We start from the raw sequence: 72089 nt of genomic DNA, 5'->3' as shown, positions 1-72089 counted from the left end.
CAGCACAAAACTAATTTTTGTTCCTGCTTACCAGGAAAACCTTATTACAGCTAAATATTACACAGTGTGAACCAAATTATGCAAATTATTTTAGAAGATGGCTGTATGTATGGTACTGTCTTTAAGAATATTTGAAGGGTATACACTAACCCAAACGTTTTTCTATAAAGGGGCAAATGATGCTTGATTGAGGGCCGTGGACCGGAAAAAAACCAAATTATACCATTATAATGGCATTATACCAAACATTATATTAAAATTAAAGTCTGTGGCTCCTTTCATTTATGATTTTAATATAAAAAAATAAACATAATTAACCATTACTCTGTAATCTGCTTAACTAATGCAGCTTTATTTTCAAAGTTCTAATTCAGTGAAACTTTCAGTACAATAAGAAACAACCCAATTCATTGTACAATAGAGTTCACTGCCTTATACAGCTATTCAATGATCTCTAACAAGAGATCTAGAGCTGGTGCTTATTTTTTCCTTTTTATCTAAAATGGTGGGCCAAATCAAAGGTCACCATGGGCCCTAGTTTGGGGAACTCTTGTTTTAAAATGATCCACAATGCATCATGTCCAGCAACACAAGTCATTCTCAGAACTAGTAATAAGATAAACAGCTAAAATTACTATGCTTATTTTCTAGAATCCAATTAGTCAGTACCTTAAAAAGATGAAAATAGAAAAAGGCATGGCAAACTTTTTTAAATTGTTGATTGGATCACCCAGTCTGAAGGACTTCTATTTGTACATGGTTTTTACTGTAGCTTTAAACAGACTCTATGCTAATTAGTATCGAAACGCGCATTCTTGTTTCACTGGTTTAGCATGATCTCTGTAAGCTAGTCTTTGCCATTCAAGATTACTCTTGTAGAGCAGCCATGCTCTCTTGCTAGGCCAGGGCAGCACCAGCCCTGAATAATTCAGATATATTTTAAGTAGAAAGTCTACATATAGGCATTAAACGCTACACCAGGCCAGCTGACAAAACAGTTAGTCACTGAATAATCTGAAATAATAGATCATTAGTGCAATATGAGAGCATGGACATACGGTACTAGTCGTACTGCCAACTCAGAGGCCATCTGTTTGGTGAGGCATTGGTTACTCGGCAACCGGCTGGGCAAACTGCAAGAAGCCCACTTTAATTTAGACATGGAAATGCTGCACAGGGTCAGCGAGATTACAGTATACCTATGTGCGGTTAAATGTGCACAGTCAACTGCCTTCATGACAAAAGATCGAAATAATGCATGCAATGAGTAATATGAAGCTCATAAACTGCATCTTGTGTGGACACTTTTGCATAATTGTTAGGTATTACTTCATCTATTATAAAAGTTCCTATTGTTATAGATGTCTTATACAGGATGTGTGCAACCTCATAATTATTCCCTTAAAAAAAAACAAGGCATGATCAAAGCTACAAATGAGTTTCCTTAACTAAGTATGAATTGCAATTAATATTTTCACAATTTATTTTTTTTAAGATTCTTTAGTGTTGAGATGTAGATTCTAAAGTTTTTTTAAGGCACTAAAAATAATTTCTTTGTAAAATGTCTTTGTAATACTTAAGAGCAGCAATCTGATATGGCACTTATCCAATACTGGCCTGATACAGAAATGGTGGCTTGAAAATTAGTGAAAGCATAACAGGTATTGGATTCTGTTACAAATGTCAAAATTTTTTAATAGCTTTGGAAATAATTTTATTTTATAAATTATATTTACTTACCCTTTGTACATATATTTAAACTTGAATATTTGTTTTCAAATACAAATTGTATTATATTTATTATATTTACAATGTAAGTGATTGTTGTATGAACAAGGAGAACTCTAAAGTAAAAAAATATATATTTTTTTAATCTTAGTACTTCATGAAGCAAACAATATGGATCAGTATTGGCTAATTCTAGAGGTTTCAGTATTGTTATGAAAAGAAAAAGTGGTGTTATACATTATAATATCCCTAGAAGATTTATTTAGAAATAAGATTATTATTAATTATAAAGTATAACATATTTATATCATTATATCTAATACAACTGAACAACGATTAAACGAGGTTAATTATGTTCGGTACTATTTAAAAGACAAGTTTTCTGCTGGGTTTTTTTACTGCTGGAAACATTTTGAGAGCTCCATCATAAAAAAAATCCTCCTTACATGTAATAATGAAACCCATCTTATAAAACAGATGCAGATTAATAATACCAAGCATTATTTATGGTTATTTTCGATTATTTCACAACCATTTTTTGCTTTACTTAGTGTGTCAATACTTTTGGAAGTGACTATGTGTGGGTGGATTTCCTTTTGTCAAAGAGCTCTCATTTTCTTCATTTGTTTCCTTGTGATCATCTCCTAGTGTGCACTAAAATTGATGAAATGTGCTGTGTGTTTACTGAGCACTTGACATGGATGAAAACAAACACCAAGAATGTAACCACGTTATTTATTACAGGCTGTGACCTGAAACTTGAGCACAGCTTTGAAGGAAGCAGATGAGCACAAGGAACAAATATACCTCTGCAGTTTTCTGCAGGTGCATTGAGAAACCATGTAATGAAAATGATTCACATAAGGAGGCTCTCTGCTCTAACCTTGGTCTGGAGGGTTCGGGTCCCAGGCTGCCCACAGCTGGACAATGAAGAAAGGAGCCCAGCAGATAGTGTAGACCAACACTATGACTAAAGTCATCCTCACTGTCTTTGACATGGCCTTAGAAATGCCAGGGGGTGGTGGAGGGGGAGGATCAGGTAACACATCTGGCCAGAGTTCAGGAGTTCCTAAAAGTTGGCCAGCCAGTGAGGATGAGGCTCTGGACTGAGCACATGCTGTCAGGGCACGTGGGTGAAATAGCTTAGACGAGTCAGGAGTGAATTTCTCTAAAGGCGGACTGCTTGATGTGGAGATTTCTGTGGATGGGAGGGGCACGGAACAGGGATCACAGGAATCACAGGGGTTGTATGTGGAGTTTCCAAAGAGCTCAGCACTTGAGAGAACATCATATGAATTTCGATGGTCTGTAGGGGCGGAGTTACAGCAACGACATCCATGGATGTCAATTTGATGATTATGGCTGCTGTGTGAGTCTCTGTCTCTTCCAGACCTCCCATGATGTCCTTCTTTCTGAGGGAAATGGAAGACCACAGAGTTCCTCTTAAACTCCGCTGTCACCATTCTCTCCGACTTCAGGTAGATATTGTCATGGATCTCTCTAAAGATACGCACCTGGGATGGAAGGATGAAACAGTTATTTGATATCTGCAAGGAAAAGTTGAAGAGTTCAAACACTGCTGATTTCATTACTTTACTATGGTTACAATCTTCTCAATTGTAGTTGCTGTAATAACAGTAAAGGTTTTGGTATTGAGACTCTCATAGTAGGACGTCATCTGTGGTCATGGATCATATTATAATCTAAAGAGACCCAAAATGAATCTCTATGGGGGATTTTTCTTTCTAAACAGTTCCAATGTGGAGTCGTGGCTTAGAAACACAACCTTTAGCGTTGTCGGAGAGCGATGGTAGCAACTCCAACTGCAGCCCGTAACTGCTGACATTGACAAAGTAGACTGATCTGATAAGCTCTGTCAGGCGCATTCACATGGCCAGAGTCACATGGGTCTTGGTACATACTGTACACTTGCCCACTAACCATGAAGGGAAGGTTCGGCCAGATAAACTCGCAAACAAAAATTTAAATTATGTTGTCAGCCAGAAGATCCAAGATATGGAGTGTAATGATCATTTTTAGAGATAGACAAATAAGACACTTTGAAAAGAAGAAAATGGCCAGATTACCTGACAGACTGTAATGATCATAGCTGGTAGAATGAACACAACTATAGTCATCCAGGTGACATAGGCTTTGAGACCCCACGGCTCAATAAAGTGGCCCCAGCACTCAAATTCTCCTGGCAGGACTTCAGTCCGTGAGAAAATAAACACCTATAAAGGAAAGTTTACATAAGGGCATCACAACAACTCCTGTGTACCAAAAATACAAAATGCAATAACCCCTCATAAAGCCCAGATATAACTCACCATCTCCTGCCAGATTTATTTAAACCAAGTTCATGCTCATCATAATCTGCCCTTCTCACCTGTGGTAAACTAAGCACCAGGGCCAGGACCCAGGCCAACATGATGGGTGTGTTCCAGCATGAAGGTTTGCCTCCACGATACGCTTGCAGAGGGCAGCAGATGGCATAGTGGCGGTCCACTGTCATGGCCACAATCATGTACGAGGAAGCAAACATGCCCACAATCTGCAAGTACTTGACAAAGCGGCACAGAGCATCTGGGCCCTGGAAGCGTTCCGTGATATCCCACAGCAGCTGTGGCAGCACCTGTGGGAGTAACAGAGATGAAACCGACTAGATAAATGGCACGCCCTGAAGCTCACTGACAATTTATTGTTCAAGGCTTTAAACTGTGACTCTGAAAAAGGAAGGAAACAATATCAAGATCTCCAGTATGTTCCAGATAAGGGCAATTACTTTCCTGCATAGTGCAGTAAACATAATATGAAATGAAGGCTTTTATATAATCTAAACAAATATATAATATTTTAATACCTAAAGCTCATTAGGTATTCTGTAATTCTACAAATGCAACCATCCTGTATTTTTTGTCACATCTTGTCACATGCACACACACACACACACACACACACACACACACACACACACACACACACACACACACACACACACCTGATAAGGTGTCGTTTTATTTTTACATTTTATTTCTTGATATTGCCTCTGTGTTCCTCAAAAATCTTTTTTTTTTGTTATCCTTATTATTGTTATTTCTATATTTCATGGATTTTTTTGATCAATGCTCAAGGTCTTTCTAAAGGGGTCAAAATATTTAATACACTGTGCTGTGTTTTCCAGAAATTATTTGCAAGTAAAAATAATTTTGAACATTCTAAAGATTAATCAAAACACTAATGGCAATGCCAGTTTTCCAGTTTGTCCAGTTTCTGTCAGATTGCCTCCTGATCTGCTGTGTTACACTTTTCTGATGATGGTAGTATTATTTGCATTGGCATTATTTGGTAGGTTTGTTTGGGTGATGTGCAGTGGAACCCGATACTTTGGAGTGGAACCCGATGCTTAAGGGTTTGGTGTGTTGTTCATTCTGAAATGCTACGATTAAAACAGTTAATATTTAAAGAAAACAATTGAATCCACAATACAGGTCATTTGCGTTTGCATTATTTGAGTAGGTTTGTTTTTACAATTAATGCCAGGGTTCAAGGAAATACATCCAATACATACAAATATCACTGTTACAGCAGCATCGTAGGAAGGTTTCTTAACAATTTTGTGTTGTGGAATGGGGAAAAAGTCAGAATGTCAGAGAATAAATTAGGACCAAACCACCACAGATGTTTTTGCAATTTGCAATTATTTTTCTCTTAAAAGATCGTTCTTGTTTATCTTCTTTATTCAGACTACCTAGTTCCCAATCTATATAAGTAAATACCTGGAAGAAGGCCACAACAAGATCAGCCACACACAGGTTGATCATGAATAGGTGCATTGGTGCGTGGTGCTTTCTCCTGCGCAGTAGCACCCACAGAACAAAGATGTTGCCCAGTGTGGTAAGTGCCAGCACCAGGCTAAGCACTCCGATCTCAGCCTTTGCTAGAGCCTGGTCCCGTACCCTGGCTGTGCCCGGCTGCAGGGTGGTCACCTCGGTGCTGTTCTGCGAGGGCAGCAGCCACAGGAAGGTCTCGGTGCTGCTGAAGCTACTGCTCAGGTTGAACAGAGAACGATTGGACCGAGCTAAATCCACTTCCCAAGAGGCTGCTGTCATGCCTGTGGCCTAGAAACAAACATCAAGAAGGTTAGAGGCAAAAACAACAGGGGTGCGTACCTGCGCCAATTAAGACACACTGTTTTCACAAACAGGTCTGAATCTTTTTAAGTCCGAGCTGGCTTTAGTTGTCAGATTGCTGTTCTCTTGAATTGCTCTCATTTGGAGGGATGCGAACGGAGGAGGCGGTGAAGGCTAAACAGGTTGCATATATCAAACGAGCTCATTAAAATAAGTATATCTTCATCTTGCTCAGCAGATTAACTGTGCAGCCTCAGCTATTGTTTTAGCAATGTTAGACAGAAAGTGCTTAAGGCTCCTATTAAATCCACTCTGTCTTTTCAACCAAAACATAAATGCAATTAAATCGTCATCATGTCTCGTGGATCAGTTTTGAGGCATTTTCCCCCTCACACATCAAAGTCAACATGAGAGATGTAGTGCATAATTAAAACAGACTTCAAATAATAATTTGGGCCTTGAAGCCTGTGAGAGGTCTGTACTGTGTAACTGGGCTCTGTGCTTTCTTTGTAAAGGTCCTGTTACATAAAATGTCTTGCTTACAAATCTTCAGATAAAAACTAACAATGATTGGTGGTCCTTTTCATGTTAAATCATAATTAATGATTCGTTTAAAAAAAAAACCTGCTTTGTTCTTTTCTATTGAACATACTGTTTCCTTGTCACCTCACATAACAAGTTGTCAGTTTGGAAATGGAAAGACTGGTGAATCTGTGAAAGTCTGGGTAAATGTTCCCGCTGTCCTATTGTCTAAAGCCGTGAAGCTAGACTCTGGTCTGGCTTCCTGTAACCAAAATTATTTACATACATGCATATGACCAGATAAGGAAAACAAATCTGCTACAGAAACCAATTGCTGGTTCGGAGTTGCTTATTTTATACCAGTGGTGTCAAACTCATCATAATGGGGGCCAAAATTAAATACTGGGTCTAAGTAGAGGACCAAAAATGGTCAACATTTGATGAACAACAAGATACAGAATAAAGTGTGAAAATAAAACATGACGTAAAAGCAGAACATTCTGCTGTTATGCACATTTGCCTGACTGAGACGCCTGGCATCGTTTCTTGGCTGTCAGTTCCACTGCCGTTCAGGGTAAGGTTCTGTGCTGTGGCAATTCTTGGATAGCATGAAGGTGTGTATCAGTCAGATGACTCCTGTGTGTGCTTTCGTTCTTTAGAAAATTGCTTACACAGATGTGTACTTCCAAACATTGTAGATCAGCCTGTAGGTGGACATGGGGCATCGTTTCAGGGATGAAGCATAGAAACTGTGCAGCGCCTGAGTTTGACATGTCTGTTTTATACACTGATGAACTCTACTGCACTACTTTTATAAATCCTGGATTGCCAGCCAGTTGATGATGCTGTGTAAAGTAGTCATGATGTTCATGAAGATATAAACAAAAATAAGTGCTTTTATTTGTAATACTTCTACGACCGAGTCAAGTGTTTTACATGATTGTAGAGGCTTTTAAATACGCTCTCAAGAGACATTGATGAGGAAAAGGAATGATAAGAGATGAAGGAGTGCAGTTGATTTTTATAGAAACAATCAATAACTGCTGATCAAACACTGCAGATGTTCCTGGACTTGTCTATAATTTACTAACAGAGGGTTGGGTAAATGCACATGTTTAACAATTTACTGTGTGGTCTTATTGTTTTTGTTGTTGATTCTATTTTGGTGGGTTCTGGATTGCTGGCTACAGTTTCACGATAAAGCTTTTAAGAAATTTGTAGCAATCTCACAACACAGATGGTGCCAATGTATACTATACCCTTCTGAAATGTCAAAAGGAGACTGGTGTATTCTATTTGTGGACAGAGTATGTACAATTTCTGTCATCTATTTCAGCATCGTCTTCCAGAAGCACGAGCTGTGTTTGTATTTTTTCAGTCTTTATTTGTTCCTGTTTATGTGTCTGGGTTTCGTTTCCCCACAATATGCACTACGTCCGTGAGTGATGTTTAACTAAGTTTCAACTGTGCAGTTTTGATGAGTCTGTGCCCACAGTAGCTTTAGATACTTGTTCTTGGCTGACACAAATGGAACCTGATGTTGTCTTCTACTTTTGTAGCCCATCTGCCTGGGGTTTGGTGTGTTGTGCTTCCTGTGATGTAAGGAGTTATTATTTGTATTACTGTAGGCTTCCTGTCCGCTCAAACCATCTGGCCATTCCCCTCTGACCTCTCTTGTCAAAAAGGCATTTCTGCCCACAGAACTGACACTCAATGGATTTTTTTTTACAGCATTCTGTTTAAACTTTTGGAACTATTGTGTATTTGTAAATCACAGCAGATCAGCCATTGCTGACATACTCAAAACCTGTCTGGCACCAGCAACAACGACTGCAGAGGTCACAGAGTCACTGAGATCACATTTTGATGTTGGATGTTTGCTCTTGGCATAACTGGCTGAATAACTGCATGAATAAGCAGAGGCAAGGGTGTAGGTGACAAAGTGACCAAGTACAGCATCGCACCCAATTGAGTACACCCCTCATATTTCAGCAACCATTTTAGTATAACTTCTCAAGGAACAATGCTATAGAAATGAAACTTGGATGTACGCATATATTTAGAGTAATTAATGTGCAGCTTGGATAGCAGTATAGATTTACTGTCCTTTAAAAATAACTCAACAATGGTGCTCACACAAAATATTAACACTTTGGACACCTAGGGTGTACTTACTTTTATGGCCAGCTTTTTTGGACAATAATGACTGTATGTTTAGTTATTATTAAGACAGTAAATCTGTACTGCTATACAAGCTGCACACTGACTACTCTAAAATATATCCATGTTTCATTTCCATAGTATTCTCCCTTTAGAAGATAAAATGTTGGTTGAAATGTGAGGGGTGTACTAACTTTTGTGAGATAATGTAAGTGTGCACTCAACTCTTATTCAGAGATTTATCCACTCTCTCTCGTGTCTGTTCTTCATGGTTGTTTTAAACCAGCAATGTCCTGCCAGTGATTCTATATGTTCTTTGGCAAAAAAATATAAATACATGTAGGTATATTACAAGCTGATTTAGAACAGCTAACTCTATCTTTTCATACAGTACATCCAGACAGACGTCATACTTTCCTTCATGCCTGCACGCACATTCTCAGCATGCCACTAGCCGGTTGCTTCTTGGAAAACAAATCTCTCTATTTGATCATCTTCTTGAAAGCAAGACTCACAGGTGCTAACATTGTGTTCACTGGGAATCTCAAGGGGCATCTGCAGCAGGTGACTAGAACCGTGAAGTGTGCTAGAAATCGAAGCTGACTCCAACAGAGCTCCAGAAATCTCCAAAGCTTTATTCCTGTTTCTATTCCATTTGTATAATTTTTTTTTCACTTCAGCGCTGAGATCTCAGATCTCGTTACACGCGTCCACTTTTTTTCCCCTTTGATTTCTCTCTTTTCCTTTAATGCTCAAAAACAGCAGCAGCAGCCAGCGATAAGTTTCTAAATATATCTTAAAATCCCTGTTGCACGCCTCATCAAGGTCAGAGGGGTGAAAGATAAAAAGGAGAGCTTGAGTAAGAAGGTTTGGGCAAACCGCTGAGACCAGCACCATTTTTATCTGCTCTGTCTTTCTCCATCTTCTATTTCTTTCAATATATTGTGATCTGTCGAGTGAGCTGTAAATCCGTTTTTCTAACAGCAGAGGTTAATAAAAAAAAATAAAAAAAAGGAAGTATCGTGTTTGGGGAGATGGAGAATTGTGTTGTTTGGAAAGGGGATTTGGGGGGGAAGATGGAGTTGTTAATTTAATACAAGTTTATTTATTAGCACTGTTTTGTTTATTTCATACAATTTCGACAGAGAGCCAAATAGACACGCTTCTACACCTTGACGCATTTTCTCATCCTATTCCAAAATTAATACTGATACTGGGTTGTAAAATTGCCACTATTCATAAAGCAACCACACCCCATGTTTCTGTGTGTCTGCTAGTGCACATGTTTCACCCCTCAGCATCTGGTTGACTCTTCTATTTGCTCAATCCACTTCCAACCAGTTTCACCTTTAATGTTCTACCTCATGTGTTCGGTGACCTCAAGGCCCTGTTTAGGTCCCTCCTATAATCCTATAGGCAGACACACCTTCATTTCACTCACAGTTTTTCAAGATTTTAATTTAATTTTTCTCGTGGGAGAAAGGTTTTTTTCTTTTATGCACCTTAATAGCTAAATCTGAGTTCTTAAATTTTGAATAAAGACTAAACAATGACTTTGAGTAAAGGTGACCACTTCTCGCTACATTTTATATTTTGTAAGGTTGTCACGCAATTAAAGCAAGCACAGAGTTGGAAGGTAAGCGCGTGTGAAATTGAAGGAGAGAGAGTTACATACATTTGCTTTTATCTGGTAAACAGACTCTAATATGCACTAAGAACCAGAGCGTACACACATTAACCTCTCATAAACTGCCTTGTTCAAACACACTGCTGTATAATGTGTCACGCAACACATAAAACCATATCGTCTTCTTCTTAATATGTTTTTCCTCTTGGCATGGATGACAGATGACGATTTCCCTGTAACCAAAACTAAACACACACACATTCTTTTTCTCTAATGCAACATTCACTAACTCAAAAGTGACCCGGAGTGAAACCGTGTTTTTTTTATTTTTTTATTTTACAAATAAACTTTGTCACAATGTTCTCCATTAGAGAACATTGTGACATTCTGAGACTCTAGACTTTTTTTTACAAGCTTGAAACCGGTTTTGTTCATAGCTATGACTATAAAAAATGGTGCAGCATGCAATATTGCCACTTCACAGCTTGAGGGGCCCCAGTCTCATCCTGAGCTCCGGTTACTGTGTGCATTTTTATCCTCGTGGACGATTAGGTTTTCTCTAGGCTCTCCGGTGTCTTGCTTCCCCCTAAACCATGCCAGTAGGTAGAAATATGTAAATGGCCGAAGGGGTATATGTGTATGTGTAAATGTAGATGTGTATATATGCATTCCCGGCTCACACCCAGTGTAACCTGAATAGGCTTTATACACACTATGACCTGACTATGATAACAGCAATTTCCCAAGATAAATGAATGCCCTGTGTATTCTTTTTTTATTATATTTGCCAATATTTTAAGAGTGGACAGAAATACAATTGGTTATTTCGGACTATCTTGTATCTTGCCGATTGCACAACAGAAAAATATTTCTATGGCAGCAGTGGCCGGTAAAAAACACACACACACACACACACACACACACACACACACACACACACACACACACACACACACGTACCCACAGTCATTTGTATGTAGGTCAATATCTCTGCATTTACCCTGGGAGAGAGCAGTCAACATCTGTACCACTGGCCAAGAAGCCAGCAGGAGCCATCGACCTCCCGAGTCTGAATGCACTGAGGAATTGATGAACCGCCCATTAACTTCACAAACGATTTTAAAGCTCCTTCTTCTTCTCCATTCGCATTTTTAAAAAAACAAAAAAATAAATACTCTATATTTATATTTCTTTTATTTACTAACGTCAGAATAACATTCAGCTCCAGCAACTGCTTCACTCCTGCAGTAACCTTTTTAACATCTTTATAATCCCCAGCAGACTTAACAGTTCTTTTAAAGTCACACCCTAGCGATGTATTTCACACAATAAAACAATACATTATAACAAATAATGTGCTTTAATATTTCCAGCCTTTATTTCTGATCCTATACAAAAAAAAAAAGAAGGCTCAAGGACCAGCACACCTTCTGCGCGCATACGAAAACTGACAAAAACAAGACCCCGAACAAAACCTCCATACAAACGTGCTGTGAATGACTACAGAGCCTGAAATACATACAACACAACCCACACATACTGTAAGGCTTCAACGCACACGTTTAATATAGGGCACCTAATTCATCTAAAAACCGACGGCTCAATTCCTGCCCTATTTCTCCCACATCACACGTACCTCATCACACGTACCGCACTTTAGAGTCAAAATACTGGACAACAAATCGAACGGGGTGCGTGGAAATAACAGCCCGTGCAGCAACACACCATAAACACTGCAACCTGAAGTGTCATTTTTTCCACCAGTGTCTGTCTGCCAAAACAAAAATGTTTTCTTTAATTTTGCAAAGAAAAACAACAACTCTGCAGGCTGTAGTGTGAAAAGCCTGTACAAGCCGCTGATTTAGTCCCATTTGTTTTCATTCGGGATTTGTTTACTTGCAACTTCACAGTAAATCAACAGCTGCCCTGGTTTTTCATTAGACTTTCCTGTATAAAAAAAATTCCAGTGCATTTAACAAATAATTTAAACTACTTTGTTTTGAATCACACAATGCCAGTGAAAGTCTAAAACACTGACAAAAATAATGTAATAATAATTAACAGTGCTATTATATGCCTTCTGTTATCCTCCTCCTTGTTTTTTTTTTTTTTTTACTTGATTTTAAAGTAACGGACAGGAACCACTTTCTACATCCTCGAACAAACTGAACAGTGTAAACAGAGAGCGTGGGAATATCTGGGCTCCTCCACATGAACATCTGCAGAGCATCAAACTACACCTAGATGGGACGAATAGTTCTTGCACCCATATATCTTACCTGCAAAAACTATTCCAATGAAATGATAAATCCAACATGCCAGTGCAATCTGTCCAGTCCAACTAACTAAAGGTTTATTAGTGTAATTTCACTAAAGCCCAAGTGAGTTGTGTAAAGCAGATTAAATCCTGAGCCGTGTTTCTATACTGACCTTCTCAGTATCTTCAGCTCTGTCCAAGCGCTCTTTAATCCACACTGCTGTCCTTAATGAACACCCAGTCCGCTTTCTTCATTATTCTCACCGCCTTCACATTTCATTTCTCTCTCTTTTTTTTTCTCTCTCTCCCCGTCCACTCGGTCACCCCATCAAAACCATCGAAGTTTCATTCACAATTTCGTTGAATTGCACTTAACGCCCGAGCTGACAATTCATTATAGTGCCTGGACAGTGAGGTAAAGTTCTTTACATAATTATTAATAAACTCGAGTGACAGCTTGTTTCGCGCCACAGCTCAGTTATAAAAATAGAAAGAACGCAAGAAAGAAAAACAAGAGCACGTTTTCATGAGCTAGCGATTGTTGGCGTTTCCCCTTCTCTATTTATGTGTCCTATCTGAACGCCAATGGCTCCTGCATCTCCTCCCTCCAGTTCTCTCTCTCTCTCTCTCTCTCTCTCTCTCTCTCTCTCTCTCTCTCTCTCTCTCTCAAAGTGTAAGTGTGTGTGTGTGTGTGTGTGTGTGTGTGTGTGTGTGTGTGTGTGTGTGTGTGTGTGTAAGTGGAAGATTACAGTTTTACAAAATAGAATCAATATTCCGTCAGTGATTTGACTGATTTAAAGCACAGTAAATGGGTAGTTTAATTAGTCGATATTTTGTCATTAATTGGATTGATCAGTATCAGTATTATTAGTAGTTTCATTCGTTCCAATCTAATCTCAGTAATTGGACTGATCAATAACAGTATCGAGTCAGTAGTTTAATTAAAACCAGTATCACATTAGTGATTAATCAGTAATTGGGTTGATCAGCATCAGTATAAAGTCAGCAGTTTAATTAGAATGAATATAATCTCAGTAATTGTATTGGTCAGCATTAGTATTACGTCAGTAGTTTAATTCGAATTAATCTACTCTGAGTAATTGGATTGATCAACATCAGTATTAAGTCAGTAGTTTAATTAGAATTAATCGGATCTCAGTGACGGACCATTTTCAGTATAAAGTCAGTAGGCGAGAAAAGAAGTTTTTATTGTCATTTTAACCATATATAGAGGACACCGTACACAGTGAAATGAAACAATGTTCCTCCAGGAACCCTGGTGCTACATTTACAACATAAAGCTACATAACAGGAAACAGAGTGCTAAGGACTAGTGTGTCCTCACTACATAAAGTACATCGTGTGCAACCTGGTGCAAACAGTGCAAGACAGACAATGCAAGACAACACAAGACAGTGTAGGACAAATACACAAAACACAAAATAGTAGTTCCGTTCAATCCAATATCACATTAGTGATTAATAAGTATCAGTATTAAGTCTGTGGGTTAATTCAAAACAAATCTAATGTAAGTAATTGAATTAATCGGTATCAGTATTAAGTCAGTGGTTTAATTCAAATCGATCTAATCTCAGTAATTGGTCCGAACAATATCAGAATCAAGTCAGTAGTTTAATTTGAATTAATCTGATCTCAGTGATTGACCAGTTTCAGTATCAAGTCTGTATAATTAGAACCATATCACATTAGTGATTAATCAGTATCGGTATTAAGCCTGTAGGTTAATTTAAAACAGATCGAATCTCAATAATTAGTTCAGCATCAGTATTAAGTAAATAGTTTAATTAGAATTAATCAGTAATTGGATTTATCATCAAATGTAATCAGTCCATTGGGTAATTAAAAACAAATCTAGTGTCAGTAATTAGATTGATCAACATCGGTATTAAGTCAGTAGTTTAACTAGAAACTACTGTCAATATTAAATCAGTAAATAATTCCATTATATGTTCATTACATTAACAACATGTTTGTATTGTAGGAGTGTCTGTTAGCATGCAGTGTAGCATGTAATTACATTTGTAACTGTAACAGATAAACAGAAAACAAACATACAGTAAAGCTTTTTTGTTTCTGTAAAAAAAGACACTGTTTTACTAATACCACTCAAAATGACTGAATTGTTTAGCTGATTCTGTTTTTCCCCCCACAAACTTACAAAAGATTTTGTTGCAGTTTTTCTTGTGTAAAGAATAGAAAAGGTAAAGTTTTTAAAATGTACTAAAATATGATGTAAATTAATAAATAATAAATTGATAATAAATAACAACAGTTTATATGTTATTTACATGCAGAGTGAAAGTTAATGCTTACTCTCTTAATTTCTTCCAGAATTAAACTCTGAAAAAGAGCCTGAGAAACATTACCCGATTTTCACAATTAACCTGCCAACCTCCTGAGGATTTTTCAGCCCACATGAGAGAGTCGAGATTTAGAGCCCGAATAAGTTCATTAGCTTTGACAGCTTCAATTAGCCGTAGAATTAATCAAATTTCATTAAATGATGAACATATGGCAATATTAAAATGCATAAAATGAATACCCTCACATCTCATATTATGTTTCTGAACATGATTTAAACACCTGCTCTTCTGACAGGACTAGTGCAGGAAAAAAGAATTGCAATAAATTCACCAGCTGTATTTTTCCTTCACTTTGCATGAGCTTAACACACCTTTGTGTTGGCCAACAAAAACAGAGCTTTTCACCATGCTCTGTTCTTCCTCCCACTGGGTCCTTAAACTCTATTTGTCTGTACGAGAAAGCAATAACAAAACTGGAAAAAATGGGGAAAGAACGATATTGTTTTAGATGTTGAAATTGTGTTGTGCTGGGGTAGTGGATAAATGGTAGATCTGTGATGTTTGGGTGAGTACTGACCCACAGTGGTGGATTTATGCGAACTTTGTAGCCTCTCGTTGTGAGCGCAGAGACACTGGCGTGGTCTGGCTGACCTGATGCATGCAGCCTTCTACCTTTTGTCAGCGTGCTGCAGTCTTCTTTCACACTTCAAAGGCGAAGAGTGTGTCTCCATGATGTGTTATGCATGCTCCAGTATTATGTGTGTTCTATCTACGTGGGCTTTGGCATTTCCTTTCAGTCTCTTCTTCTCTTTTCACTCCCTTCTTTTCCATGAACAGAGATATTAATCAGTATTAAATGAAAAGAATCCAACAAAATGACGTGACTGTTAATCTTGTTAATGAACGTGATCCTCATTGTTTTTAAGATTGATTGTTTTGTTTTTTTTGTTGTTTTTTTTTAGCTCATTTGCATTATGAATTGTTTTCACTTTGACTAACAAGTTCCTACATTCAAAATTCAGATTGAGGACCTGCTGATAGTGACACCAGGATTTTTTCATATTTGTGTAAAGAGCAACGGAGCACTGCTAGTTATTCAGTCTTTTCAGCTCGTTCATGTCATATCTGCACACTCCACTTAAAACAGAGGAAGTTCTACGGAGTGAGCAGCTACTCATCCTCTCCACCTCTGTGCTGAAGTGTGTGCTACTCTGGGCAGGGTCACTGCACAAAAAGCAGCTGGCCCTGGCGGCAACCCTGGCCGTTTACTCAGAGCATGTGCGGAGCAGCTGTCTGAGGTCTTCACGGACATCTTTAATCTGTCCTTGGCCCAAGCAACTGTCCCCACCTGTTTTAAATCTGCTACCATTGTGCCAGTGCCAAAGCACACCGCTGCAACTGAACTGGGTGACTTTCGTCTGGTCGCACTCACCCCTATCATTGCAAAGTGCTTCAAAAGACTAGTCCATACCCATCTTAAAGCCTGTCTGCCACTCACTCTGCCTATCGCCTGAATAGGTCAACTGAGGACGCCATTTCCACAGTGCATCATTCTGCCCTGACTCACCTGGACACTTATGTTGTTTGTTGATTTCAGCTCAGCTTTTAACACAGTTTGCCCTTCTAAGCTAATTGTGAAGCTGAAACAGCTTGGCATCAGCACACATTTCTGGACGCTGGACTTCCTTACAAAACAGACCACCGTCTGTCCAACTGAACACCGTCACCTCCTCCAGTCTCACCTTAAGCACTGGGGTTTCTCAGGGATGTGTATTGTCCCCTCTCCTAAACTCCCTTTTTACTTATGAATGCATCCCTGCTTACGCCTCAAACAGCCTCGGTAAGTTCGCAGATGACACCACGGTGGTAGGCCTGATCAGAGGTAACAATGAGACGGTTTACAGGGAGGAGATCCAGCACCTAGTAGCATGGTGTGAGGACAATAACCTAGAACTCATCACCAATAAGACAAAGGAGGACTTTCATTGTGGACTTTAGACAATCACACTCACGCTCCCATTCAAATCAACAAAGCTGCTGTTGAGCGTGTACCCAGCTTTTAGTTCCTTGGAGTCTTTTTATCAGGCTTTCTTTAGGCACTAGGCATGGCTGTCTTTATAAAAATACACTTTTCATCAACACTCTAAATGTTGAGTGGGAGTGTGTTTACACATCAGCAGAGTTGGATGAGATGTTGGTTAAAAGCCCAGCACTGCTCACTGAAACCTGGGTGAGAAAACACAGGCTGAATCAATGTTGGACATATATATATGTTCATGCAAAACGTTATGTTTCTTCTTATGATTCCTGGTTTTTAGTGTTTATCCCTTTAAGAGTTGGTGCTGTGTTATCATTAGCATTGTTATTCTATTCAGCTTTCCCTTCACCTTCTCCAAATATTACTCTACATTTAGGCAAACGTTACAAGAAGGACTTTTTGTGCAAACACACATTTGGTGCACACATGGTTGGAACTCATGTAAATCAGATGACAAACGAACAACTTCTCAGTTTACTCAAACTGTTGGCAGGGGTGTGAGTCTTCTCTAAGAGGGGTTATGTCTGTCTTTAAACCCCCAAAAACTACTCTTAGCATATGTCCCAAATGGTCTGCAAGCCTTCTCTCTCAACTGTGTAAGCGTGTATTCTTGGGACGATCTTTGAATTTGCACTAATTTCCTGTTCCTCCGTAGTTGAGACTTTTTAAATGCTTTGTCAGTGAAGTAATGCTTTTGTTTGTGTCTTCACACATCACTATACGTCTAGTATGTGTTGATGCCCTGAACCGTCCCACTTGAACATACAAAGTATGAATTCAGGGCAGATCATAAAATTTGGAGACTGCAGGGACACTTAAGCGCTAAATGGAATGTTCCACCTGGTGTCTGGTTTTAAATTCACAACAGCAGACTTTATAGATTTTCTCTTAACAATCTTTACTCTCATTTCTCTGCCTTGCCATGAAAAATGGCCTCTCATCCATTATATTCTGTCATTTCTATTTTATTAACCTCAGCTTAGATTTCTCCGGGAAGGGGGAGAAAATATTGAAATTAGTAAATTATAGACCACTTAAACATGTTATTCTGGATTCGTTTGTGATACCCAGATGTCAAACAGCTCTAGTGTTACATAAATACACGCAATCAAAAACTCAATTCCACTGAAGGGGATTTTGTAGCCATTTTGGCAGGACAGTTTGTCCATTAATGAGAAAAATGATTGACATATATATGGTGACGGGAAATAAGTAATCAAAAATGTATTATATTTAATTTTATATTTAAAATTAAAATTTTAAAATAATAAAAGCAATTAAAATTTGTATTAAACACACAGTTCAAATGCATACATTTACGCAAGAAATCTACACAAAAAAAAGAAATCATATAGTACCATCCATAAAAAGGTTAAATTTAATAAAGTGAAATGACAAAAAAAATTATTTAACATGCTAAATAAAATTGTATTTAATATAATAATTTAATACACTTTTTTTTTAAGTAACTACATAAAGCCACTACTTGTATGAACAAACAAATCACTTATGGTTCTCACGTTAGATTTTAGTCCATTCTTTTTTAATTCATTTTTAAGGTCATATGGAGAACCAATACATCTCTAAACATGGTATGTGGTATTATAAAAAAAAAAAAAAAAGAAATTAATAAAAAAAAAAAAGAGGATAATTTGATGTAATTCAAAGGCTTTTCTAAATGTATAGCAAACTTCAAATGAGCTTCAACATACCTTGTCAATAGTAATGGAGCCTTCTCTGGTATGGGTACATGTTGGCTGTGGTGGTGGAGTGAATTGTTTATTGTTTTCTCTCTGACAACTGTATCTGCCTCCGTCAAGACTTTTTTGGAGCACTTTCTTTGTGGTCGTTGACTCTTGGGCTACTCTTCTGACTAAACCTTTGACTTCCTGATCAGAAATCTTGTGAGGAGCTCGTGTATGGCCAGTTGATGGTAGACAGTTTTGCATACAGGAACATTTAGGAGTTGCAAAATCTATCATTAACTAGTTCTGTTGTTGTGTAGTGCAGCCACCTTGATGTAAAGGTCTTACGAGAGCGCGTTGCCTGTACACATTATAAGATACTTGGGATATTGGGATATTTTAATACTTGCATTCCGAGGTGAGTAGGCCTTTTTCTAAAAGTTACATGTTACATGTTCTAACCCAGCTGATTTAAACTTGCACAGGTAGGAGAAATCAGCTGCTGCCCCCCTTGACCAAATGTAACAAGTTTATTACAAGTTTGGTAATAATATAATAAATGTATCTTTGTAGATTTTTGTGTAAAGTTAATACCAATGTCTAGTCAGAATTCTATGTGAACTGCTGTACTGGAACAGTGTTTAATAAAAATACAAATGTTGAATACTTAATTTAAGAAGGGTATAGCTGTGCATTGAAATGCAGAATAAAACTGAAATGTCTAGGTGATATTTGTAGGCATCTGCATCATTTACAGCTCTTCAGATAAGTTATTTCTGCTATTTCTAAAATGATTTTGTGTGTCTTCTGTGACAATGAAAAAAACAGAAAAGACAACATTACAATGAGTTATAGTTCAGTCATAAGCTACAGGCCAGGTATGAACATTTTGTAGATAAACGTATGTGTGTATGCCTGTTTTCATAAGGGGCCTTTAAAAAAAATTGTTTGGGTTAAGCCTTGCTCTGTTCTGTATGGCGTATAAAAGTAAGGGTTAAAGATTCAGGTTTGTAAGTAACATATGGAAGCCAGGTTTCGCTGCAGACCTGCCATCATTTATTCTTAATGTGTAGGGAATTCATGGTTATTAAAGTGTGAGATGTTTTGGAAGATCTACAGGGCCTTCATGTCTGGTTCATCTAAAATCTCTAAATGAATAATATAAATGACTGATAGGTACATTGCAGTTCTTAAGGGAAACAGAGGTATGGAGTTCTGGAATCAACACTAGTAGCTCAGTTCCAAGTGACATGCCATTCCTAAATTGGGCCTCTGGCTATGCTTACACGGACATTATATTATTAATAATATTTTAAGCTAACAATAGTTGTCATCCATATTTATGTGTTCCTCCTATAAAGAACACAAATTACTTCTTTCTTGTATACTTTTCAGTAGTATTTAGTCACATTTTTATTAGATTTTAAGCAATACAAAAACACACACAAAAATTTGTGCAGACAATCCAACTGATCAAACACAATTCTGAAGGCATTCACATTCCTAGTTTATGTAGTGACAAATTTTTTCATACTATCTATGTTCTCTGTGTCCTCTATCATGACATCTGCCTTCACACACACAGCAACTCAGTTTCAGTGTTTTGTTAAAACAGTGCATCCACATGAGCATCGTTTAATTCATGCATTGTAGGTTAATTAAAAAAGGCAGCATTTTTTTTTTTTTTAATCTTTTTCTGCTTCATTATGTCTATTTTTTATTGGTGCTCTAGTGACTAATCCTGTGAGTGCTGCAATAATTACAGCCAGTGTCTACCTGTGCTTATCAATGAGAGCAGTATAATGCAGCTCTACATATTAGATCAATAGAGTGCATTGCATAAGTATTCACCATTTACTTAACCACTTTTTGCAGTGTTACAACCTAGAACTGAAGTCGAATTGTTTGTCATGAATATACACAAGTTAGTCCTTAATATTAAAATAGGTATAAAAATACTGCTGTGAAATCCTTAGATTATTTCTGATGCAATCATTGGCCATCACATACCCCTGCCATCATGCAGTGCACACCTGAGTGCAAGTGAAATGCTCCATGATATACACACAAACCTGACACTTCCCAACCCCGAGAACACACTCTGCAGTGAAGCGTGGTTGTGAAGGTATTGTGTTTTCAGCAGCAGGAACTGCTAAAATAGTTACAGATAAATTTAAAGCAACCTTAGAATTGTCTGCAAAGGTCTAGTTATGCAACCAAACACAAGTTAACTCAAGTTCTAGTTAACTCACTGAAAAGAGTGATTTCATTTAAAATCACTGTAAAGTCCAAGGGGTGAGTATTTAAATAAGCCACGGTGCAAGCATGTTTCATTTCTCCACCAGCAACTCGCATTGAATGTTTGCTTGCAACACAGTGTATTCATAGATTTGGATAGTTTCTCTGTCAGCCATGCATGCGCTGGAACACATGACAGTAAGGTTAAACCAAGTGGACAGGCAGCTGTGTTCTTTCTAGAGAATGCACATGAATATTTTTATAATCATAACCAGCATACAGTGGAGTAAAATCAGACTCATAGTACAGCATATGAAGTGAGTTAGTCACAGGGCATGCATTTGCATAATTACTCTGGAAAGTGTGTCATTTGTATTGCACTGGCTGCATGCATTTAGTTTTAGTGAACTGGGAGGAAGCACATTGTCATTGAATGTCATCTACTGTGGCTGTAACAGACAATATGGTCTAGGATTTATCTATTTTATTGGACTGACATTAAACAATTTTCTATCATCTTTGGAAAATTTGAACTGATGCAACTTTTTGTGGCAGATTTGTGGAATATTCCTAACATTCCATTCGGGTGAATGCGTTCAGGTAACTGAGTTGAGTGAATATTCCTTTTACAATCAAATGTTCAATATAACAAAAGTGGAAAACAAATGGTACCCTAAAGATGGGGTCACCTAGAAAATGAATGTATGGTAGTCTATTGTAATGTAGTGAAACTAAAAATACTAATAAGGCTGCATCTTTGGATTTCCTGATAACACATTTATAACAATTTACATTCAATTTCCCAACAAGTTTTCCTCACAGAACAAGGTATAACAGGTATATATATATATATATATATATATATATATATATATATATATATATATATATATATATATATATATATATATATATACAGTGGTACCCCGCTTATCGACCTTAATCCGTTCCTTAAAACCGGTCAAAATGTGAAAAGGTCGAAGAGCGAATGTACACACAATATACAATATACACACACTAAATTGTTATATTGACCGCTAAATAACACTTTATTGTTCACAAACCGAAGTTTAATTTACGATAGATGCTCTCTCCACGAAGGCTGAGGCGAGACTGGGAAGATCCTTTCCCTCGCTCCACGTCTATAATCACAATCTAATAAAAAAAGGTTGATTAGCGGGCATTTGTTTGTTCAGCGGGCACAAATTTTTTGTATTTTTTTTGTATTTTTTTTTTTTCCCCACAAATCTACACTATACATTTTAAACCAGGGGTGCAATACATATTTACAGTAAACAACTGTTAACATATTTACAGTAACTGTACTGTCTTACATAGTACAAAATGACAAAACACTATATGCACAGAACATCCAGCACATCTCATATGGATAAACATAAAATGCAAATGAGACAGGATGAAACTGAGCTGAAGGATAACAGCTTTGCTGAAGGACACTATCATGGCAGTTTGGCGGCACTGGGCTTCTTTTGCAGATGCCCTTATTCAAAGTGACTGGGGATCAGGAAAGGCAGCTTGGTGTGGCTGGGATTTGACCTCATGACATTCAGATTCAAGGTCCAAATGCCTCAACCACTAAGCTACCACCTCCCCCTGGCAACATGACCAAGAAATGCTGCCATCCACTGATTTGAGCTAGTTGTGGTAGTCCAGTGATTAGGTCTGGTGAGTGAAGGTCTTGGATCAAATCTAAGCACTGTCAAAACTGCCATGGTTGTGATTATAGACACATAGCAACACATGTAAACCTGTTAATTTGTGCAGGATTTCCACACACAACAGTCTCTAGACACAAATTAAGTGAGTGATAGTTCTGTGAGTGGAAAAGCACAGGAGTGTTGATGATAAAAAAGTTGAGAGGTCAGTTTGTTTTGGAGCTGCCAGGAATGATACAGCACTTGTACAGCCTACATGATTTACTATATACAAACCAATCTGGGTATTTTCCTATACGCTTATTATCAAAATGACGTTTCCACTTAAAGATGTGTCACTCAGTCAAATTCTGTTTAAACTCTACAGTCTGTTGTATGTAAAATTCCCAGGAGACCAGCAGTTTCTGAAATGATAAAAACCAGCCCATGACACATTATATATCTTAATAGCCTTAATATCACAGAGATGACACAGTTTCCCCATTCTGAGGTTTGATGTGAACTGATATATCAGCATTCACATATAATTAAGAGCCAGATGGTTCACTGTAGGTATATAAATCTGGAGAAGCATAAGGGCAGCTGAGCAGGGAGCAGAGAGATGAATGAAGATGATAATGATTAAAAGATTAACAGTGAAGGGGAGACAAGTGATCTCTCATCACATACAACACCTAGATAAACCATGTAAGCTTCACTGCCTACATTCAAACCATTCTGGCTGAGAAAACACAGCTGCTGTTGAGGCTGCATGCCACATCAAGCTATAGATAGGCCACTTTTCAAGAGTGATAAAGACACTATTTCCCCTGGAGTCCTCTGAGTAGCCTTTGGTAATAATTCCAGATGACTTAATTTTCATTAATAAACCTTTAGTTATCATCATTAGCACCAATCAGGATAGGTGGTCCGATCCATTCTAATCGGTCAGTTCCCTGGAAGCCTTTGGAGGTTTAACTGAATGACCCAGGCTGTGTGCACTGTTGCTTTCGTGTGAGGCCGTCTGCTGGGTGTGATTGGGTTGAGTGGAGCATTGGAAGTACTTCATTAGGAGGGTCCGCTGTTTGCATCTGCAGCATTCATTGAAAAAGGTAGAAATGATTTCCTTCATTTCCTTCACTTTGTCTTGCTGTGTCATGTCCTGATTATATTCTGTTACTTGGGTCTTTGCGGTTCATGGTCCAAAGTGGAGATTTACATCAAAATATGGGAGACGCTACACTGTACAGCATTTTTAGTCACCTGGTTGCAAAAGCGCTGTCAATTAATCAGATTCACATTCACCGCTCTATTATGTCTAGCCATGTTGTCTTGACAACATATGAAATACAAGCTGGGTTACAAGAGAAAACATGTAAATTGGAAATATAGAGACTGGAAAGCAGATCTTTCTCTAACAGGCAGACTATTAGGCACTGGTTCCAATCAATTCTTATGTTTGGAAATGGAACCAGCAGGATTTGAATGGTAAATATTTATACATTAATATAAAATCTAAGTTTGAGTATAACTTCTAGGTTTGTCACACAGTTCAGTGCATAAGATTGGTGAATAAGTGTATTTTATAGATAGTATAAGCCTGACCTATTATGCCTGACCTATCATGCCTGACCCATGCTGTCGTTGCTTTGAGTTTGTGCACGGGAGAGCTATTTATCAAATATGCATGAATTCCAGGTTAACTGACCTGAAAATGACAGCTCCCCTTGGTCAAGGTTGGGGCTAATTTTACATGGATACTGCATGTATCCATCCAATATTACATGGAAATTAAAAGATCAAGGCTTACATATTTTTGCTCCTAATTGGGAAAGGAAGTGGAACTGTTTGTGAGCTTTGAAAGCATTTTCATGTTTGTGCATCTCTCCTGCGATTAATTTTCATTTAATAGAAAGCCTATTTGGTAACACAAATAATTGGTCTGAGGAATAAACTCTCTGGCTGAAAGCATTGAAGGAGGGAAGGTGGAAGCAAATATCAAGCACACTCACAGTTTGTTTCTTTCTGGTAATTAGTCTCATCCATCAGGACAAAGACATGTCCTGGGTTCAAGGACAGCTTTTAAAATAATAAGATTCCTAAACACATGCTGATTGCATTGTGTCATACACTGTAACTGTACAGTGCAAATAAATTGTTTATATTTTACATGTTTTACACTCAATCAACTTTTAATGATGCACATTGTCACAAAGCAGATTTAAAGAATTAAACAGTCTATCAATTTATAAATTAATAAGTGAATCCCTACAGTTTTATACACCTGTCCTTTCATGTGATTAACTGCCATAGATGTTGCAGGAGTGTAGGGAATTAAATCATGCAGCTACATCTTTGGTAGCAGTTCTGTGGTTGGATATGCCTTGTTAATAAGAATGGCCAGTGGGCCACAGTGGGCTTGTGCTCATCAAAACTGGATGATTGGAAATTGGATAAACAATGATTGGTCTTTTGTTTGCAGCATCATGTAGCATTTTGTCCCTGACCTTTATGCTTTTCTGTAATTCTGTGGCACTAATGCAGATAATGTAGACAGTGATCATTTAAGTTTATTGTTATGTGATTACAGGGCATGCATGTAATGCCCTGTAATCAGCCACCATGTTTTTTCAAAGAGTGCCTACATTACCAGGTCCAGATGTTTTGTTTTGATTGCTATGACACTAATGACTGAAAATACTCTCGATCTCTAAATACCTCTAATTACCTTATTGCACTTAGTAATTGCTGGATTCAACTTGGATTAAATTTTAACGCTCACCACGAAGCTGACGTGAATAAAACATTTGAGACAGTCTTACTCAACACACTCACTAAAGGATTAAACTACATCCATTTAGAAAGGAAACACAGGTGTTTTTTTTTTTTCTCATTTAATTTTCCAGCCTGAAGGCCAGAATAAATTGGTATCATGTGGAAAGTGATGTTATTCCACTTTAGTGCAAAGCCTTCTCTGATGGCATAAACCCTATTAGAAGCACTGACCGAAATTTACAACCTAAATTCTAATATTTGTTCCATGAAATTGTATTAATTTATTCCCACAGTTTATTCTTTTAATTTCTTAGCATTTCTCTTGGCTGCATTGCTTCCAGTATTTGTATGTGGATGTTAGATTTTTTTGTCCAATCAGATTTCAGCATCTATGTGCTGCCATGTCAATCTAATCTGCCCAGGGCTTTCAAAGTCTGTACTGCTGGCCTTTTTACCTTAGTCTCTATTAGCAATGGGTCTGTTTCTTTAACAATTATATTTCATATTTGCCTCACAGGGCAGCTAGCTGGACCAGAATAGCGTAAAAAATTTTTCCGTCCTCTGATTGGTTGGTCAGAGTGAATCTGTTACAGCCAAGTCTGACTGGAGAAACACGTCTGTAGCGCTCTGCACACATTAATACATTTTAGTTAGACTTTTTTACGCTTACAGAGAAAGAGAAATTTATTTGGTTTTGGACATTCTTAAAAATCCATTGTGAAGAAAAGCTAGACATTATGAGGAGGTCAGCCAACTCCAAAGCTAGCTAGCTTGTCTCAGCCCAGAAAAGGGTTTGTTCACCACTTCGAGACCAGTAAATACAAGCCATACCACTGGATTACAGCCTCTAAGGAGCGGTGCAAATTATGAGTATGCATCTCTGGTGAGTAGGTTGTATTTTAGGTTTTTGTCATGTTATTAAACAAAAATATTGATTCTGAACTGCTCCAGATGATGTAGGTGGCACAGTTGCGGTTGTAGTGTAGAGGTTTGGACCTTGCTTCAGTAAAATTGTATTCACCCTCCATATGCGAAATGCCTCTCTCTGCAATGCTACGCCTTGTTATATTGCCTTGTTAGATTGCGTTACAGCACTACAAAAGAGGAATTAGCCTTTCATTAAATGAGGAAATTAATGAAGAATTAGTCCCACATTAAATCTTTAAGACTCAAGTGAGTTGAAGTCATGTCCTGTGCAGGTGGAAGGCGCACTGGTATGAAATTCAGAGGAATGCACAAGATCGGCAAATAAAGCTGGTAAATGGACAACAGATGAGTGGACAACAAATCCCGATAAGGAATGAGAATGAGGCAAAGCAGGGTGTGATGATTAGGAAGTAACAAATCCCAGAGGCAACGTATTATCTGAATGCTTTTCTTTATGAAACATTTGGTTATTAATGAAGTAAATGGAGTAAAAATTTCCAGCATTACCAAAAGGAAGGAATTCTTATAAAATGACAGAAGGAAAACCAGATGGGTAGTGGAGGGCAAGACATGCTTTGATTATAGGAGGAGGAAAAAAGTGTGAGCTACATGTGTGTGTACAGTATATCATACGGATGGCTAATGTGTGCAGACAGGTCATAGTCTAAGAATGTTTGAAATGACTTTGGCCTGAAGCAAGCACAAGCAACCTGCATAAAGGATGTACTTAAGCTGTACACAAACACAGACACGTGCACACACACACCCCACACACAAACACACACAGTCAAAAAAAGCAACATAACTTTCAAGTACATGCCAAACTCGTGATCAAAATTAGATCTTGGAACTCTTTTTCTTTGCTGCATCAAAGACATGATGGAACAGGTGTCTGCTCTTTTTGCCAACACATAACTACAGCTGGATTCTTACATAACTAATGAGACACACATACCCATTAACCCCACAACCACACACACACACACACACACACACACACACACACACACACAAACACACACACACACACACACACACACACACACACACACACACACACACACACACAAAAACACAGACACATAAACATTGGCAACTAGTTTGGGGCTTACTCTGTCAGCTGCCCTCTGAAACCTATTTATACAAGCATAAGCAATAACTTTAAACTGTGTTTCAATTGAAAATAGCCCCTCGAAATTCCAGGAAGAGGACCGAGTGCTTCTTCTCTGCGTGCGAGCCTGCATGAGTGAGAGGCATCCAAAGCAAAATCAATGATGACAGCATGCTGCTCCAATATGAACAGAACGTGTGATCATGGAGAGGTTTATAGGCATAGCACACCTGGAGGGACTGGGGCCTCAAATCTGAGCTGGGGAAAAAAATAAGACAGATGGAATGACAGCAAGCATTTTGAGAGGGAGCAAGAAAGAGGAAGCTGTACAGGTAGGGAAAGAGGCACAGAAAAGGCAACAGCTGTTTAGGGAAAGAGGGGGGCCTGGGAGAGGTCCAGGACGTGCAAAAAAGTCAAATCACACTCTCTAATCTCGCTCTCAGGGTGACTGGATTGCTGGGTTCACACAGATCTTGGGTGTTTTTCTGATATTAGAATCAGAACTCAGAAACAGCCTTGTTGGCTGAGTGTGCTAGTACACACGAATTATTATTTTAGCTTACAGGTGCTTTCATTAAATACAGTAAGTGCAATACACAATTGTGTACAACATCCCTCCAACATTCCATGCATTTTTTTTTATATTGCATGTCTTACACAGGGTCACAAGGAAGCTTGCAGCCTGTCCCAGAGAACTCATGGCACAAAGGCATGGAATAATATTTAGACACTGGATAAAGAACTCAGGAGAAACAAGCTGGAAAACTATATAGAAAATGCTAACACTGTGCACAAACCCCCAACTCCTACTGTGCTAGAATAAAAAATATCCTGAAGTGAAAAAGTAGGAAAAAAAGGCAAGAACAATATAAATACATATATATTTAAACTCTAAATATCTTGAATAATGGGACATTGCAGCAGGTGAGTGGCAAACGACCATTCAGCAATGCATAATCAGCAGTGGGCTGCGTGGCATGATAGTACACAAGTTGTTGTGTGTGAATGTGTGTCTAAATTTGTATTTGTGTGTGCATTAAAGTGCTATAATATACATGTTAATGCAAATAAAAAACCATGCACGTGAATACATATTGTAACATGAGTGTGGGAAGAATGAATAAACTTTTACAATGACCTTTACAAGCCAGAAGCTCAGTGTCTTCCTGCATTGGCCAAAGACAGCTGCTGTACTCGATTTTTTATCCCTGCAATTTGATATAGGTGAGGATAAAGCTGGAAAAATAGCCTGTTTAGAGCGGATCTGGTGTGGATCTGCAATCAGAGAACAGGAATTTTCATCAGCTCCAGTATTTGGTGGGTAAGAGAAAGCTGGAAAAAATGGCAGTAGTTGTGATGGCTCATATGGGAGTTGGAGATTCTGATTACATTCAGTGCATGGAATGCAACCTTCATCACCATGCTGCACTTTGCACCCCACACACAAGCACACTTTACAACAATCTATATTAAATCACCTACTGTTCCAGAGTGTCAACCTGAGATAGGAATATCGATATTTTCTAATAGGATTGTTAAAGAAATACATATGTTTTGACACTTTCTCATATATTACTGTGTGTTTAACTAAATGTGTATGCAATTTCTCTCCCTTTCTGATCATGTCATCTTTAAGTATTTTTCCTGTTTAGCTCACTATAAAGTTCACTATAAAACTCATCTTATTCTCAGGTGTGTGATGTTTCCAGGAAAGTACCCCCACCCTCCTGGGACCAATCTAGTCTGTGTTTTGGTTGGAGAAAGACATCCAAACATTTGCTTAAAGAGGCAAACATGCAAGAAAGTGTGTCAGCAACAAAGCTATAAATAAGGATTGTAAAAATCCTTACAATAACAACACACTCCATGGGTCTTTTCTCATCTAGCACTCTGTCCTTTATACAGCATACTGTTTTTCTTTTCTTATGCCACTTTTTCTCTGGCATCCCCGTGGTAGCAAAGACAAAGTGTCCTTCTTTACCTCAACTCAATTGGCTTCTCATTAGGAAAAACACACTCAAATTAGCTTGATGAACCAAGGCCATTTTGTTCATTCAAAGACTCTCTATGCGGTTCTTTATCATAACTTAGAAATACAGTCGTTTAAGCAGTTCCGTACTCAAGTTTCACACAGGTTTAGGATGCTTATTTTAATGACATTCACTTTATACAGGGTCTGTCATCAGTATGGAAACACCAAGTCTTTTATCATTTTTGAGATACACATGCATGTTCCTTTTGTTTATATACAAGTTTTACTTTAAGCAAAGAAATGCATAAATGTACAGATTTTAAAGTTTATTTTCAGTGAAACATTCTCCTGTAGTATAAATAACAGCTCTACACACTCTTGGCATTTGGACAGTTAGTTTCTCCAAACATTCAGCTGGAATACTTTGCCATGCCTCTTGTAAAACTTACCAGAGATTTTCTTCACTAGTTAGAAACTTCAATTTGACCTTGCGATCCAGTTCATCCCAGAGCAGTTAAATAAAATTTAAGTCTAATGACTGGGCAGACCATTCCATAATAGAGAACACTCCAACTGGTTGCGCTCTAAATAAGGCTTACAGAGCTTGGGCGTATGCTTCGGGTCACTGTTGGGTCATTGGTGAATGGTAAAGTTGGTTCTAATTAGCCGCAGTCCAGATGGAATTGCATGGTGTTGAAGTATGGAATGGAAGCAATGTTCATTCAGTATTCCTGTCACCGGGACTGAGTGTCCACATCCCCTGCTCGGAAACAACCCAAAATGATTAAGCTTCCACCTCCAAATGAATTCATTTTTATGTATTGTTATTATTTAATTTTAAATAATAATAAACTTCAGCAAATCATCTTTTGTCTGTCCAGAAGCATACAGACAGTGATTTAAAAATGATTATCCTGGGCCAGCATTATTTGCTTACATTATTACAAATGGGTTCATTTTGTCCGATTGAATGAGGTTTATGTGATTATGCGATTAGACAATCAGCCAAATTCTGCTGCTACAGGTCAAGAGTTCCAGGTAATGTTCGCATCAAACACTTAAACTAGGAAAATCCATCTCTTGCCATGCCATGGATGTTTCTATCATATGGGATGGTTCAAGTATTTTAATAACTACTGATCACCTGGGAATTTCACACACAGTAGTCACAAAATTGTGTGAAAAGAAAAAATATTGACTGAGACAAAAGAAAATCCACTTATATTGTTTAACTGCATGAACATAAACATATTGTACATTTAAATGTATATAATGAGTATCGGTCTCTGATTATGAACTCTGCTTCCATTGTTTTCCCAAGTTGCCCAATACAATACTTGATGATGGTGACATTCTTAGACTGTATACTATATAATACGTATACATCATTAACTTACATTTACATTTATAGGAAAAAATAAGGAGCATAAAAGACCACAATCTCATAAAATGTGTGCCATTTCTTATCCTTAAACATCTACATACAGTATGTTCATGTTTACATATTTCCTTATAATGCTTCAATGTATCTTAAAATTAAGCAAAATAAACAAATCAAGGAAAAAGTGATGGCTTCTCTCAACCCAAGAGAAATCAATCTCTGCTAATCACAATGCTAACCACTGAGCTCTGACAGTTTCAGATTTAACTCCGGATCTCTTTAAACATTAAGCTATATCTACTAGTCTGTAATCATTTAAAAACTTTGATCTTTTGGTTTGTTAATTTTATTTCAACAGATGCATGTTTGTAGCAGACAAAAACACTTACATATTCCAGAACATTTGATAACAGATAATAATAGCTATTGTTGAACCTTAAACAAATGAGGTACAACTAAAAAACTTGGATGGTTTAAATGTGTATTTAATATGACTAATTTTGAAAGTGACTAAGATTTAAATCTTTATTGTATTTTTTCACAGACTGAAACATTTGCCTGAGCTCATTATGACCTAACACAATTGGAGAGAAACACTTTCCCGCTTTCTTTTTAAACGTTTCAAATTGATTAAATATTTTTGCTTTTAATAGCATTTTGCTGTAGACCAAAATAAGCACCAGAAATTCAAAAAGCTCTATATATATTAGAGCTGTCAAACTATTAAAATAGTTAATCGATATTAATCGCATAATTATCATGAGTTAATTGCGATCAACCGCAACCTAATGGTACAATTTTTATCTGTTCCAAAAATTACCTTCAATTAATCCTTTTTGCAAGGCCATCGACAAATATGGATACTTTATGCAAAAGTATGTTTATTATTAGTGAAACCAGACTCAACATAGAGCATGAATACAAAATATACCTGTAAATGTTTTAAAGTAATTATGGTGTTTTAAATTACATAAATCATCAGGACACCAAACAGAACTTTGCTATGTTTTCTCATGGACGGTTTTAATTGCCGGACGTGTGCATCATGGCGGATTTTGGTACTTGATTTGAGACTTTTCGCATCAGTAAAACAAATGTTTATTGATTAAAAAATTCATTTTCACTGGAGCTTTTATATATATATATATTTTTTTTTTTATTTTTTTTATTTTATTTATTTATTTAATTTTTTTTATAAAAATGATCAAACAGAAATGCGTGCTGCATGAGTCCTGCGTTAATAAAATGATTGCAGTTAAAATAAATTTGCGTTAACGCGTTCATTTTGACAGCCCTAATATTTATATGATCTATATTTAAAATCCCCTGGATGTAAGATCATTTGGAACTTAAAACTCTGGTACTTGCTTCTTTTAAAATAGAATTTTATAGAAACATGCTTTTTTTTCCACATAGCATTTTTATAGACGATGTTATAAGCAAAGAGTTGGGCAGTTGTCAAGATGCTTTAACACCACCGTGATAAATATGCACTGTTCATGCCTGAGCATGATTTTATCCATATGTGCATACAGATGTATACATTTATAAGGTTGCGTAAGCTTCTGCACTGATTGGTTAAGCTTGCTTTCGTTTGATGGCTGGATTTCAGCACCATCTACTGGCGATGGCTAACCTGTGAATACACTAAACATACTTAATATCAAACAGGAGGAAGTGAGAGCAGTGATTAAGAGGATGAAGAGTGGAAAGTCGGTTGGACCAGATGACATACCGGTAGAAGCATGGAGATGTTTAGGAGAGATGGCAGTGAAGTTTTTAACAAGATTGTTTAACAGGATTTTGGAAGGTAAGAGGATGCCTGAGGAATGGAGAAGGAGTGTGCTGGTACCGATCTTGGAGAACAAGGGAGATGTGCAGACCTGCAGTAACAACAAGGGAATTAAGTCACACCATGAAGTTATGGGAGGAGTTGTGGAAGCCAGGCTGATAGAAGAGGTGACCATCTGTGAGCAGCAGTATGGTTTCATTCCGAGGAAGAGCACCACAGGTGCATTATTTGCTTTAAGAATGTTGATGGAGAAGTATAGAGAAGGTCAGAAGGTATTGCATTGTGTGTTTGTGGATTTAGAGAAAGCGTACGACAGGGTGCCGAGAGAGGAGTTGTGGTATTGTATCAGGAAGTCAGGTGTGTCAGGGAAGTATGTGAGGGTGGTGCAGGACATGTATGAGGACAGTGTGACAGCAGAAAAGTGTGCAGTTTAAGGTGAAGGTTGGACTGCATCAAGCTCTGAACCCTTTCCTGTTTGCAGTGGTGATGGACAGGTTGACGGACGAGGTGGAGGTACACACTGGAGAGAAGGGAAATGAAAGTCAGTAGGAGTAAGACAGAGTATGTGTGTGAATGAGAGGGAGAGCAGTGGAGTGGTGTGGTTGCAGGGAGAAGAGGTGGAAGAATTCAGGTACCTGGGGTCAACAGTGCAAAGTAATTTAGAGTGTGTTAGAGAAGTGAAGAAAAGAGTGCAGGCAGGGTGGAGTGGATGGGGAAGAGTGGCAGGAGTGATTTGTGATAGTAGGGTATCTGCAAGAATGAAAGGGAAAGTTTATAGGACTGTGGTGAGACCTGCAATGTTGTATGGATTAGAGACAGTGGCATTGAGTAAAAGACAGGAGGTGGAGCTGGAGGGAGCAGAGCTGAAGATGTTGAGGTTTTTGTTGGGATTGACAAGGATGGACAGGATTAGAAATGAGTCCTATGAGAATAGGACGTTTTTGGAGATAAGGTGAGGGAGGCGAGATTGAGATGGTTTGGACATGTGCAGAGGAGGGACATGGGGTATATCGGTAGGAGAATGCTGAGGATGGAGCCACCAGGAAGGAGGAAAAGAGGAAGGCCAAGGAGGAGGTTTATGTATGTGGTGAGGGAAGACATGCAGGTAGTTGGGTTAAAAGAGGCAGATGTAGAGGACAGGGGGGGTATGGAGACGGATGATCCGCTGTGGCAACCCCTAATGGGAGCAGCCAAAAGAAAAAGAAGATTAATAAATACTACTAATAATGATAATTTCAATGAAAATGCAACCACAATAAGTATCTTTTGAGGTAAGAAGTATTAATTGCAAAAAAAAATAGCTTAAATTGTATTCACAGTACTACATTGATGAAAAACTGAGAGGTTCCAATAAACATATGCTCTTAATGTTGCAGAAAGGAGGGTTTATGAATTTTCCCGTACATACATAATGGGTTTTAGTAACAGCATTATGAAAGTGAAAAGGCTGAGCATGTACAGTATATCTGATATCATCATACAAAAAAAAACATCACTCATTCATCACAGTAACAGGTTTGGTTTGACATCTGCTTGTTTAACAATCAATCTATAAAAACTTTCAATTCAATTCAATTTTTTTTTTGTATAGTGCATTTCACAGTGGACATTGTCACTGTAAAATGCAGCTATAAAAAAATTTATATTTAAGAATATACATTTTAAATTCATCAATTTGTCCCTATAACTTGATCCATTAGGAATAATCCAGTGGCAATGTTGGCAAGGAAAAACTCCCTGAGATGGTCTGAGGAAGAACCCTGGAGAGGAACCAGACCCAAAAGGGAACCTGTCTCACATGGGTAACATGTCTGTGTTTAAAAATTGCAGTGTTTGTTGGTCCTGAATTAACTGATCAACAGAACAGTTTACACAGAAATCACACATCCAGTTATAAACCCAGTAGTAATTTCCCCCGTATATCCCTAATAAACCTAACAATAAACCTTGAAAAGATTTTTTTGACAAAGGAAAATGAGACAAATGTGAGTAACTTTTATCTTTCCAATTTATAAAAAGACACCATTCTGCATGACTAATCAGCAGGTCCCCATCACTTGCACACTGGCGACTGAACCCAAGAGTCCCAGGCTTAATTAAAAATTTTTACAGAGATGTTTAAATGTACAATATGGGCCATTTGTATAATCGTGTAAATGTATATTTTATCAAATTTGCAGGAGTCCTTGTAGCAGGAGTGTCTTATATGTTTGTTGTACGTGTATTACGTGTTATGTACTATGAAATACGTATTCACACTTGTACACTCGTACCACCAATTAGGAAAATAATACAAACAAGGATAAAAACAGACCAAAATAAAACACGCTCTTAAATCAGTATTCCTATTTGAAAATAACGGAGTTCAGAAAGTGACATGGATGCTTACAACATCGACAACAAGCAAAGTAGCACTTTACTTTTAAATGAGTTATACAATACAGTATATACTTTGCTTGCCTTTGATCAGTCAACATTCACATACTGTATATATCCATAACTATAAAGAAGGTTATTTCAAATCACACTTCACATTTAACAAAAGGTGTTTAAAACACTGAGGCATCTATGTTTCTTTCCTACTTTATATCTTGAATGTGCAGAGGTTGAAATTTATGCCATTCCAAGTTTGCCCACTTCCCATTTCAGAATTAAGTCATATGCAGCAATAGTTATTTTGAGTAAACTTTGGATATTTAACTGTAAAAAATTAAAATAAACCACTCACACTGCTCATTTTAAATCACTGTCACAGTTTTGCATAATGAAGCTTGATGATAACAGCTCGAAGTCAATTTAATTAAAAAATATTCTAGCTTAATGTTGTAAAGCAACATGCACAACCACACACATACACCCATGAGCTTTATCCAATCTTGCAGTATATGTAGATTGAAGTTTTCCACCTATAAAAAGAATAAAGAAAAGAAACAATATGTGATTACTTTTGCCATTTACAGAATTAAAGCTCTGGTTGATGTGCATGAGAGTTTAGTTTTCATCATTCAGCTTTCTGAAATGAGCAACAAATTAGAAATGAAACTGTGCTTGTACGCTGTAGCCTTCTTACTTCATAAAGGTTACCACACCTTGAAGTATACAGTGCTACCTTGACCTATGAGTTTAATTCGTTCCATGGCCGAGCGCGTAGCTCAATTTGCTCACACATCAAATCAATTTTCTCCATTGAAAAATAATTAACATGCCCTTAATCCGTTCCAACCCTCAAAATGCCACCCCGTTTTTATGTTTCATGTTATTAAATAAGGAAAATACATTTCTAAATAACAAATCTTGTAAAAAAAAAAACATAATAGGAAGAGTATGTAAAGATATAATAAGGTTTTATACATGTATTTACCTTGGAGATGAGACGAAGGGTAGAGGAGATAGGTGGAGGAGGAGGAAAAACTCGTTTTTTGATACTCTATCACTACAGTACACTACGTATCCCTGAACTTTTAATTTTATACTTTTTCTTCTTTGCTTATCTTAATTTTTGTCACAGTCTTCGCTTTCTGGCTTCTCTTCGCCATCTAGCAGCGGCGTCTCGAGCTCGTACCTCAATTTTTTGCTCGCGTAACAAAGCAAAAAAATCGACCGAGTGACGACTCGTACATTAATTCACTCGTAGGTCACTATACCACTGTATTATTCTTTGTATACCACCGCATAAAAGCAATGCGGACATTTACTTTTAGAATGATGCACGTTTGCATCTGTTTATGGTTATGGATTTTAATGTTGTGGAACATAAATTCCTGTTATCACTTACATTACAATAGATTCCTCGTTTTTTTTCTCTCTCTTGAAGCCTGTGGGATGAGGGGGGGAAAAAAAAAAAAAAAAACCCCACCTTTTCTAAGACTTTCCCACGTTGGACAATTTAAAGGTACAGCTGTAGTTTAATTTATAGCACTGACACTGGTCTTTCCGGGGGAAAAAAAACCAAATTCTTCTGACAGAAACCTCAACACTTGCATACAAAACAAATCCTTTTAAGGATCCTTTCATGTGCAGCATCTGCTAGAGAAGTCCAAGTTTAAGTTCTTGCACATTAGAATGAGTGTATTGATATAAATCTGTTCATAATTATAATAATAGTAATATTACACTACATAATGTTGCATTCTAATTGTGAAGAGTGTTAGAGAGGGATTGTTTTTCTACCTGAGGGTCAGGTTACAGGCTCATTCAGATGGGTTTTGAGGTATGAAGTTTGCTTCTCTGAACCTCCTGCATTATGGCTTGCACCACCTCAGACGTTGTACCCTGACCCCCCAGATCAGCGGTGTGTAACTGCAAAAGAAGAGGGAGGGAAAAAAATGAGGTAATAATATATCTTTCTTGGTGACGATTAAATATTTATATTTATGGCATTTGGCAGATCCTCTTATCCAGACCAACTTACAATTATCTTATTTATACAACTGAGCCATTGTATGAAAAACCGCATTTTGGTGCTAATGGGATTGAACTACCCCTTTCTACTTCTTAAGTCTGAATAGAGACTGTCCTCACATAAATCTACGTAAGTATATTACGTGTGCAGGAAAATGGAAAAATTCAGCATGTACAGGACTATATCACAGGTTAGTTGCTTTTAAAAGGGCAAGCCTTTGAATAATTTTGGATACAGAGCTTGCACAAATGAATAAGGATGCCAAAAAAAAGGGCAGACTTTATCCACAGCTATAAATTAATAGAGCACTGCAATGGAAACAAGCTTTAGTACATTAGTTTTTTTTATATATATTTATAAATTTGTTGACATATTTACGATCTTAAAAATAATTCTCAACTGATTTAGAAATGTGATCTTTGGAGACATGTAACCATAAATGTCCAGGTCAAAGGACACTCAAATTAAAAGAGGGTAGATACTGGTATTTTTTATGCATTATAGTAATAATTAGTGTACCCACAGCCTATGCAGAGCAACCACTATCTCCAATATTGTACCTGCTCATCCCGACATCTCATCACAATCCTGGCTTCTGGAATGTCCTACAGGTTTATCAATGCTTGCACCACTAGACTGAGGAAAAGTTTCTACTCCAGAGCCATTAAATGGTCTGAACCAGCATACACATATCGGACAGTCTACCCACATTCTCACCTACTGTATCAACTCAATATACTCTCAATGCACATGGATGTACTGGACACTTGTATGTGTTTCTCTCTCTCTCACACACACACACACACACACACACACACACACACACACACACACACACACACACACTCTCTGCACCATGCTACTAATAGTTTTTGGCACATCATCTGCTCTGTACCATTGTTGTGGAGAGGCGTGAATTGTTTGCCCAGCGTGATACTCTACACACAGAAACCAACAGTGTCTTGGCTCCTGGCTAGTCTTATAACAAACTTGTGGTGCATATAAAAATAATAAAAAGTGCACACAATCCTATTAAAACTGCAGATGGACTGGGAATTCGCATGATGTCCAACCACATTTTTTATGATGCTTCTATTTGTTTTTCACTTGTTTGTTGCTAGATCCCATTAATGAAAAGAAAAGCCTCTGAGATGATTTATGATGGTTTGTTCAACACAAAAATGTGCAGTTTTGAAGTGGGGGTGGAAACAATTTATATCCATTAAAGATTGGTGGGAATCTGCACACCAAATCTTGTTTGGCTGTTGACAACAAAGGTATTCCTGCATTAAACAGTCATACAATGGGTCTGTCTAACAGACTCTACTCCACATTCTATTTAAACAAGAGTGATTATTTCTAGCTTATGAGATTTCATCATACCTGGGTCTCAGATAAGGTTGTAAGGATTGCTTTCCGAATGATACTGGCATAATCATGAAGTCTATAAGAGAAATATACAACAGAAATAAACATTAAAACACCATAACACAACCACTTAGAAAGGACATGACTTTGGACTATGGCTAAAGAAGCAGTTTGTAATCGTTAGGTTTTTGCCATTAGGCAAAATGCAATTGCAATAAAAACAGCTTTCCATTTTCCCCACCATCAGCCCTACCACCTCTGTGCCTAATGATTTACCTTCTAAAGGAAAAATGTCAAGCTGGGCAGCTCTGTTTTATGTTATTTTCCAGCTAATTTTTTGGGCCAGAAAATGGAAATAGAAGTTTGAAATTAAGATACCAGACTGAGCCATTGCATGGCATATTATTATAAATAAGTTTTTTGTATTTTCAAAACAGTATTATTGTTATAGTTCTTGATATCATTTTGAATCATTACAAACTACATCTTTAAATAAGCAAAAGATGCAAAATTCAGCTTCTCTTCATGTACTTTAAATGATCCAGCATGAGGCAGCTGGCTAAAAGTGTGGCCGTGGGGTTTGCAATGTTCTTGTTAGCAATGCTTTTCCCAGTGTTTCTTGTGGCCTGCAGTACAAAGCAGAAAAATGTTATGAGAACATCTAAAATCTTCTGTAAACCATCTATAAACACTTTTACCAACTGATGAAGTGTGATTCTTACCGTTTCAAACACAGCGTAGTCCTTGCCGTAGTTGGCTCCTGGAACTAATCCTGGGCCACCCACGAGTCCGGCACACACATTGCTCACCACATTCCCATAGAGATTTGGCATCACCATTACATCAAACTGTTGAGGCTTGGAGACGAGCTGTATGCACAGAAATAAACACATACACAACATATTGTGATGTCTCACCTGTTACATTAGTCTCCAGCACTACCTGACAAGTGTAGGATCTCAACAAGATGTTATTCTCTGCATTACATCAGAGAATAACTGCTGAGGCTCCACAAACTTAATGCACACTTTAATAAATTCTAGTAGATTTGAACCAAAGCCAAAATGTGCAGTAAGGTATAGAAATGAAGTGCATAACAATATTCTTTATCTAAAGGGGCATGCTTGGTAAGCTGATACCTGCATGGTGGTGTTATCCACAATCATGTTGTCAAAAGTAATGTCTGGGTATTCGGCTGCTACCTCCTTACAGCATTGCAGGAACAGACCATCACCCAGCTTCCTGTACAGAGCAAAGAAAAACAAAACAGGGCTCAAGGTGCAATAAAATCATCCTGAAAATGGCACTGTTTCTATGTACGCATTGTGTAAAGGGTAAAATAGTAAATTACTTAAATATTTTTCTCGAGTTGTCCACATTTTGTATTGGTATAAATCAATGGCAGTCCATCAGGGCCAGCAAGGTCTTTTCTGCTGCCCTGAAATCTATAAGAATCGCTGACTTACGTTTAAACATATTATTGTCCAAACAATTTTTATTAAATTATTCACAGTAATCTATTCTCTTATTTTTTTTGGTTGAAGCAGCGCAACCAAATGTAAGTTTACGTTCTATTCAATTAGATTTCAGCTGTCACATCACATGTTGCCTGGGTCAAAGAAATCTGGCTTCATCCCTCAGAATCAGCGCTGTGGGCATGTTTAACCTAAACTCAAATGTTGCTTGAAGCTGTTGCTTTTACCAATCAGATTTCAAATTGCTCACTTTGGGGCCATCTACAAGGCACCCAGTAACGTTGGCATTTTCATATCCTTTGATTGGATGGTCAAAGAGAGAGTCAGAACTTGCCAATCGCATATGTAGCAAACCGCAAAAGTGAAAATACTTTCATTTGGATTTAATAGCCATTTTTCATTCCAAAATGGCTGACAGGGGAGAAAAAACTGATTTGGTTGCAAATACACTTACAAGGAAATTTACAAGACAGACTTTTCAAGAACAGCTAGACCTTGTGGGGAAAGGTCAGCCAAAACAGTTCAAAACAACTGTTAAGCTTTTTCTTGAACCATTTGTACTGTTGCTTTTCTTTTCCATAGAATTTGCACAAAAACCCAATTTGAAGTCACTTCGTATCACCAGGAAAACCGTAATGCACTGAAAAAAATGCACAGAAATCCATTCATTCTCACTGCATGAGATAGTCGGGTTTCTATAGTCTATGGTAATAAGAGGGTTGATCGATTCAGGTAGGACATCACTGAAGGCCATATGTAAAATGCATGGCCTGCCACAGATTATAATTTGACTTGGGATACAGTAAAAAAAATATAATTATTTCAATGAACCTACAGAAAAAAGCTAATGATACTGGGTACTGGTTAACTGATTTTGTTTGCAATATTATAAACAAATGTACAAATTGCTCAAGGCCCCAGAATGTGTTAGAGAACATACCCAAGCAAATCATAAAGACATTTGAGCTCTAAACATCTCAATTTTCCAAACTACACTTTTATAGGCAGCATTGTGTAGATTCACAGCATCAAAAATCCCAATGAAGTCTACCTGATTTAATATAGAAAAGTACAATTTACACTCATGGCCAAGAATATGTACCAAACCTATTTTAATGGTGTTAGCAACAAATAATTAGTCAGAATTTTGAGAAAAATGGGATAGCTTTGCCCTTTTTGAATTTCTTTAAAACTGTATAAGCCTTAAATGGAAAACATTACAGCCAGTTTTTTTTTACAGAAAGAAGAGACAGTGTTGTTCCAGTATTAGTGTATTCAAATACTTAATGAGTAGTTGTGTTTAATTTTACCTCAAACATGTGAATCATTATTACGATTTTACTTTTGTGTACCAGATGACTATATAAGTACTTTTCCTGTTTTTAGTTTTCCCCTGCAGGAAAAGAAAATGAGCAAATGGCTGCATAGAAGCTCTCTGAAGTGCATTTGTTACGTTTATGCATTTAATAATTTAACTATTTTGTTCGATAGAAAAAATATATATATATAGAATATTATAAAAAAACAAATATTGTAAATTGATACTGACATGATATTGGCCTTATGTACGGCAGTGACCCTATTGCGACCTTTTTCTCTGGCAAGTTTAAAGGCGTATTCAGCAATCCGTAATGAGTTTATCCGAGTGATGATCTTCAGACACTCCACGACTCCTGGAACATTCTGGAAAAAATAATAGATTTAAATGTACTTAATATAAAACATAATATTCAGTGAATCTGTCAGTTTTATATTTGTTTATTGATTCATTTGTTTTACTGTTAACTTAGTTAACTGTTGAATATAAAGAAACCTTTGCAGTGGCACATCCGTGCATGTGCGTGCGCGCGTGTGTGTGTGCGTGGGCGCGTGTGTGTGTGTGTGTGTGTGTGTGTGTGTTAGAGACGAAAAGAGCTAAACTAGCACAAACCTCATGCTCTAAGCTGCTGTATTCTCCCTCTGTATTTTCTCTAATAATGATGATGTCTACATTCTTGTGCCGGGTCTGCACACCTGGGAGCGTCTGGCAGTGCATCACATTAGCGTATAGGTCCAGGGATGTTCTGGGGTTTTAAATACGGGACAGTTTTTTTATTATAGAAATTAGGATATAATAAAAAAAAAACATTTACGCTGTAATTAGGCTTAATTCAGTTTCATTTGATCTGTATAACTCTATGACAATAGACTATCACAGAGGAGCTTTTACAGATTCCTGGATATAGATACAACAGGGCAAAAAAGGGCTAAAAGCGGTGAAAAAATACCGCCTGAAATAACCTGAGGGAGAAACCTTGAGAAGAACTAAACTCCAAATAAAAACATACTTTTCAGTGTGACAGAAGTTTATAGAATTACAATTGCAAATTAAATGCATTACTCTACTGCACCTGTGTCCTATAGAGCAAAATAGCCAAATGGTAAGTGTGCTAAAATGGTGTTTAATATGACCTCACTGAGAATAAGAGTATAGATAAGCATAGGGAGCGTTTTATGATTACAGCAGCAGTTCTACAGCATCAAGAGGAGATTATCCACTGAAGCAAGGCAGAGTCATGGGCATACTGTAAACTGTTTTAGAATGTGAATAATCCATGTGGTACTATCCACAACAGAACAAGACAAAGAAGACTTTCAATACATAATTCTATTTAACAGACACATTAATATTACCGGAGCAAATTGTTCCTGGACTTGTGAGATGGTGGAAGTTTGTGATTGGTCTCTATATTGCCTGAAAAATAGAGAGCATGAACACTTTATAAGACCTACTTCCAGTTAAGAGGATATATTTTCACCCCATGTCCACCTCCACAACCATTAGCCTACCCTTCAGTGCAACTCCGTTGCGTCTGATAGCTGTGACAGCATTATTAATGTCATCCTCTGAAGTTGCTGTGGAGTCCACATTCACCACCTCAAAATCCACAGGGACGCAGCAGAACCTGTAAAGATCTGAATGTGTCAAACTATCCAAATCTCCCCTGACCAAAAGTAATAATTGTTCCCAAACCTGAAAAGCTCCCGGACGTGGCTCAGAAGTTCCGGTCCAATACCGTCTCCAGGGATCAGTGTTACTGTGTGTCGGCCTCCGTATTTTGCAGGAGGGGGCTGGAGTATGGAAACAAAATATATTCTTAGACTATAAAATCACTTAATACTATAGATAAACTGCTATAAGTGAAAAATCCAAATATTCTCATTTCTAGTTGAAAGAGTGGAAAGCCAACACAAAACACAAATACCTGATTGCACACATGTGCCACAGAGATTATTTGCATATCAAAGTTCTGGTTTTGTTTTCACAGAAATTGAGCCTGTGATCATTTTTGAGTCCGTAGCACATGTCTGCATCCACCATTATATGTTGAAAGTGCATTCTATGTTGGAGTTTTATTATTTCATCAACAACTTTAGCATTTAAGCTTAGTACACCTTCATAATAAAGCCATACAATGCACTGCATCCACACACAGTACTCACAATAACCTTCCAGGGAGTGAAGAGGATGAGGAGGATGCATAATTAAGTAGGTGAGTAGATGTGAATGTGATGGGAGAGAGCACGTTAGTCATTAGAATATAGAAGAAAATTTTTTTTTCACTCATTAGCCTGAGCCGCAAACATATTAGAATGACCTACTTTACATTCGTATGTATTTTATCTATTTATTCTTTTTTTTTTACATACAATTATAGTTAAATTGCATGCATGCAAGGCCAATTACACGTTTTCCTGGCTGTCAATTCAATAAAAGAAATGCAAAACAATCCATCTCATGGGTTTAACACTCATTAACACTCTTCAATAGTTCCTGCAATGTTGAGGTCCTCTGGAAACCATAACTTGCCAGGGTGTTCATTGAGGTTTTTTTTTAAATAATATTAACCTGATGCTTCATCAATATTTAGCACTAACGAATTACATGAGACAAATAGAGACAAATGAATGCACAAAAGGGGCCCCTCTGGCTGTGAGGCATGTGTGAACCTCTGCAGCAGGAGATACAGGATGCTAAAAAGCCAGTGTGTGTTGCAGTTTCATTTACAATCCAGTATTATGAACAAGCTTGAGCCCAAGTTACTGTATACATCTTTTGTATATAACTATGTGGATTTCTTCACATATTCAAAAACAAACTTGGGACTTCTGCAAATTGTTCGTGGGTGCAAATGAGCGTATAATTGTGTGTGGGGGATGATCTGGTGATGGACCACTATACTTCTAAGCATAAGTATACAACTTAATATAAAGGGTGGGCCACGGAAACGTAGCCCACCTCCAATACTGGTGAAATATAGAGAAATATAAAAAGAAAACAGAACATGACCAGGACACTCACAGTATAAGAGGACATCTCTCTCCTGTTGCATATAACTGCTCTCAGCACCTGTCATTCAGAGATAACAGAGTGACAGATATGAGCAGACTGACATTAAGTTGAAAAAAACAAACAGCAGTTTTATGTCACTAGGTTGATGCAGTACATTAGTCTATACAGTGGCACGGTGGAGCAGATAACATTTACAACTCAAACATTTGCATGCGGTTTGACCAGTTTGGTGTGGGTTTGTGGATAAGGAACAGTTAGCTCTTAAACTGATCCTTTGGCTTTTTGAAGAGGAAGTACTGTAACAGCTTGTTCTAGCGTTTGACCTTGCAGACGTGGCTGCATTAAAGCCACACCAATGGCGTGCACATGGGGCCCAATAGCCGCACCAGGAATCCATATGAGGAAGTATTAGACATAGAAAAGCATGACATCAACGTGCTGAATCATTACAAAAGCCTTACATTGACCGTGTTGCCATTTAATCCGGCCAGGGGCTGGAACACCTTGGAGAGCGACAGCACTGACCTCGCAGATGACATCTGGCTTCCAAACATCAGCATACACTGTTGATCAAAGCAAAAGTGAGCTCTCAAAAACAGTCCGTGAGCAGCCCAAACAACATGCAATAATGTAAAGCCGTTTCACCAACCGTACAAGGACAGTCCTGAAGGATTATTTGCCTCTTGGTGTGAGGCTTTTACACCAGCGCCACCTGCTGTCTTCTTTCTGTTACTGACACAACTTTTATAAACGGCTTCAGGACAAAGACAAGTTTTTAGTTTTGTAACGCATAATTAGTTTAATGTTATTTATTTGTATTTTATTGTGGTAAATACATCAATAAATCATGTTAAATTCACAATATACTCTATACATTTTTTTAACTTCTTCAGTTGTCACTTGAGATAATGCCAGCTAAATGTGCTCAAGTTAAATTGACAACATTAAAAGTTTCATTCTAGCACTCTGAAGACATGATATATGTAAGTGTGATAAAAAAAAAAGATAAAAAAAAAAACTACGTAGAACCCTCGAAATAGGGTCTGAAAATGTTCCCAGGCCCATCACCAATTCAAAGAAAAGCGTAAACTGTAGCTGAGGTTCCACTATACAAAGCAAACTCTGCATGCTAATGTAAATACAGCATGTGTAACTACATAAATATTATCTGCTTTGAGCTCAAATAAATATTTGGAATTAAAAAAATGTTCAAATATGTTCTTATTCATAAATATTGATCTAGATTTAAACTCATTAGAAGGCAAAGCTGCTTGGTCCTAGGGTAAAAAAAAAAGTGCATGCTAACAAATATAATCTTTATTTTCTTTTTATTCAGCACAGAAATATGTGAGGGTTATAAGAAATAAAATAGTACTCCAAAAATTTGATCAGATTCATTATATTTTTACATTACTATTGACATATTTAGGCCTGTCTACAAGTGTCACATATATAGCTCCTGAATATATGGTGACATAACTGATTCATATATATATATATATATATATATATATATATATATATATATATATATATATATATATATATATAAATAAATATAAATAATACAGTGCTTAAAGCTGTTTAAACAGATTTGTTGATGCAAATAGGCTTTGTATTGCGAAAAAAAGTTGAAGAAACGTGAAAAATGGGAGTTATTTATTAAACATAAACCTGTGTTGTATATACACCAAGCAGTAATAAAGCATGGATGTGGGTTAGGACACGGGTGGACATTAAATGGTCACTTGATAAAATGAAAAATTTCAATGTTCAATTTATTTAATCAGATAAATGACCAATTCACTTGAGTCAAGATGACCGACACTTAAAATACACACTGAAAAAAACATATCTTGTTTGAATTAACTATTCGCTTTGGACTTGGCATGGACTCGGAGTTCCTGATAAAGATGTCGGTAGTTGTAGTTTTATACGCGGTCTTCTTATTGCTGTAAATTAACCCTAAACTACATCTCCCAAGATTTCAACAAAGTAACACCTCCCATTCTCCATTCAAGCACCACGCCCACTATTTCTTGGTCCGCGGGGAAGTCGCAAGATGGCCGACGTCGCTTGAAAGTACGTTCCTCTCCTCAGTATGAAGTTTGAGTGAGACAGAGCGAGGGAGCTTACGGTGGCGGTTTTTTTGTTTTATTTTAGTTGTTTTACTTTCTTTTATGTTCAGCAAACCATTTCATTCCGAACCGCACATGCCTCGGATTTCTGTAAGCTAGTTGAGTCGTCAGTCACACCGGGCTAACGAGCTAAGTTGGCTAGTTAGCTGGTCTGTTCGCTGCAGGTTTCGGTTAAATCACTTGTCTTGCTACTTGTCGATTTCCAACACATACTGTTTAGACTTTACAAATTCAACGATTGTAGTCGGATACGAATTAGGAAACGGTATAAAGAAGTTAACTGGCATCTTTCTGGTCGTAAATTAGCTACTGTAAAGCTAGTTTGCTAGCATGTAGGATTATATTTTGGACCTTTTCACCGCCGTCGACATCACTAGTGCCGCCGTTATCTGCCACTCTACACCAGTTCAAATTTGGTCATGGTTTCTCACCGGTCGATCTTATAGTAATCAAACAATCTGTAATTCGAACAGGTATATTCTGTGCGTTAGAGCGAGGACGCAAAGTAAAGAATGGATATATGTTGCACGTTCAGATCTGAACCTTAGCCTCGCCCACGACTAGTATTTCACAGATTTACACGCTCAGTAGACACGATTCATTTTCTAACCCCGGGTTACTTAGTTACGCGCTACTTTACTCAGCCAGAAAGACCGATTCATACGCCGATTGTAACTCTGGAAAGGGCGTGCTCATCTGTCACATCTCTTCCGCACGATCACGTCCACTCTTAAAACGTAAACAGGACCGAAGTAGGGAAAAATAAATCCACCATGGGAGTTCAGGGCTTTCAGGAGTATTTGGAGAAGCGATGCCCGGGAGCGTCGGTTCCGGTAGATCTCCTCAAACTTGGCCGAACTGCGAATCGAAATCCTCCACACCACCACCATCATCATGCCCCACATCCCCACCATCATCATCCTCATCACCCAAACGCGCTGCCCGCGCCACCTCCGCCGCCCGCGCGCATCCTCGTGGACGCAGACTCGGGCCTGCAGCGCCTCTACGGCGGTTACCAGACCGACTGGGTGTGCGGCGGCGAGTGGAATGCCATGCTCGGCTACTTGGCGGCCCTGTCGCAGGCCTGCTTGTACCAGGGCGGCCTGGAGCTCGTCGTGGCCTTCAACGGTACGCTGGGCAAAGAGCGCTGGCCCGAGTGGGCGCGCCGAGCGCAGGCCCACAGACAGACCGCGCAGCTCATCGTCAACCACGTGGGCAGCAAAGGCACGCCGCCCCCGCGAGCCTGGTTCCTGCCACCCGCCTGCCTCAGCCACTGCGTCCGCCTCGCCATGTTCCGCTTCCGCGTGCGGGTGAGTGCGCCACATAGCCGGTCTCTGAGACGTGCCGAGAACCGTGAGTTACAGAATCACATCCCCATCCAGCAGATTCTTTCAAGTTTTACATGTTAAAACCCCGGAATTGATCAGCGACGTTCAATCCTCTAATCTGATCGGCCAGAAGGTGTTGATTTTCAGCTCTGACAGTTGTTTTCAGTCCAAATGTAATTAATAGTAGTGTCAAGTTTTCTTTTAGGACAACATTTATGGAAAAAGTGTCGGGCGTCAACTTTTTGTAAAGGTCAATAAGTTTATCCAGCACATGAAAAGTCTTCTGGACAGAGGTCTTTGTGCTCTCGGGTTTTTCTGTAACATGACAAGCTCTTTGTTTTTTTGTTATTGTTGCTTAAAGAGAGGGGGGGGGGGGATATGCTGGCATGGGAATTACTGTTTATTTTTGATATAAGAAGGAATTTTTGTTCCTCACTGTGGTTAACATGTAGGTATAAACGGGTAACATTATGACACTCGCTCATAAATAAATCAAACGTTGTATTCATTGGCAACTCCCTGTGGTCTAAGTCTAATGCTTAGGGATGTGCTGCTGTAGGAAAGGTTTTAACTTTGAGTTGATGTTGGCATTGCACAATCCTGCCATGGATAGATTTTTTTTTTCCTATAACTGGTTATTTTTTTCTTTACTTACTAATAGATACAGAGTATACATATTGAGGAATAAAAGGCATAAGTCAATGAAAACTCAATTTTCTTCTAATTCCAAATGTCTGTCAGCCAGGAGTGGTGCTTAGTTTTGCCCTGGTTGTGTGCTGTAGCTTACAAGTAACATAAGCCGTATAACCATATCATAAAGATCTGCTCACTTTTTCATATGCATTTCAGAACCTCTGAGCCGAACAACTTGCTTTCAAAACCAGACTAATAATTTCCAAAAAAATGTAAACTTTATGATGCTCATGCATTGCCATATTTTAATCTGGTTCTACTTTAGTTCAAAATTGGTTTGGTATTTTATTAATTCGTATTTGCTCATATTGTTTAGATCCTATTTTGGAATAAATGTGTGTTAGACAGCTCTCTACAGTTAGCCAATCTTTATTTTGGATGAACAGGCATCAGTGTCTGCAGCCAACCAAAACAAATCACATTTTCGCTTAATGTAGTAAAAGAAGAGTACATTGGAACCAGCAGGCTTTTCCTGAATCAGGAAACTGCAGCTGGGTCTCAAGTGTCACACTAATGTATTGTTTTCAGGGGTGGACAAATCACTAGCCCAGTCTCTGAAGACAAGCAGATTATATACCTGAGTTGCCTTTTCACAATCAGCAGCATTCTGTAGGCGGAATCGCAGAAAAAACAGTGTATAATACAGTGCCGTGCTGCACAAGACATCATGTATCTCAAAGAACTGTACAACATGCAATCAACACCCAGTGAAAATGAGCACACTCAACTCAAATAACATCTTTTTCATGTATTGCAAGCAACACACAGAGAACAACACAGCAAGGAGGCAAAATGTCAACCAAATACTTTTTTTTGCGTCTGGGTCACACAAATATTGTTTCTTTTTACATCAAAAAAACATTAACAGAAAAGTCTAACCATTGTTCAGATTGTTTAAAAAAAAGTTATTTCTGACAGGAAATGTTTGACGACAACCAAAGAGTATTTGCTTCATTAGAGTTTCGGTTTGTGTTATATTTAATTGATGACGATTGTTGGTCTCCGTAAAAAAAATAAATAAAAATAAGTTCTTGTATTTAAAAGTACAAAATAATTTTTAAAATGTTTAACAAAAATATTTGGAAACGTTTCTACTAAAGAAGAAAAACCCATTCGGGAATCTACTTTAATGCTTCCTATTTGTATTACTCTAACTGGTGAAGCGTAAATGTGTATTACGCTTTTATAATCAATTAAACTCACGTTGGGAAACATTTTAGAGACTAGTAAGTTCCTGTTTTCACTTATTGCCACAGTTAAGTCTCACCAGTTTCTTCCTAACACGCCCTTTCAGCTCGTCATTTTACTGAGAAATTGGGACACTCATCTATTCTTACTAATGCTAATAAACACAGTGGCCGTGACACTGCTACTGAGACCCGCTCCATAAATATAAAAGAACCATATCCTAAAGTCATCATATTTTGATTTTGCTGGATTTGTTTCTTATAATTCCATAAATTAATTTATAATTCGTCTTGTATTATGTGGACTGTCAGCTGTACCTTTTGTATAAGATGGCACAACAGACACAATAATCTATTGGAAGGAGTGCATTAATATCAACCTGTTGTTCATATTATTACTTAGCAAATACACACTCTTCATAATCGCTCTCTAAGCTGTGCCGTCGTACATAAGTAAAACACCTTCAGACCAATCATTTTCGAGCATTCAACTGCGTTGTGGTATGAAATCCTATAATACTGATGTCATTGCTTAACAGAAAAACTTAATCAATTGGTAAGATCTGTATTTTTATTTGGGTCCTAAAGACACACCCTTGCGCCCGGTCCAGCACTTGCACTTATCATTAAATTAGAAAGGAATATAATATAAAATAAAGTACCTGGGTTAAAGTCTGTTTCCCTAATCTTACTGCAGGTGGTTCAGACTCTAGAGGACCACCACCAGGAGGTGCTATCTCTGTACAGAGACTTTGGATTTCAGGGCCTGATTGCACAGGACTCCGAGTTTGCTCTATGCAATGTCCCGGCCTATTTCAGCTCTCATGCACTCAAGCTCTCCTGGAATGGCAAGAATCTGACCACTCACCAGTACCTGCTGTCTGAGGCTGCTCGCCAGCTGGGCCTCAAAACCCAGCACCTGCCCATCTTTGCTGCCCTGCTTGGTAAGTAATCGTCATTGCAGTTTGAACATATGGTCATTTCTGGTACATATGAGCTTGTACTGAATTATTTTGTCTAATCAGAAGACTTCTTATTTACTCAGGTAACCACATTCTGCCAGATGAAGACCTGGCTGCCTTTCATTGGAGTCTCTTGGGTCCAGAACACCCTCTTGCCTCCCTCAAGGTGCTGTTTTTTTATTTTGTTCCCCCCAAGACAGTTTTCTTTACCCTTCTTCATTGATAACTGGGAAAAATATAGGGAAAAGCGCCCCTGCTTCTATCTTTATTGTTTTTTTCTTTATGCTTGTCTTAGGTAAGGGCTCACCAGTTAGTCCTCCCTCCCTGTGAGGTTGTGATTAAGGCTGTATCAGAGTATGTTGCATCTATTCAGGACCTTGGGAACCTGGATGCTGTGGCCAGAGATGTGTTCAAACAGTCTCAGGTACACTTGTAATTCTTATGTTTCTTGATTTTTTTTTCTGGATAACAATTGCATTTAAACATCATAAACACATTAAAACATTTTTCTAGTTACTGAGAATTCTGGCTTATGTTTAACGGAATAAGTCGTGAATATATTTGACTGACAAACTTATTCCTTGCACAGTCTCGGACTGAGGATAAAATTGAAAGATTTAAGAAGGCAGTGGAATACTTTTCAGCGGCCAGTAAACCCAGACCTCTAACCATGGGACCTTCTCCTTACCTCTGTAAGTACGGCTCACATTGATATTCTCTTTGGAATTTTATGTTTTTCTAATACCGGATAGTTGAAAAAGTGAACTGAAAAGATGATTTCTTGCCTTTAATGAGTACCTACTTACTTAATGGTTTTGACTTTTCACATTATATTCTTCTTGGCTTTGTTCACAGTGCCAGGCTTTGGGCCTTGTCAGTTTGGTGGTCCTCCAGGCCACATGGGGGCACTACAGTCTGGAAAAGCCCAGGTAGAGTTCAGAAAGAAATTTGTAATTTTGTTAGTATTTTTTATTTCTAGTTACGTTCTTTATGTTCTTGTTTCATTTTACTTTTCTGCCTTTGACAGGTTGGTCCACCCCAGGTATCAGGTGTTAAGGTGCCTTATCCCGGTGGGCCCTATGGCCCTGGCCCAGCCTCTGCCCTCCTGTTCCAGAACCCGCCTCCACCACTGCAGGAGTGCAACGATTCTCTTGTTGGGAAAATGGGCTTTGGTGATTGGTCCGCACCATATGATTCCACTCAAGTTGGCAACCGACTGCCCAATCACCACTCAGCTGCTCCTTCAGGCCCCTCCCCATCACCGTCGTCCTCTTCAGATGGGGAAGAGCAAAATGACACCAGCACTAAGTGAGTTTATTTCTGAGTCTGTCACAAATCGCTTCCCATTTGTTCTTTTAATGGCCACAGAATTACAGCAGAGTTAGTATCATTCCTCTAGAATATTATGTTATTGGTTTACTCACTGATTATTATATTATATTTAAACAGCTGTTCTATAACATAATGTTGACAGTATCATTTTAGTGCATACAGAGACCGTGCAAGAAAACAAATATTTAGGAGTATTTTAACATGGCAATAGTGGTCTACATTTGTGTGTCAGTTCTTTAATTTTTTCAGGAGGCTCATAAAGATCCCATAGGAAGTGTGGGGAAAACCTCCCTCAAAGTAATGAAGTTCAGATTTTTATGCTGTATCATAAAAACACTAAAGCATTACTTATAACAGGTTTGCAGGTCATGTTTAATCCTACCATGATATCATTTGATTAAGGCATATAATAATTTGTGTGTTTTTCTGCTTTTCAGTCATTTGACTGATAAGTCCTCTAGGTGGGAAGAGCCCAGTGGCCATGGTGGTGGTGCCTCTGGGGACGGTCCCCAAGGCAACGGGAGTGGACCATCAATTCCGTCACTGCTGTCCATGGCAACAAGGAGTCACATGGATATCACTACTCCACCCCTTCCCCAGGTCAGCGCCGAGGTGCTACGAGTGGCAGAGCACAGACACAGACGAGGTCTCATGTACCCACAGATATACCACATCCTCACCAAGGTACTGCCGTTTTTGTCTTCCCTGAGGTTCATATGAATTAAAATGAAAATGTTCAGTCAAACTGTCATTGCCTCACCCAGAGACAGGATTAATGAGGGCATTTAGATCAGCATTTAGTTTATGGTTTGAGTGATTTAATTTGTATTCGTCAAAAGTGATTGTTTTCATAGAAAGGTGATTGAATAGAGAGGCAGTAATTCTATCTTTTAAAAAAAATATCTATATGTATTCATTCAGGCGAAAGAAATGACAAACTTGCTTGAAATGTTTTTATTAACGCAGTTTATTATTACATCAACAGTTTACTTTTTTAAAACAATTTAAATAAAATGCTTGCTTGGTTAAATAATGTAATATGCTACGGAGTCTTTAGCGTTTTCATGCATGCGCTTAACGAATCTTATTTCCGATATGGAGTGGGTGTAAAAAGTATTGCAATCCGAAAGCCCTATACTGAAAAATTTTGGTAAGTGTCCTACTATTGGTGATTTTTACTGATTCTGAAAAGAATGATATTTGTTACTGTACTATTTTACTAAAACTGTATTGATTAATTGTGAAACTCATTGCATATTTGTCCTAAATGCATATTTGAAGGGCATCAGTGAATTCAGCTTGATTTAGTTAAGCTTTTTCTTTGTTTATATACACTTCTCCCACCGCCCCCCAACCACACACAATCCTCACTTTCTCTCTGCCACTCTCCAGTTGGCTAGACAGATTTCTGCATAATAAAGAAAATTTGGACCCTTTTTTTTTTTTTTCGGAAAAATATCAGAAGAAGGAAGATGGTGAGCGAACACAAATCCATGAATTAAAAATGAACAATCATTCAGTTGCAACATATAAATGGAGAACAGTTTGGTCTTTATTTGTGTCGCTGTAAACACATGCCTCAGGTGATGGAAGGTTTAGGATTTCCTTTGAGAGAAAGCCTGGTGTGATTGTCTTCAGACTGTGGAAGCTGCTTATAATTTGGTTCCATTTGCCATGACATCTAGGTTTAATGCTGTGTGAAAATTCCAGCATGTTGGATGAGACATTCAACCATTTTATTAATACATTTTTTCTTCTTCCTCCCTGTTTGATGTGATACACTGTAGATCTATTTGATCTTTTATTTATTATTATTATTTTTATTAAAAAATCTTTTTTTTTGTTACAAGACTAGTGGTGTTACACTGCGAAACATTTTTTGTGACATTGAAATTATTTAAAATATTCTCAATTTCTACCGTTCTGTATTTACTCTCCTTGTTCATTTCCTGCTTCCAGCTGTGCACTTTTATGGAGTTTTAAGAGCATAACTACATGCAAATCAGCTGTACACTTGCGTTTTCTGTGGTCAGCACATCCGGTGTTTCTGAAATGCTTATAAAACCCAGCAAAAGATATCGTAATTTTGTCTTTGTTTGATTCACACAGTTTTTGCACCCAACTTGAAACCCCCCCCCCCCCCCCCCCCAACACACACACACACACACACACACACACACACACACACACACACACACACACACACACACACACTGCAGTGTCCTAAAAACCTGGAAATGATTAGGCATGTTTCTTTTCTTTTCTTAATCGTGGAAAAAAAGAAAAAAAAAACGTCTGGACCATGCACAAGTGCTTGGAAGTTCCTTAAAATATTTTTAAACATTCTGAAATATTTCTTACAGAACTAACATAAAAATATTTTGTAAAAACCAATAAGTCTGGGGAAACAAAGGTCACAAACTGGATCCTGTTATCCACCTGAGTCAGTATCCTTGTATTTATTTGACCATTTTTGTGCAAGGAGGATCCCACAAGAGTTGAACCCATTTTTTTTTTTTTGCAAAGAAGACCCAAGACAAGCAAAAGTAAAATGCTGACCAGAGTTAGGATTTAATGACTTGTTTTTAATTTTTTACACAGACTGCTTCAGATAGTTAAACTCTATCGGGCTGTTTTGTTCATCCTGAGAACTTTCCCATTAAACAGAGAATATTTTTAACTTTTACAACACAGTGGTGTCGAGCAGTGAGTAGATTCGATAGTTTCATGTCACGGTTTTGGGGCCTGTTGAGTTTATTTGAACGGACGAGTTTTCAACAAATCTGTTATTTAGTGCGAGTCTGTCATGCACGTAACTATGATACACCTGATCTTTTGTACAGTGCTTATGGTTTTTATTTGGAAGCTGTAAAATGTTATGAATTTCAGCATTACATTAGCAGTGTTTTTCAGATTACTCACTGTGTTTCATAGGGGGAGATGAAGATGCCAGTGTGTATAGAGGATGAGTGTAACCCTGACCTGCCTCCTGCCTCTTTGCTGTTCCGCTCAGCACGGCAGTATGCCTATGGCGTGCTGTTTAGCCTGGCTGAGACCCAGCGGAGACTGGAAAGAATGGCCATGCGCAAGCGCGCTCCGCTAGAGGGTGAGTGTGGTATGATTTAGTGGTTTTTATTCTTTTATTGTCTTTTTGTATCCCAACACAACCATCTTTTTTTATTCAAAAAGTGTTTTAGTTTAAAGGAAAGGGTATTATCTATTTTCTACTGGCTTTCTAATTCAGAAGACAATACAGACCAGTAATTAACGTACCTATGTGCACCACATGCATCAAGAGTTTTGAGAATTTTTTTCCCTATGCTTTGGAGTTTAAAATTGTGTAATCATCAAACCATGTACATGCATGTTCGTTATGCCAAGCAGGTCACTTATGTCTTTCTTTCTCTGTCCGTGACTCCTTAGTGCCCCCAGTGATAGTTAAGGAATGGTGTGCCAGTAAGGCCAAGTCAGCCTTGACCCCTGAGCTGGTCCCAGCTATGTGTTTCCGTGAGTGGACCTGTCCAAATTTAAGGCGTCTGTGGCTTGGCCGTGCCTCTGAGGACCGTAGTAGACGCACACGGGCCTTCTTGGCCTGCATGAGATCAGACTGTCCTGCCCTGCTTAACCCGTCCTGCGTGCCATCACATCTGCTGCTCATGTGCTGTGTACTCAGGTAGTGAAATTTCATATGCAAATTTACATCATGCAGAGCATTATTATACAGGGAAAGCCTGCAACCATAACTGTTTAGCTTCATTGAGATGTGGCCTGTGTCAAATATGATTTTCTTACGTACATTTTAAACTTGTGTACATCTCCAAATCTTGCTTATAGTCTTCCCCTTAGCATTCAAACATATCCAGGTTTTTCCAGTGTATTATTGTAAGCCATAACTTTAATTTAAATAAAAACACAAACTTTGCTCCAGATAATCAAGGCAGACTTCAACTGTTAACTTTAACTGTTATACATTATAAGTTAATTAGTTTCTTTTAATGCTGTCATGCATATCGCAATTATAGTGTATGGTATAATTTTCTCGACATATAATTTTGCTGTTTGTGGTCACCTGTACAGCTGCATTTGATTTTGTAGATTACTGCTATAGTTATTAGAAGTGATTGGAGGTCTGTGTTCTTGCATGCAGGTATATGATGCAGTGGCCGGGTGGCCGCATTCTCCAACGCCATGAGCTTGATGCCTTTTTGGCTCAAGCGGTGTCCAACCAGCTCTATGAGCCTGATCAACTGCAGGAACTCAAGGCAGGAGTTCAGAAATGCAAACTCGTTATATCATTTGTAATTGTTTGCTTGTTGGGAGGTTTGTCTATGTCTGACTTTTTTTGACTGTTAGGTGGAGAAAGTGGATAACCGTGGTGTGCAGCTGGCTTCTCTGTTCATGAGTGGCGTGGACACTGCCCTTTTTGTGAATGACGTGTGTGGCCAGCCACTACCATGGGATCACTGTTGCCCATGGGGCTTCTTTGATGGCAAGCTGTTTCAGAGCAAACTTGCCAAAGCTACCAGAGACAGGGCTGCACTGCTGGACATGTGTGAAGGCCAGGTACAGCTTATTGTTTTTACCTGCTATTCAACTTCTCACCCTTAATGATCTAACAGAACCTGTTGGTTTCCTTTTGCTTTTCTTAACTTCTGAATGTTTAAAATGAAGCTTCTTAAAAACCATTCTCTCTGACAGGAGGAGCTGGTGTCCAGAGTTGAGAAGATGAGGCAGGCTATTCTGGAGGGCATCAACCTCTCTCGGCCTCCTCCACCACCCCCACCTTTGCCACCTCCAGCTTTCCTACCACCTTCCATGGTGCCACCATTCTACCCTATGCACCCATTGTATCCGCCTAGACCCTTGGGCTCTATGCCTCCTCCCCACCACCAGCACCGACCAAGAGCTTTCCCAGGTCTTATTACAATCACACATTTTGCTGTTCTGATTCAAACTGTCAAGTTGGAGTCATTTAAAAAAGAAATTTCATAATTTTTATACACATGTTCAACGTGTATTAGAAGATTAATTATTTCTATACGCTTCCCTGAACTGTGAGAATATTAGAAAGCCTGTTTACTTTAAGTTACTACATACTGTACTGTAATGGTGTTTTTTTCTTGGTAAACCAGTGTCAATTTAAAAGATTTAGCAGCATACTGTTTTATGCTGTCAATTTTCTGTTAAAAAAGGTATCCAGTCTATACCTCCTCAAGGTGGGAAGCTAGAAATTGCTGGCATGGTTGTTGGCCAGTGGGCTGGAAACAAACCGGTGCGTGGCAGAGGAGGGTTCAACGTACAGGTGGTATCAGTGGGAGGAGGAAAAGGGTAAGTCACAATATTAAATCTGGCCATGCCAACACTAGCAAGCATTATATATTATTTGATTGCATAAAGCATGATAAAATGTGAATAAATGAGGACTAGAAACATTAGAATGTCTCTTACAGAAGGGGTAAAGAAATGATACCAAAGGGAAGGGGAGGGAAGAAGATTACCACAAATCGAACACAGGTAATGGCAATATACACTTTAATTTGATATTAGTAATAACCTCAGTTCATTTGAGGAAAATGGCAAAAATGCAAAAGCCTAATTTCCTCTCTGTATGTATATATATATATATATATGTATCATATATATATATATATATATATATATATATATATATATATATATATATATATATATATATATATATATATATATATATATACACACACACACACGTACATACGTGTGTGTGTGTGTATTTAAAGGGGTGTAAAGGTGCACACATTCATACCGAGTTACCTGAGGAATGTATTAAGTGGCGGGCCGCAAGTTTGTTCAGTCTCTGCCTTGCTCTTTAAATGCATTTTATTTATTATAAATTTTTATCAAACTTCCTATTACTATTAAAAATATCAGGTGTATAAAAAGGGAAAGTAGAGTTTGCACAGTGTCGTTTTGGCTACTAAATTCATACCAGAAATAAGATTTGTTTTGATCATGTATGAAAACTGATTCTTTAGTGTTTTATGTCCAGCTTCAAGAATTTCTCTTAAAAGAAAAATATGAATGGAGTGAATGAACAAGGGATGGAAGGAATAAAGACATTTGCTAAAGTATGCAAAAATAAGTAGAACAGTTAAGTAGATCATACACGTCTGCATTACCTAGATGGGGTAACAAATGTAAACTATTTAAACAAATAATTCCTTTTATTAAATACATTTAATTTGTGGCAATTAAATTGATTACTGAATTTAATTGAAGTTTTTAAATCCCCAATCAACTTGGCACGACATGTTTCAAAGGTCATGAATGTTTTTCAAAGAACTTGTTTGTTTATTAGATGCATAAAAAAAAGACAGAAATACCAGGTTCTCATTACTTCTGTTTCTTTGCACGGAGTAATTTACTTACACAAGTTTGTTTGCGCGCGCACACAGTATCTCACAAAAGTGAGTACATCATGTTTCAGCAACGATTTTAGTACATCTTCTGAAGTGACAATACAATAGAAATAAGACTTGGATATATTTTAGAGTACCGTAATTTCCGGACTATTAAACGCACCCAAATATAAGCCGCACCCTCTGAATTTGACAAAAAATTTTTATTTAAACATAAATAAGCCGCACCTCTCTATAAGCCTGTCTAAACCTGTCTACACTGAAACTAATGATCTTTACACAGGCTTTAATGAAAGACAGTGTCTGTTACACGGTGTAATGGGTGAAATATGTTGTGGCTCCTTTAAGAGCAGAGCGGCATTTTGGGAATAGCCTGCCGCCGCATTTTTTTCCGGTATTACTGCATGTGTGCAAGACCGAGGAATATGTCCTTATTATTTTCTGATGCTCATTTCTAAGTTTCTTTGACTGACCCCGTAACACTGTTGCCAAGAATAATTGAAAAAATCACGAGTTTTGGAACCCTGTCTGTGCTTATATGATTTCTGTTGCAACTGGAGTTAGCGAGCTCTCCCATGACCCAGACTCAACGCCTTACAACGGCTTGTATCTAAACAGTAGCCTACCAAGAAAGTCATTGTTCACTGTCTTCCTCCTTCCTTTCACAACTATTTCTATCAAGAGTTTATCTTTTGGCATCGTCGTGCGTTTAAAAATCACCATCGGTGAAGCTTTTCTCCCGATGCTGTGCAGCTCAGAACACAGGTTAAGTGCGTTTTTTCATGCCCGTTCGGCAATTTCATTGGTCTAATGTTATGGGGTTCAGTTTTTTGGCTTGAAGTTTGTGAAACCGGGAAAAACCAAGGAAAAATCCAGAAATTGGCCGCTTCGTTGTTTAAGCCGCGGGGTTCAAAGTGTGGGAAAAATGTAGCGGCTTATAGTCGGCAAATACGGTAGTCATTGTGCAGTTTGTATTGCAGTACAGATTTACCGTCCTCTAAAAATAACTTGACATACAGCCATTATTGTAAAAATAGCTGGCAACAAAAGTGAGTACACCCTAAGTCATAACAGCTGTATGCCATGTAACCATGCAAAGACACATTTCTTATTCATCAAGTTCATGTTTTTGTCTAATTGACAGCACCATACACGTTTGGATGTTGTATTAGAAGTGTTAAAATTTGGTGCTTTGAGTAGAATTATCACACTGACCACATACAGTGAGGAAAATAAGTATTTGAACACCCTGCTATTTTGCAAGTTCTCCCACTTAGAAATCATGGAGGGGTCTGAAATTGTCATTGTAGGTGCATGTCCACTGTGAGAGACATAATCTAAAAATAAAAATCCAGAAATCACAATATATGATTTTTAAACTATTTATTTGTATGATACAGCTGCAAATAAGTATTTGAACACCTGTCTATCAGCTAGAATTCTGACCCTCAAAGACCTGTTAGTCTGCCTTTAAAATGTCCACCTCCACTACATTTATTATCCTAAATTAGATGCACCTGTTTGAGGTCGTTAGCTGCATAAAGACACCTGTCCACCCCATAAAATCAGTAAGAATCCAACTACTAACATGGCCAAGACCAAAGAGCTGTCCAAAGACACTAGAGACACAATTGTACACCTTCACAAGGCTGGAAAGGGCTACGGGGAAATTGCCAAGCAGCTTGGTGAAAAAAGGTCCACTGTTGGAGCAATCATTAGAAAATGGAAGAAGCTAAACATGACTGTCAATCTCCCTCGGACTGGGGCTCCATGCAAGATCTCACCTCGTGTTGTCTCAATGATCCTAAGGAAGGTGAGAAATCAGCCCAGAACTACACGGGAGGAGCTGGTCAATGACCTGAAAAGAGCTGGGACCACCGTTTCCAAGGTTACTGTTGGTAATACACTAAGACGTCATGGTTTGAAATCATGCATGGCACGGAAGTTTCCCCTGTTTAAACCAGCACATGTCCAGGCACGTCTTAAGTTTGCCAATGACCATTTGGATGATCCAGAGGAGTCATGGGAGAAAGTCATGTGGTCAGATGAGACCAAAATAAAACTTTTGGGTCATAATTCCACTAAACGTGTTTGGAGGAAGAAGAATGCTGAGTACCATCCCAAGAACACCATCCCTACTGTGAAGCATGGGGGTGGTAGCATTATGCTTTGGGGGTGTTTTTCTGCACATGGGACAGGGCGACTGCACTGTATTAAGGAGAGGATGACCGGGGCCATGTTTTGCGAGATTTTTTAGGAACAACCTCCTTCGCTCAGTTACAGCATTGAAGATGGGTCGAGGCTGGGTCTTCCAACATGACAATGACCCGAAGCACACAGCCAGGATAAACAAGGAGTGGCTCTGTAAGAAGCATGTCAAGGTTCTGGCGTGGCCTAGCCAGTCTCCAGACCTAAACCCAATAGAGAATCTTTGGAGGGAGCTCAAACTCCGTGTTTCTCAGCGACAGGCCAGAAACCTGACTGATCTAGAGAAGATCTGTGTGGAGGAGTGGGCCAAAATCCCTCCTGCAGTGTGTGCAAACCTGGTGAAAAACTACAGGAAACGTTTGACCTCTGTAATTGCAAACAAAGGCTACTGTACCAAATATTAACATTGACTTTCTCAGGTGTTCACATACTTATTTGCAGCTGTATCATACAAATAAATAGTTAAAAAATGATTCATTGTGATTTCTGGAAATTTTTTTTTTTTAGATTGTCTCTCACAGTGGACATGCACCTACGATTACAATTTCAGACCCCTCCATGATTTCTAAGTGGGAGAACTTGCAAAATAGCAGGGTGTTCAAATACTTATTTTCCTCACTGTATATACACTTTCAATCTGAAATATTCAACCCCTAAAGAGTTTTAAGGATTTATAAATAAAAATATTTTCAAAGTGCAGGATTCTGCTTTGGATGGCTTCTTAATGAGTTTAGTGATACATAAAATCAACACAGAAAATGTATGATGTAGTATTTGTGATGTAGTGGAGCTAAAACATCATTAAGCCTTTGGGAACTCTATAACGATCCTTCATTTGCTTCAGCTCTGATGCATATATAAACCCCAACCATGAAGGTGTTCAAAGTGAGTTGCAATCATGGGAAAGACAAAGGAGCTTCCACAAAAGCTGAGAGAGGAGATTATTTCATCACATCTGAAGGGCCTTGGGTATAAGAAGGTTTCCAAAGGATTTAACATTCCAAGAGACACCATTGGGAGCATTATAAGAAAGTTTAAAACTTATGGAACAGCTGCAAACCTGTCTGGCCGTGGAAGAAAGCTCACAATTTCATCAAGGGCCCTTAGCAACTTAGTCAGGACAGCTAAGAAAAACCCCCATGTGACTGCAAGACAGCTACAGGATGGCATGAAGGCTGGTACCAGTGCTTCAGTGGCAACTATAAGACGTGCACTGAATAATCAAGGACTTCATTGGGATTGAAGAAGGCAGTTGCAGCACGGAAGTCGTCAAACATCACTGAGTTGTAACTTCTAACATCACGAAAACGCTTGTTAGAAGTTATAAAAACTAAAGGGCGCTCCACAAGGTACTAAAGCTGGGGGTTGAATAATACTGCACATGCTCATGTGTTACAAGACTTACAATTTTCATTTGAACTTTAAAGTTAAGTCAACTTCTGTTGTCAAAATAACTCAAATATGTATCAATAAATATTTTATTTCACAATTGTTTTTTTCCCTCACTTATTTTCATTATCTTTCATCAACATCATTGTATTGTCTATTAAGGTGAGGGGGTTGAATATTTCTGTGTGTGTGTGTGTGTGTGTATGTATGTATGTATGTATGTATGTATGTGTGTGTGTGTATGTATATATATATATATATATATATAGAGAGAGAGAGAGAGAGAGAGAGAGAGAGAGAGAGAGAGAGAGAGAGAGAGAGAGAGAGAGAGAGAGAGAGAGAGAGAGAGAGAGAGAGAGAGAGAGAGAGAGAGAGAGAGATTTAAACACATACAGGTAGTCGTCGACTTACGGCCTAAGCAACTTACGACCGGTCTGTCAGTCCTAATCGTGGTCGTAAGTCAGCGACTACCTGTGTGTGTGTGTGTGTAAATATATATATGTGTGTGTGTGTGTGTGTGTGTGTGTATATGTATGTATATATATGTATGTATATATATATATATATATATATATATTAGTTTTAGATTTATAACTATATTTTTTTGTCTGTAGTTAACAGTGAGGAGCAGTGATTGCAAAAGAGCTAAAAACCACAAAGTGTGCAAAGGGTTTACAGTCAGCTATTAAAAATGATTGAATTTTATTCAATTTCTTTTAGTCTTTGCATTTGTTCCCAGCAAGAGGGGATTTACACAGACAGCAAATTTTTAAATGTATTTTTTTACATCATTTACCTGATTAGGATCAGGTCTACACTTTAAGCTCACGTTCATAATTGGATTTCCTTTCTTTTTTGTAGACTCTCTCGTCCTCACCTCCCTCATCCAGCCCCCCAAAGCTGGCAGAGGAGCCCAAAACAGTGGGGCGGCCCGCAGAGAGAGCCGGCGTTGTATCCCAGCAGCTGAACGGCAGCTCCTCAGGAAGCGCCACTGGCCAACCCGTTGACCTGCCATCACTGGCCCAGCCAATCCAGTGTGCCTTAGCCAGCAAAGACAACCAATCAGGAGATGGGGTGGAGGTAGAGGCCCCATGTTGCCTTGACGACTGCTCGTCAGATGGTGCACTACAAAAAGAGGAGTGATTACATCCTATAGTTTAAAGAGAATGAGTGAGTTGAGAGGGAATGTTCCAAGTTCGACTGCCTTTTTCCTTGCAAAACATAATTAGGCACAGTAGCCACTTCGTCGTGTTGTTATAAGAATAATTTATGATGTTACACATGCTGGAAACTAGAGATGGACAGTGTGAGAAAGGGTGCGGTCTATGTCACCTTAACAGTAGGTTCTGATTTGGAACTGAGCAAAGTAAAAAATCACAACCTTTCGATTGCACATTGCACTGAATCTTTTCGATTCTGGACCTCAGCCTTTCCACTGCCCCATCAGGGTTGTAGCATTGTGACAAGCTCTCAGTCTTTTCACCTTTCTAACATTTTATTTCCCCCCCTTTTTTTTTAATTTTAGAACACTGGTTTGGGTATATTTGTACTATTGCCTAACGTGTGGTGACAGTAGGCCCCTTTTTTTTTTTTTGTCCAAAATATACTTTAATTAAATCCACATTTACAGCCAGAGCATTTTAGGAGATCATTTAATCGTCCTAAAGCATGTTTTATTTAATTCCAGAGAAGACATTGCCACTTAAACCAATGCTGTTGATCACTGATTTAATACACCATGGACCTCCAACTCCCCCACTTATATACACAACATTTAATAGTTGGCATGAGCTTTGTATTGAATATTTCTTAAGTAGCATGTTACACATTGTGTTGACATTTAGAATTATCTTTTATATGCATTTAAAATGCATAGGTGTAGATAATAGGTCTCCTCCTTTTTTCTTTTCTTTTTAACACCTATGTAGAGGGTCTCACCAACCATTATTGTAGTTGTTGGTAAATGGATCACAGTAGTTGTCAAAATCTGCATGTTTTTCTTTTTTTAAACAATGATGTTCTTTTAAAACTATCCATAGTACTTAAGCAGAATCCCTGTTTCTAGTTGTATTGCAGGTAAGGTAAATAATGAATTAGGACCCTGTCTAGAGTTTATAAATTGTCTCTGATTGAGCACTGTATAATGTGAGACACTCCAGTGCTGTTGTAAGTTGATGTTAAAGAGGGGATTGTCCTCACAAATTGTGGTATGGCTACCAGTGAATTTAAAGCTACTTGAGCATGAGTTTAGCATCAGATTTTATTCATTGTTAGTCAATAGCATAGTTTGTTTGAATCGTCCCTTCAAGGGGAATATTTTTTTTTTTCATTTATTTCTTTTCTTTTTTTTTTTTTAATAACATTACAGTTTGAAATTTAAGCATAAATCAATAAGGGTCCAAAAAAAAAAAAAAAAAACTTTTTTTTTTATTGCAGAAAAATGGTTTGTGTCGCAATGCTGAAGTTTGCGTGTAGTAAATTACAAATTTCAGTAATGCAGTTTCTGCTTATCAAAATGCTGAAAGGTGTGATGTAAAGAAAGACGTGATACTGACGATATACCAGTCAGGGATGATCTAGCTTTGCTGTCTCCACTCTCAGTAGTTTTTCATTCTGGAAAAAAAAAGTGTCTACTCTTTTTAACTATTTTAATGATCATACAGCACTTGCGATACCTATTGACAGAGCAGCAAATAGGGTTATAAGTTGTTGTTGTTTTTTTTTAAGCACCTTAATGCCCCCGAGATATAGATATTGATATGCAAGCCCCAGCACCAAATGATAATGAAAATGCTCTTTGAAACTTTTTGTAATCCAACATAAAGCACTTATGTTCTGTATAATTACAGAACAGTACAACTCCAGTTGTTAGATTACGTAGATCGAGAGACTGGGTTAAAGAAGTGAAATTAAAAATCTTTTGACACAGGTGGGTGGAAAAGCACCCTCTCTAGACATTACATTACATTCAAATATGTTCTGTTTTTGTGACATTAAACCCACACATGTTTTTAGAACTGCCCATGGACATTGTGCACTTTTCATAGAGCATTTTATTGAGGGGGGAAAAATGGGTTTAAAGTAATCCGTCTAACATGAAATTCCTCCTGCTTTGAAACACAATTTGGCACCTTGACCCAAAGGGGGAACGCTCCTTTTGTAAACTATTTTGTACTCGTAATAATAGGAATGTTGGGAATGAGCTTTGATTTGTATTAAAGAACAAATACACTAGAAAGATGCTCTTTTGACAAATAATTTTAATTAGAAATCTTTAATAATGAATTTCATTAGTGTCTGTGCAGGCATGTTAATAAGATGCACCTTATTTTGTTACAATATACAATATATGAAAAGCTCTAAATATAGCAGAATGACAGACATATTTGTTTGTATATTCTTAAAGGTTTGCCGAATCCCTTTCATTAGTTTCACTCATTTAAGTTTGTATGCGTGTACCACAGAGATATACACAAATAGTCAGCAGTAACCTTTTAAACAAGTGTTTGTCAGTGGCTACGTCCAAGTCCTTAGAAGTAAAGACATGACGTGACTGTCTTGGACGTACGTGAACTATGATACGTTGGTATTAAGACTATAGCATTGCAGGTAGTGTACTTAAACCCACGCGATACCGTACTAAACCGATTATTCTGACGTTCAGACGTCAGTTGTTGCATTTGAAGATGAAATTTCAGCAGTGCTCACAATGGAAGTATTCTTCCATCATGAACTAAGCACACCAAGAAACAGGAATACACACAAGCGCACTTGTTTGTACCTATAAACAAACAATTGCAAAAAGTCTTTTTCAGACTGTAGATCTTTTATTCAGTTTTTAGTTTCCATGTAAGGTAGACACAAAACCTTTAGTAACTTCGCTAAGCAGGCACCAGGTATTTTCATAGGATACCAGTAATCTGAGTTACATATAGCTTAATCTTAGCCTCAAAGATATGAACACACCACAAATTCAGATACACGCAGAAATGGACAAACATTTACACACACAACACACACGTGCATATGTAGATGTTTTCTTTTAGAGAGACGCCACTTAGTACAAGAGAAAAATGTACCGTTATTTAGGATTTCTTTTTGTATTTGATATAGTTAATTACTTGTAATGCTTAATTAGTGATTTCAGATGTGTGGTTCCCAAGTTACCCTTTGCAGAGCTTTTTAATCTCGCTTTTATGTATTCGTTTTTTTTTTTTTTTCCTCCACTGTTCTAACCTCTTTATTTGCCATTTTAATCAGACATTTGTTGAGAGTTCATTATACCCAACATAGATGCAGATGTATGATCATTTACAGTATTAAGTATTTTAAGGGATCTATGTTCAGATTTTTTTTTTTTTTTAGGTACAGCCAACCCTTATCATAATCCTTTTCCCCTTTTATCCTAATCAGTCCTATTCAATCGGTGTTAATATAGAACGTGCGGATTTATTCATATGGCGTTAGTTACTGTACTGCACTATTTGTTGCTGATTTAAGAAATCCCTGTCTTGATGTTGAATATAGCGTTACTAATACACACTCTTGCTGTTCACATCCTTGCTTTCAGTAGTTTTACAAGAACAACCTGATTTCTGCCCTATCTTTTTCTTAAAAAAGAAAAAAAAAAAAACCCACCAAAAAAACCCCACAAAAACCCCCTCGCCTCTTTTCTCTTCATCATGTCTAGACTCTCTTGTCTTTTCACTTATGTCTTGGTTGTGGACGTTCTTGCCCCCGCTGCAGTGTTGTCTCCTTACCCCGTCATACTAACAGTAAAGATAATATTAACGACAATAATAATTACGCTTATAATCAGTCTGTATGTAATCATAGCCAGAAGTTGGAAACGGATATTTTCAGCATTGAACACAACAAAGCAAAAAAATAAATAAATAAAAAATTTAAAAACCTACCAAAAAAACAAAACAAACCTAACCATCTTTGGTTTGAAATTGTGAAAATACTTTTTCTTGCTATTTAAAAAAACAAACAAAAAAAATACTGTTATTACTCCTTTCACCGTTGCTACAGTTAGTATTAAATGCACTTAGCACAGGTAGATATTTGAAACTGTAATGATTATAGGTATTTTTTACCTTATTGCTATTGTTTCAGACCACTTCACCATTAGAATTGAATTGTAGCCATTGGACTAAACCACAACTTTGTCGAACATTTTTAGACGCTTCAAATAATCAGTGACGATCATTCAAAAGCCGATCAAATTCAACATTCAACTATTGCATCCTTGCACAAAATCAGAGTTCTCTCTGCTTCTAAAAACCAAAGTGCATACTTTTTTACTATTTGTCAACCCAAATAACAGCTTTTGTTCGTTTGTGGAAATCAGAGTTCTTCTATTCAGTAATTGAGACACACATTATGGGTCCATTGACAAATATTAAATGAAGGAAACAATGTATTTACATTTTTTTGGTGAAATGTGGCTGAGGTGTGTGTTGTCCGGTTTCTTTGCTAACATAGTTTTCTCTTTTATGAAGCATAGCCTCAGATGCAAGTCTCGATGCCGTTAAAATCCTAGCACCCTCTACAGTTACAGTTTGGGAAATGTAGCTTCATCAGTAGTCGTGGTGATGGTGAATGTAAGCACATAACTGTTAACTGGTTCAGCCACAAGTTAGCGTGAGTCCATGCCTGTGCATTCCTATAGACTTGTGTCTTGAGAATTATTATTTTTTTTTTTTTTGCTTTAAAACTCTTCCCTTCTATCCTAGCTTTGAAGCCCTTCACGTCACAGGACCGCCTGTGTGCTTTTGACCAGTCTTTGTAAGGTTTTGAGCCCGTTAGCGATAACAGCAATGTGTTGTGTACTGTGGCACCTTGCCATTCCCCCTACTTTTGCTAGATGAGTGCCCTTGTTTTATCCTCTTCTTTTTAGAGCATGTTGCCCCTGCAATGTTGTCGACCCCAGTCTCCTTTGTAGGCAACATGCTCCGTCATCCGATCCGTTCACCAGGATAAACGCGTTGATGCATGCATCAAGGTCTCCAAAAGAACTTGTGTAGTGAAGGGTGAAAATTCATTTATTATTATTGCTGTTATGGTTATGATTGTTATTAACAGTTTCTCATTTTTAGTCAAAAAAAAAAAGAAAGCACCAGGTTGTTTGGGAAAGAAATCTTTTTTATTTGTCTTGCTGTTGTGGTCTGGATTCACGATGCATTGAGAAGAAAGCCAAAAGGCTGAGAGAGAAAGAGTTGAAGTTGGCAGTCATGTTTGTATGGTTAGATGATGACTTACAGTGCTGAAATAAAATTTATTCTTTTAGTAAAAAAAAAAAAAAAAATTTGCCACTTCTGTTTATTTTAACAAACTGTATGTTGTGTGTTTTCTTTTTCAAAACCGGTTTTGAATGAAGGCTAAAGAGGACGAAATTTGACATTCTTTAACAAGTTGAAGTAGTTCTTTGTAAAGAGCTAGCATGTATCAGATCCCATTTCCCAAAAGAGACTGATTCCTAACGTCTGTTTTCTGTTGGTCCTCCAGTTTATATTTTAACTACCTTCTTCCATTAGATGAAAGACTCTTAGTGCACTTTGAACTTGCCATCTGATGCACTCCGTGACGTCTCGATACCATCGATACCAAAATTATTCTATTCAAACCTGATTCTACTTATTGTCTCAACTACAACCAGCCAAAGAATGAATAAACATCACACTGTGAATCAGTGTCTGTTGCATTGCAGCTCAGTTGTTCATAAAAATCAAATAAAGTTGCTAAAAGGTATTAATTAGATGATTGATGAGGGCATCTTCATTGTTCTTCAAAATATGGTGGTGTAGACACCACATACTAGTCTTGATTCCTACCAAAACATTGTAAAAACTAAAATAAATAAATAAAAATAAAATTGTATATAATAAATATTTTGGTTGCTGCAGATAGTTAAAAAATCCCTTAGCAAGTTCAGCGTTCCTGCCACAACGTATCTACTGATACCGCTTTGAGAACAATGCGTTAGTGTTTCATAATTGAAGTTGCTCTTCTACAGCTGCAATGAAGTGAATTCATGCTGAACATTACACTCATCTCAACAAATAAATACTGTATACACATGCCACAAATTCACATTTAGTGTAATACTGAGCCTGCACAGGCACTTGGCCTTGGCCTTGAGGATGTCTATAAGCAAGTCAACCTTGATTTTAAAGTTGGATGACCTTGATGGAGAAGGTTCAGGCGGAAGTGGAAGGGGTCATAAAATAAAGGGGGCACCCAATCACCATGGACAGCCTGTATATGCGACTGGAGGAAATGAGCGCTTGTACCGTCACTTGCCATAGTAAGTGTATATATACTCAAAGAGAAACACACACACACATACAGTACATTACATGCATACACTACAGTACTGTGCAAAGGTTTTTGGGGTGAATAAATATTTGATCAATTACCAAAATGCAAAGAAGAAAACATTTGGTGTGAGACAAAATCAGGGATTATGTGGGATCAGAGACAGGTGTATAATTGAACATTGATACAAATTAAGTGCTAATAATCGATTTCATATGTAGGGTGAAACACGGCCATTAACTGAAACAGAAACGGCTTTATAGGAGGCTAAAACCTGGATAAGGAACAGCCAAACTGCTGCTTAGGAGGTTGTGGAGGACAGTTTCATGTCGCAGGTCGCACTTTAGCAAGACCGAGCACACCAACAAAACACAAGGTAGTTATACTGCATCAGCAAGGTCTCTCCCAGGCATTTTAAGATGTGCTGTTTAAGCTATTTTGAAGTAACAAAGAAACAGGCAATGTTGAGGCCTGAAGACAGCCAAAGAACCTTAATGCAGCAGAAGGCAAGTTGTTTGCTGGAGAGCATTACAATAATAAGTCTCAAAATGACGTTACACAAGCTATTTTTATTTTTTACAACAGTCAAGCTTAAATGTAGTAATTGTGTGTGAAAAACTAAATACATTCTTACTAAACCCTTAGGATTTAAGAGGCTGGAGTATTCAGGTTGTGTTAAAACAACGCCAAGGAGGAAAAACATTAGCAATGATCTTAGTGAAGCAATGGTTGCCGCTCATGAATTTGAGAAGGATTATAAGGCCATTTCCAAACTATTTCAATCGTTCTACAGTGTGGACCAACTATTCTAGAGTCAGATTTCAGGCCATCTGTCAGACAGCTAAAGCTGAAACTTGTTCATGCAACAAAACAATGATCCAGTGCAGACCAACAAATCTACAATAAAATGTCTAAAAAATAACAATCAGTGTGTTGCAATTGGCCCGGTCAAAGACCAGGCCTTGACTTTTGTCCGTATACCATTGTCCATACACATTTTTTAGAACATCCCACTTAACATTTACTCCCCATTTGTCTTTGTAATTAAAATCATTTTTGGGGGGTGGGTAGATGTTTCACTAGATTTTAAAGTGTGCTTGTGGCTGTTTGTGCACATTTAGCCACAAAGGTTAGTAAAGTCAGGTACCGTTACAGGTTGAGAATTCCTGGGTCTTAATTCATCCCAGGTGTTCAATAGGGATGAGGTCAGATCTCTATAGCAGGCCACTCAAACCATGTAAACCCTGGAGGTGGTAGCTCAGTGGTTAATGTTCTGGGTAACTGATCAGAAAAAGTCAGGATTTCAAGCCCCATTATTGCCAAGCTGACACACTTAGACCTTTAAGCAAGGACCTTAACCATCAGTGCTCCAGGGGCGCTGTATCATGAAAGACCCTTTGCTCGGACCCCTGCTTCCTAACATCACTGGGATATGTGATGAAATAATTTCACTGTGCTTTAAAGTACATGTGACAATATAAAGCACCTTGTTCATATTTAATTTTGTGCACAGGGACATGATGTGCAAATCTTTTAAATCTTTTACCTGTTCATTGTTCATTTATTGAACAATATAAATATAAATATATAAAAAAATCGAATGAATTCATTAAATGCCCTGCCTTTTCTGAAAAACACTCAAGTACATGTTGATCCTTTTTCTGAGGCTTAAGCTGATTTAGTTCAAGTAAATATTCATTTGAGCTGCTTTACATTCTAAGTTGCCATAGCTGCCACAGCTGCCACTTACTCAGATATCAGTTTGTGACACTGAAAATGCTAGTAACAGATTCAGATCATGACCCTGTTGAATACTTCCCCAAACACTTGTGGTCAACTATTAGGATGCATCTTCCTAATTAGTGCCAATGAGAATGAGACACTCCTCATGGAATGGCACTTCTAAACCCCTTCTCAAAAACAACTGTTGCTTTATGACCTTGAACCAGATGGCTGTCTGGCTCTATGTGCATAGGAAAGAGAGGCGGCAGAGATAAATGATATGGCATGAAGGTTTTTGTAGCAAATACTCTGTCTCTGTCACTTTCTGACTTTGTTGCCTAAAGTTCTCACTATGCAGGTGCATGAAAGGATATCCAGGTGTTAGACACTGCCCCTGATGATTAGAAATGGTGGATTAGGATTCCAGGTTTAGTGCCAAAAAATACTTTCAGGAATCACCCCATTAACTTGACTCTTCTTCTTCTTCTTCTTCTTTCGGCTGCTCCCATTAGGGGTCGCCACAGCGGATCATCCGTCTCCATACCACCCTGTCCTCTATATCTGCCTCTTTTACACCAACTACCTGCATGTCTTCCCTCACCACATCCATGAACCTCCTCCTTGGCCTTCCTCTTTTCCTCCTACCTGGTGGCTCCATCTTCAGCATTTTTCTACCAATATAATTCATGTCCCTTCTCTGCACATGTCCAAACCATCTCAATCTCGCCTCCCTCACCTTGTCACCAAAACATCCTACATGTGCTGTCCCTCTAATAAACTCATTTCTAATCTTGTCCATCCTCGTCACTCCCAACGAAAACCTCAACATCTTCAGCTCTGCTACCTCCAGCTCCACCTCCTGTCTTTTACTCAATGCCACTGTCTCTAATCCATACAACATCGCAGGTCTCACCACAGTCCTATAAACTTTCCCTTTCATTCTTGCAGATACTCTTCTATCACAAATCACTCCTGTCACTCTTCTCCACCCACTCCACCCTGCCTGCACTCTTTTCTTTACTTCCCTAACACACTCTCCATTACTTTGCACTGTTGACCCCAGGTACCTGAACTCCTCCACCTTCTCCACCTCTTCTCCCTGCAACCGCATCACTCCACTGCCCTCCCTCTTATTTACACACATGTACTCTGTTTTACTCCTACTGACTTTCATTCCCCTTCTCTCCAGCGCATATCTCCACCTCTCCAGGCTCTTCTCAACCTGCTCTCTACTCTCACCACAAAACACAATATCATCTGCAAACATCATAGTCCAGGGAGACTCCTGTCTGACCTCGTCCGTCAACCTGTCCATCACCACTGCAAACAGGAAAGGGCTCAGGGCCGATCCTTGATGCAGTCCAACCTTCACCCTGAACCAGTCTGTCGTACCTACTGCACACTTTACTGCCGTCACACTGTCCTCATACATGTCCTGCACCACCCTCACATACTTCTCTGACACACCAGACTTCCTCATACAATACCACAACTCCTCTCTCGGCACCC

At 38.1% G+C, this 72089-nt stretch overlaps 3 protein-coding genes across 7 annotated transcripts in view; 1 reads left to right on the top strand and 2 right to left on the bottom strand.

The window, feature by feature from the left end:
* avpr2ab (arginine vasopressin receptor 2a, duplicate b) overlaps positions 1–13033 on the bottom strand; it is a 16547-nt gene extending 3514 nt beyond the window's left edge. Inside the window, exons 1-5 of one of the 3 annotated variants that reach the window (XR_014530219.1) lie at positions 12601–13033; positions 5508–5849; positions 4118–4363; positions 3816–3962; positions 2612–3242 (exon numbers count right to left, since the gene is read on the bottom strand). Coding sequence is in view for 1 of the 3 variants with exons in the window: in XM_083521215.1 (XP_083377341.1) it covers positions 2612–3242; positions 3816–3962; positions 4118–4363; positions 5508–5849; positions 11896–11922 (1393 nt within the window). In the remaining 2 variants the exon portion in view is untranslated. Of the gene's footprint in view, positions 1–2611; positions 3243–3815; positions 3963–4117; positions 4364–5507; positions 5850–11895; positions 12379–12449 lie in introns of those variants that run through there. The other 2 variants (XR_014530220.1, XM_083521215.1) reach the window with 2 other exon arrangements.
* Positions 13034–33589: 20556 nt separating this feature from the next.
* On the bottom strand, positions 33590–44727 carry LOC310715070 (isocitrate dehydrogenase [NAD] subunit gamma, mitochondrial-like). Of its 3 annotated transcripts, none has more exons than XM_083521250.1 (15): positions 44558–44727; positions 44365–44466; positions 43913–43960; positions 42584–42681; positions 42400–42515; positions 42244–42304; positions 41501–41633; positions 41120–41253; positions 39235–39337; positions 38818–38964; positions 38627–38721; positions 38111–38171; positions 36496–36624; positions 36101–36140; positions 33590–35231 (listed from the first exon to the last, which is right to left on the bottom strand). In XM_083521250.1, exons 2-13 carry the CDS (start codon positions 44461–44463, stop codon positions 36520–36522), a joined length of 1200 nt encoding a protein of 399 aa, XP_083377376.1. In that variant the 5' UTR covers positions 44464–44466; positions 44558–44727; the 3' UTR covers positions 33590–35231; positions 36101–36140; positions 36496–36519. The 3 variants fall into 3 exon arrangements, with proteins under 3 accessions (XP_083377376.1, XP_083377375.1, XP_083377377.1); XM_083521249.1 differs by having other exon boundaries at positions 44553–44726; XM_083521251.1 differs by lacking the exon at positions 36101–36140.
* Positions 44728–45478: 751 nt separating this feature from the next.
* fam120c (family with sequence similarity 120 member C) lies at positions 45479–66471 on the top strand. Its single transcript, XM_083570374.1, has 16 exons — positions 45479–47351; positions 49947–50193; positions 50295–50377; positions 50507–50635; positions 50801–50903; positions 51067–51140; positions 51239–51519; positions 51981–52227; positions 54478–54649; positions 54967–55216; positions 55691–55805; positions 55897–56106; positions 56242–56458; positions 56736–56871; positions 56994–57057; positions 62400–66471. The coding sequence occupies exons 1-16, from the start codon at positions 46815–46817 to the stop codon at positions 62679–62681; spliced, it is 3147 nt and encodes a 1048-aa protein (XP_083426500.1). The 5' UTR covers positions 45479–46814; the 3' UTR covers positions 62682–66471.
* The last annotated feature ends 5618 nt before the right edge of the window (positions 66472–72089 follow it).

The sequence above is a fragment of the Silurus aristotelis genome (assembly GCF_946808225.1).
Source record: "Silurus aristotelis genome assembly, chromosome: 19".
Classification (NCBI taxonomy): domain Eukaryota; kingdom Metazoa; phylum Chordata; class Actinopteri; order Siluriformes; family Siluridae; genus Silurus; species Silurus aristotelis.
Note: the sequence above shows the minus strand (reverse complement) of the source record. Positions and strands in the feature narration are given on the sequence as shown.

What these genes read in the sequence shown, in the direction of transcription:
- fam120c (XM_083570374.1), top strand. Translation starts at nt 46,815, where the DNA reads ATGGGAGTTCAGGGCTTTCAGGAGTATTTGGAGAAGCGATGCCCGGGA. An exon ending in ATGTGTTCAAACAGTCTCAG is followed by an intron (nt 50,636 to 50,800) that starts GTACACTTGTAA and finishes TTCCTTGCACAG; the next exon opens with TCTCGGACTGAGGATAAAAT. An exon ending in ATCAACTGCAGGAACTCAAG is followed by an intron (nt 55,806 to 55,896) that starts GCAGGAGTTCAG and finishes TTTGACTGTTAG; the next exon opens with GTGGAGAAAGTGGATAACCG.
- LOC310715070 (XM_083521250.1), bottom strand. Translation starts at nt 44,463, where the DNA reads ATGCTGATGTTTGGAAGCCAGATGTCATCTGCGAGGTCAGTGCTGTCG. An exon ending in GAGAGATGTCCTCTTATACT is followed by an intron (nt 42,682 to 43,912) that starts GTGAGTGTCCTG and finishes TCCATACTCCAG; the next exon opens with CCCCCTCCTGCAAAATACGG. An exon ending in CAACGGAGTTGCACTGAAGG is followed by an intron (nt 42,305 to 42,399) that starts GTAGGCTAATGG and finishes TCTATTTTTCAG; the next exon opens with GCAATATAGAGACCAATCAC.